The sequence below is a fragment of the Calonectris borealis genome, chromosome 1 (genome assembly GCF_964195595.1).
Source record: "Calonectris borealis chromosome 1, bCalBor7.hap1.2, whole genome shotgun sequence".
NCBI lineage: Eukaryota > Metazoa > Chordata > Aves > Procellariiformes > Procellariidae > Calonectris > Calonectris borealis.
Window position 1 is genome coordinate 832,318 of NC_134312.1, and position 55,174 is coordinate 887,491.

The window sequence follows — 55,174 nt, forward strand, 5'->3', positions numbered from 1 at the left end:
CACAGTATCTCCGGCGAGGCCGGAGCTTTGGAGAGGATCAGATCTGCAGCGTTCTCGAGTTCTGCAGAACCTTTATTGCCCAAATATGGTCCAGGAGCATATAGGCGCTTAAAAGGCCAGAAATTGCGGGCCTGCGATTAGCTGTTTCGTAGAGACCCGAAAGCTCAGACGGCCCAGCCCTCCACGCTGAGCAGATTAAATTCTTCTCATGGAGAAAACAGCACTTTGCAGCTTTCTCTGCAGAAGTCCGGAGGAGCACAGGACCAGCACCTCCCCACCCCCGCAGAAGGGCTGCAGAGCCAGATACCCATCAGGGCTTGAAGTCTTCCCTGTTTTTGTTTCAAGACAAGCTGAGGAAATGAATTATAAAAGCTCTTGTGTTTAGACAACATTAAACCAAAAATACTCTGGGGCATGTCCTCAGCTTGTGTAAATTGTCAGGAGATATCAAAGTAAAGATCAAATGCCAGGCCTTCCCTCAGATATCCTGTGTGTGTTATGACACAGCAGCTACACGTGGTCAGAAACTGTTTTCCAAACAGTAGCACAATGCAATGCAGTAATACCATGGTTAGGCTAATGATGTGGTAGGACCATCACATATTGTGCTAACCAGCATCATCCCCTTGTCTTTTTTTTCTTTTTTGCACTTTGATTACCTTCACGTGCTGTTTCTTCATGCTTAAGCCACATAATCTCCTTGTCTGGATTGTACTGCACCTTGCTAAATGTAGCTGTGGCCCATTATTAGGGTGCGGAGGTGCTACACTAAGACAAATAATGAACTTTAATATTAACTGTAAGTAGTATTGATTATTGCTTATTATAGGCTCTTGGCATAGTATATCTAAAGACTTTTTGTTATGATACGCTACATTACTTGTTTGATATCAGTGTTATGTCCAGTCATATAGCTGTCACAATACATACACATAAAGAGAACAAGCTCTTTAGTCTTCCTATTGTTGAGGACTTTCTTCATCAGCCAATTCCGCCACCACAATCATATGAAACGTTGGTGAGGTCTCTACAGAAGTCCAGCATGAGACACATCTATGTTAGTCCTACTTCCAATCTCAGAAAATCCTAATATATTTTTCTTTCTTACTAAATGTATAGGGCAAGCTATCAAAGAAAACAAGTGAAAAAAACCCCACCAAGCTTATGGCTGCTTCTTGCCAGAAAAGGGGCATGATGAAAATATAAGAAAAATAACCTGAATAAAAAATACCTGACACGTTTTGCCTGACATCCTTTGTCCCTTAATAAAAATCACCTTTGATCTTATTGCCAAGGGGTCTCATATAGCTGATTTCACTGGCTTGCCAAGCAGAAAATTTACTGTGAATAAAAAGGGTAATGAAAGTACTTATACCACCTAAGAAGTATCAAAACAATAGCTGAAAGACTTAATATTGAAACACACATCTTTACTCTGAACAGGAACCTATCACAGGCACAAAGTCAGCACAGATCCAAGATCTCTAGTTCTCTCTTCTCATAGGCAATTTCCAAGAGTCATATTGCAGGACAGGCGAGTATTGGAATCCTAACATGAGTTTTAAATTTATCAGTTTGTTGGACATATAGCCAAAGGAAAGGACACAAATTCATCTACAGAGGTGAAAGAATCTCCCTCTCTGTATCAAATAGTTAAAGGCAGATTCTCCTCTAAAATCACGTAAATGTGAAACAATTCTATTGGTTTTGACAGAATTACCCCCAATTTGTACCTTTGGGTCACGATGCAGTTTATCAAGGAAGCACACAGAAACACATCTCTCCCCATAAAATCACACAACAAAACTTTGGGTTAGCCCAATAAAGAGGCTTTATGGCCAAGCTCACGTGGCTAATGTTAGGATTGAGGTTATTGCCCGTGCAAGTGAAAACCAGCTTCTCCATCACATAACTCAGCAGATAAACTTCTCTAGGAGGCACGGGGCGCAGGTGGGACGCTCAGAGTGTGAGTCAGTATAAACCCATCTAAGTCGCTGCTGCTGCCGGCTCTTTCTCCTTCTGGGCTTTCTCTTTACAGTGGCCCTAGCGCTCGCCTGCTCCACGGTTGAAACTGGCTGAACAGTAGCCTAGCAACAAATAAGAAAAAAAAAGTGAATGGGTTTTAGCCAGCGCCTCAGGAAATCTGCCATGAAACTGTTATTTATCACTGACATTTTAGCAGTTCCTAGAGGTCCCTGTCCTCCCAGCCCAAGCGCCGAATGCATGCGAGAAGGAAGCAGCTCGTGCCACAGAGTTCACATGCCTTAAATCTAACAAAAATGAGCACGTTAAGGTCCCAATCTACCCTTTGCCGTCTACTTTGGATAATGTCCCCCCCGTGCCAAGCAGGGCTCTGCTGGATGCCCCTCCGGCCTCCTCGGCGACGCGGGGGTCAGTGCACCCAGGCCGCCCTCCCTCCACCGGCACCATTCCCAGCCTGCGTGGGTCCACGGGTCGGGCCCAGCCGCGGGCACGGGGCCTGGGCAGCTGCCCCGGCGGTGCGGGCCGGGGAGGCCCAGGCCGGCCGGGCCCGGCCCTGTCAGGCCCCGGAGCTGCAGCTGCGGCCCGGAGCGCAGGGGCGGAGAAGTGACGCTCTGGGGAGCAGCAGCCCCCGGCGGGGCGCAGGAGCGGGGCAGGGTGAGGTGGGTTTAGCGGCGGCCACGTCCCCCCCAGGCCGGGCCCTGCGGAGCACCGACCGCCCGTCCCCCACGGCCACAGCCGCGTCCCCGCCCGCCATGACGCCCGGCCCCGGGCCGCTCTGCGCGGCCGGTGCCGTCTCGATGGTGGGGGCGGCGGGCGCGGGACCTCCGGTCCGCCGGGGGGCGCGGCGCGGCGGGGCGGGGCTGGGGGGCGGCGGGGCCGGGCCGGGCCGGGCGGAGCGGGCGCTGCCATGGACGCGCTGTGCCGGACCGAGCCCCGGCCCCGCCGGCCCGCCGCCGCCTCCCCGCTGCCCTGGGCCCGCTTCTCCGCCTGGCTGGACTGTGTCTGCGTGGTCACCTTCGACCTGGAGCTGGGCCAGGCTATGGAGGTGCGGGCCGGGCCGGGGAGCGGGGCGGGCGGGTCCGGGCCCGGGCCGGGCCGGGGGGGGTGTGGGGCGGGTCCGGGCCCGGGCCGAGCCGGGGGGTGTGGGGCGGGTCCGGGCCCGGGAGTGTGGGGCGGGTCCGGGCCCGGGAGTGTGGGGCGGGTCCGGGCCCGGGCCGGGAGCGGGGCGGGTCGGGGCCCGGGCAGGGCCGGGGGCTGTGGAGAAGGGGGTCCGGCAGCGTGCGGGCGAGAAGGGGCGCTGTGTGGGCAGCGAAGAGGCAGGGGAGGTGGGGCAGAGCAGAGATGGGGGTGAAGGGGGCGGGCAGACGGGGTGAATGGGAGCTGGGAGCAGGCAGGGCGGGATGGGGAGGCGGGGGAGAGAGCAGGCAAAGCGGGGGTGGTGGGGATCGGGCAGGGCCGGAGAAGGGCCCTGTGTGTGGGGAGACAGGGCGGAATGAGTGCGGGAGACGGGCGGGGGGGCTGGGGGCAGCCGGGCTGTCCCCTGGGGTGAGGCTGTGTGCGGGGTCGGGGGAGGCGTGTGTGCAGGGCAGGAGCGGGCAGGGAGGCTCGGGGGGCCGGGCGGGACAGGGGCTGGTGCGCAGGGAGAGGAGCCAGGGCAGCCCGGGGTGCTGGTGTGGGAGTATAGGGGCCGGGGGGCTGGGAAGGGGGGTGGCTGAGGTAGGCAGTGGGCTGTAGAACTGCCGAGGAGGGGGAGCAGGCTGTGGAGGGAGGGTTGTGGAAAACAGCCCATGGAGGCAGGAAAGCCTGGGGTTAGGGAGCGGGGGTAGGACTGAATCTTCCTCGGAAATGGGGGGCAAACTTTTCAGCAGGGGCTGTTGCGACAGGACAAGGGGGAATGGTTTTAAACTAAAAGAGGGAACGTTTAGACTAGATGTAAGGACGAAATGTTTTACAATGAGGGTGGTGAGACACTGGCACAGGTTGCCCAGAGAGGTGGTAGATGCCCCATCCCTGGAGACGTTCAAGGTCAGGTTGGACGGGGCTCTGAGCAACCTGATGTAGTTGAAGATGTCCCTGCCCACGGCAGGGGGGTTGGACTGGATGGCCTTCAAAGGTCCCTTCCAACCCAAACCGTTCTGTGATTCAATGAAACACAGATCTGATGTGGGGTCAGCAGGCGCTAAGGAGGGGCTGAGGTGGATGTCGCAGGAGAGCGATAGGGAAGGAGTCGGGAGCTGGGTGGGAAGTGGGGGAGCAATGGGGAGATAATGGGGCACAGTGGAGCGGGGGGCTGAGGCGGCTCTCAGCCTGAGGACCTGCGGTGTGGGAGGCTTCCCGGGAGGTTTGATATTGGGAGGCCGGAGAGGAGGAATTGGGAGTGAAAGGGTCGGGACAGTTTTTCCCTATTCCCTGGAAGATTGCGCTGTTTGCCTCTGAAAGAGGATTTGAAGGGAGTTAGGTACTTAAGGCTTGTAACGTGACTGAAGGCAAGAGCTGGTTGGTGTTCCAAGAAAATGTAACATAAGGGGACCAGGTATCTCTGGATTATGCTGGACCTGAGGCATTATCTCAAATTCCTTGATATTTGTTGTGTAATTGTGGGAAGTATTCCTCACTTTGCCTTTGTGTAAGCAGGTTAACACTGTTTTTCAGAGGATTGAGACTTTCCATTTTTAAAGTCATGCTGAAGCTTCTGAAGGGAATGGAAAGCGATAGAGATGAAGTTAGCCTGTTGCTGCTCTGTTTTCTTAAATACTTGACTATGTTTCTTTCCGTGAAGCCTGAAAATAAATAAAAAAATCTGCTGTAGACCTAAGTTTCACATGCTCTATACTCTTTCCTGCAAAACCACACCTGATATACCCTGGAAAGGGTATGAATACTGGGATAATAATTAGCATTTACAATTTAATGCTTCGTAGGTGTGTTTTAATATGTAGCTACAATGGTGCTTTCTTACCGGTTTTATTACCTGTCTAGCATTATAAGGAGGGGACTTTGTGATCGGGGTATGTAGTAATATGGTTTGTTAATCCCTGGAAAGGTATTTTTTCTTTTTTTTTTTCCTTTCTTCCCTTTTCCTCCTTTGCCTATATAAATATTGATGGGAACAATGTTTCTCATGTGGCATAAATGACCACGAAGACTGAGAACATCTCAGCATCTGGACTGAGTGGTGACACCACCCCACCGTCACTTTTCCTTTGGCTGGTCCATTGTGGATTTCTGTCTCTGAGCGAAGGGTTTGGGCAAGGAACAAGGGTCTGTGCCGGGTAAGACGCCCAGAAAGGAAGCCAGGCAGAGGAGAAGCTGTGTGATAAAGCTCCCATGTTCCATTCTTGGTGGGGTTTGGAAAATAAAAAAGCTCAAGCAGTTACTGTCTTACAGGGGAATTCCAAGTAAAATTATTTCAAAATTTTGAAAAAGTGTAAATGTCACTATTGCCCGTAGTCAAATGGTGTCATTATCTTCCTGCGTATTCCCTATTTCCATCGGTTGCCTTGGTTGTTTTAGATTGGGTTCAGATCCTGCAGCTTGTCCCCAAGCTGGCTGATTTCTGCAACCGAGAAGAGGGAGTTATACGATTTGAGCTCTCGACTGCAAGTTTCTGGGTTAAAAAAAAGCGTCTGTGGCACCCAGCCCTGTGAGACTTCAGTTCTGGCTGAGTTTGCACGGGAAGTTTGCCATAGACATTACCAGATCAGTGTAGCTGACTGAGATTAGATCTTGACAGAGCTCTCTGTGGTTTTGTGGATGTACGTATATCCCTCTAAAGAGTGATTTATGCACAGAGGCTGTTCACGCACCCAAGGATTACACAGAGTGACAGGCTACATATACGTGGAGTAACTTGCGCTACCTCACACGCTCACAGCGAAGTGAGTCAGAAGGAAGGGAAACCTCCGGTTCTGGAGGTCGCACCATACTTCTGCATCATCTCTGTAAATCAGCGTGTGAAGTTGCAGGCATCCCTAGTCCAACCGTCCCCTGCAGTTCTGCTTCAGGAGCAGGCCTGTCTCAGTCAGGGTTTCTGTGCTGAAACCTTGCCATCCTTTCCTGAAGATTACTTTTTCCTGAGTACAGGATTCTTTCCAGATAAAACATCTCTTTTCTTGCCTTGCTCCCTAAATCTATGTGGAAGCCACGCTGTTGAAGCCTGCTTAGTGCGTGTTGTCTGTCCTTCAGCGACACTGAGTAGAAAGGCAAAATTACCCCTGGAACGGGCTGGGCTCTGTGGGTACAGCTTCGCAGCCAAGAGTTTGTTTAGGGTCTGCTCAGGTTTCCGAATGTTGCGTGCCTTGTGTTCTGTGCAGTCGTCCCGCGGTGTAGATGTACCATCGGCCTGAAATTCAGTGAGTCCCACTCCGCTGCTATTTAAGTACACGGTAGAAAAGGTGTTACAAAGGAAAACACAGGTTAATGCAGAAATTAGGTATAATTACTGTTTCTGACTCATCCACCAATTTACATTTCTTCAAATATTCAACTACAGACGGCAGAAATACCCGGGAGAGAGAAGACATGTTTCTGAGACGATCCTCTCCCGCTAGCAGTCTGCGTGCTGCAGGAGCAGCCCTCCCCACCAGCCGTTTGCCGTCCGACTCCGCAAGGGCTCCGACTTCCCTGGTGCCGCTGTCATAGAAACGCTGAAAATTCATCCCCGTGGTTCTGAAATATCCCTTTTCACAACGGCACTGGCTCCTCCCTCCTCCAGCTTTTCCAAACACAGGCACTTTGTGAAGCTGGGTTACTTCAGAGTCACCAGAAGTCATTTTCTGGGATGTTCTCCGTGTTGCTATGACAGCAGCAGAGTACTTGGCACCCGTGCCGATATAACAGCAAAGCTTTAGTGCAAGGATCTGTTTTCAACAACATGTGTCACCTCCGCGCTTGTTAAGTCAGTATTGATGGGAGAGAGCGCTACATCACAAGTTATGACAGAATTTAAGCCCTTTTGGGCTACTTCTGAGATATCCAGGGACTTTTACAAACAAAAAGTTCCTTTTTGTTTACTGTCTTTTTGCTTTTGGAAAGTTCTAGTGACTAGGATTCTCACTGGTTTAGACTGGGCTTTTACTCTGGTAAATACCTAGCGATTTCCCCCCCACCTCAAGCATAGAAGTACACGTCAAACTGTTAAACTGAAGGGGAAGCAAAGATGCAGAAGGTAAGGCCTATTTTTCAAAAACATGATGTCTGAATTTTTGGGTCCATTGGTGCTTCTATGCTCAATCAGAAGCATTTGAGCCTGTTTTTTTTTTTTCTTTTTTTTTTCTTTTTTTTTCTTTTTTTTTTTCTTTTCCTTTTTTCTTTTTTTTTCCCTGAAATGCTGAGCACACATCTCCAAGTGAAACATACGCTCAGCGTATCTTAAACTTGGACCCACAAAGCAGCTAGGAGCCATCAGTATCCACTTCTGGTCTGACTTACTTGCAGAAGGACCCCCCAGAAAAGGCAGCAGGAGAATGAGAAGTCTGTCTTGACTCTTGAACTTAAGTTTAGATCATCAGCAAGCATTGCAGAAAGCACGATGCTGTGATATTCCTGAGCTTCTTGATGAATCAGCATCAGATGCCCAGGTCTCTGCTCCTGGTCTATCCATTATTACACGGGAATTAACAAAATAAATGTTTGTGTGATCATTAAATTAGTCATAACCACAGTAATTTATTCAGTCACCTGATGCAAAAATGCAGCAAGCAGAGAAGCGTGTCTCCTCCTGTGGCGTAGCTGTAACGCACCCCTTCGTGCTTCGGTGTCTAAAAAGCCTTCATTCTCTAGTTGTGCCTTAATGCGCTGCCTCATCGCTGTAGCTTGTATGTGATAATTTTGCTCCTGTATTTTTGTAGCTTTCGTCTTTCAGAGAAGCTTTAACCGAAGGCTAATCAGCGTAATCTTTAATTGTTAATTTGGCTCGCTCTCTGAAGCCGATTGGATGACCTTGCCAAGGAATCAGTGGGGAATTGCTGGAGCGAGGCGAGCTAGCTCAGTGAACTCCCGGCTCTCTGGCGCGCTGCCACCCTTGCTATTTATAGGCCTGTAAGAAGAGTCAAGCACTGAAGAGGGCTCCTGATCTGCGTACCAGAGGACTTGCACGCTGACCTGAAGCAGAGTTACTGCCCGGGAGTGCAGAAGTCGGGTGAGCAGGTCTCCGTTTTTCAAGTCATTCAGGGCTAGTTTCTTTCTCATCCGCGTATTTAAAGCCACCTGCAATTTCTGCATTTCCCGATCAGTAAGTGCCCTAAAGGCTGTGTAGATTACTTCTGCAGATTTGCAAGTACTTCAGTTTCTGTCCTCTGCCCAGTGACGTGTGAAACTCATTATTGCTGTAGCTGTGTCGTTTCTCACTTCTCGGTGTGATTGTTTCTGTAGTGGATCTTGCCGGTGGATCTTGCTGAGTTCTGCCCTCAGCCCTGACCTGAGAAGTCTTGCACTGAGTTCTCTTTCATTGGGTTGCAGTAAATGCAGAAACAGTGTTATCAGCATTTACAGAGTTCAGCTGCAAAGCTGAACTAGATGCTTTCAAATTCTTGACGACCTCTCTTATCTGAAATGCTGGATGATAAATTGGGTGTAACACAATTCAGCTGTCACTGGTATGCTGACAAGGCATGGATCTTCAAGCCTGGGCCAGACCCACCTCTTTCTGTACAAAATAAACCTTGGCTTGTCTTTCTAACAACAGATCTCAAATCAGGGAGGCTAAAACAGCTCTAAATCCCCTTAAACTTCTCCTGCAGCCCCTATTCTGCTTTTTGGTTGCTGTGAGCAGCGTCTCTTGCTGACCGGTTGCTCAGGACTGCTAAATAAACGTTTTCACCCCGGAGGCTAGGGTATATACCCAAGTCTGTGTCTAACACCAGACTTCGTATTGTTTAGTGTACGTAGGTTATGTTGTTTTCTAATCTCTTCATGCAGCTGGAACCTTTGTCCAGACCACCATTGTCTCACTCTTGATTATTGCTACATCCTTTCCTCTGCCCCTGAGGACAGTAATCTTGCCCTGCCTGTGTCTTTGCAGAATGCTGCTGCAAGGGTTGCCTCCCCAGCCGCGGCTCTCTGTGCCATCCTCCGGTGACTCCTCTTTCCATACCTCATCGCATGTATGCATAGCTTCGTTTTTAAAGCCATGCTTAGTCTGTCCCTACTGTCTTCTCATTTCATTGCTGTGAAATCTGTTTTTACCTCTCAGCAGCTCATGATGCCAGCCTTCCTCACTCCTTCAGAATATTTGGTGGGTTTAGTGAATTGTAAGTGACTTTTTAGCAAGATTTAAAAAATCAAAATAAAAAGTGACCTTCCTCCAAACAACAATTAGAAATACACGAAGTCCAAAACTTTCTCTATAGGACATTATTTTGGGCAATTTGTAAACTTGTATTGAGGTGCAAAATTGAATATTAACGCTTTCCAGGCTTGGAGCTTGGAGAGTAAGCACATGTCAACATAATTTCAAGCAGCATTGGAATAGTCCTCTCCTGCCTGCTTTAGAGAAAACAGATGCTTGCACATCAGTAATCTGTACAGAGGAGTTACCAAAGGGGTGGTGGGGCTGTTTGTCCACGGAGCTATCAACTCTCAAGTTAAAATCTAAGTAAAATATAAGCCATTTGGTCTGTCTCCAAATCTGCTAGAATAAATACAGATTCTGCGACAGGTTCGGTGCAGTGGGCTATTGAGAGTCAGATTTTAAATGGGCAGGTGCGCCTTCTGGTAGGATGTGTTGCTTTGGGAAAAATAAGGCACTTATTGTATGAAGCAATGGTTATAGATCTACGTAGAGGTCATGGAGGAGCAGAGTGATTGACTTACTGGCTCTCGTCTCTTTTGCAGTTGGTGTATCCTTATGACTTTAGACTAACAGAGAAAGAGGTAATAAATATTTTTTTTCTTTTTTCCTGGTTTTAAAGATACTGAGCAGCGGTGATGGAGGTTTTTTTACTGTGTGTTTTTGTTTGTTGCAGAAGACTAGTATCTGCTACTTGTCCTTCCCAGACTCCTACTCAGGTAGGTAGCATCTGTTGGCCTTGCCTGCAGCCTGCGGGATGGTTCGTTGCCGTTATGAAAGAAATGGGTTGATGATGGAAAGAGTGAGTCATCGCCTCTAATGCAGCAGAGACTGATGGGCTGAATCTTCCAGAACTGTGACATCAAGGAGCACCCAGCCCCTAGGTCTGAACAAAGAGGCTTCTTGTCATTTTGATTGCTCTCTGGATACAGAATCTGCAATCTAGTGGGTGACAGGACAGTTTCTTGATAAGCTTGCACACTCATGCTTCACTCGTGCCAATACAATATAAAATAAAGTCACGAAGGGTAGGTTCCCTGAGGTTTGCAGCTGTCGACTGTCAGCGTTTCTGTGTTTGTGAGTGAAGTGCTCAGTGAAGAGAAATAGATGGGAGGAGGATGCTTTCACAGCAGAAATATTCCCAAAGCTTGTATTTATAAATCAGAAAGGTGGCAATAAGAAATAAGCATGTGAATTCATCCCAGTACCTGTTTGTTTAAGACTGGTTCCGGACTGTTAGTTTTCTACAGCTTTGCCCAGTTTAGTTCTAAATGTTTTTAAGGATGTACTTTCACTAGTTTCTCAGAGCTTAGTGAACACTCAGGCTAAATGTCCCTTTTATTAAGGTAAATTATTTGCTAATAGTAATATCTTCATAACACACACAACAGTCTTTACTCTTCTTCGGAGCGTAGCATCTGCAGGCAGTGGGAGGGGAGTCTGTCCTCTTACCCCTTAGTCTGTTTAGCCTTGGTTTTTGTTCAGGGAGCTTAGTGTGTTTAACTCTTTCCCCGTAACTGACCTCTTTGTACCTACTCAGCCCTACTCCTTCTGCCCGTCCAACTGATGAAGCCTCCCGAGGACTTCGTGCTTCCTTTTTTTCTGCTGTACAATGTATGCTTGGTGGTGGGGTGAGCAGTAGAGTGTGACCTGGGAGGTGCCCGGCTGCCTGCTTGTCTAGGTCGTTTGCTAGAACTATTGTGCAGGGGATTGTCTCTAAAATCTGTGTGGTTGGATTAAGGCTGTTTGGAGGTTTTTCAGTATGGTGGATAAGAAGCGGTGGCTGCAGCTACTCAGGATTGATGACGCTGGCCAATGCCTGTAGTTTCCCAGCAATGGCCTGGCAAGGTTTCGCTTAATGATACCAGTTCTTGTGTTCAGCTCTATGTTCCTCCTGTCTTGCACTGGGGTTTTGGGGTTTCTTTATGCTGTTACTCTCCACTTCATTTTCAGTTTTGGAGTTCCTTGTAAATCAGGATCCCCGTTTATGTCAGCATTTCAGATTTAACCAATTTCCAGCTCTCTCTTTAGTGAAACTTCTTCCTGAGCTTTTGTGATCTTCTCTGTCTCAGGTGGCCTGGGGGATACTCAATTTAGCTTCCGCCTTCGTCAGTCTGGGGGACAGAGGACCACGCATTACGAGGATGATGGCGAGTACAATAGAGAAGCACCCCTGACGCTGCAGGTCAGTCGCATTGCAGTGCACTGCTTATACCCGCTGAGCAAACAGTAGTGTCACTGGGTTAAAGGCCAAACGTACTTTTGATCTCTTTTCTGCGCATAAAATACTTATTTTCTCTGGCCATGGGAATAGTCAGAAAAGGAGAAGGTTTTCAGCACAGGGACTTACTTCCATGTTAATGCTCAGAGGGCCGTGTTGAGAATCCCAGCTACTCTGAGAGATGGAACTGCGTCGGGGGACCCAGATTAGAGCAGTGGTCACGTCTAGCTGCAGCGAGAAGATAAACGGTGACACACGGGTGACATCCAACAGAGTGCACAGCTACCTGTGCACGTTTCCCTGAGGCAAGACAAGCATATCTTTGTCTGTGGTAAATTAGATGTTCACCTCTTTGGTTAAGGGACGACAGTTCTTTTCATTTGTTGCAGGATCTGTGTGTATAAAACCAGCCGGAATAATTGGCACGCCCCACATCCACACTTCGGCTTGCTGTGTGTGGGCTGGTTTAACCCTACCCAAGCACTAATATCAGGAGTGTCTGTTAGTTGTGGTTTTTCCAGCAGTGAACTACCTGTCCGTTTCACGCAGAGAAGGGATGTGCTGAGCACTGTTACTTCTTTTAATTGAGCAGGTGGCCATCAGATCAACTTGTCCTCTTCTGTTTTCTCCTTTGAGATGATGCTTGCTGTGCATGTGCCTTTTTAACACTTCGGCAATCTTTTTGTGATATGCTTTTGTGATATGCAATCCAGAAATGGATTGCTGGTCTGAGAGGGAGTAGGAGGATTTATTTGCCTAAATTCTGGTCTAGAGGTTTCTCAAGCTTGTATACCTCTTTGCTGCTTTGTAGCAATCGGACACTGCCTCACAGATTCACCTAGCTTTAAAGGAGTAAGGGAAGTAAAACTGCCAAAGTACTGGATTCTGTTGTGGAAAAATAATATTTGGGAAGAGAAAGGTGCCTTAAACCGTGGAGCCTGTGGGGTTTCAAAAATTGATATGAAGGATGGCCTTTGTGTTCGGCACTGATAACTATCCTTCGTCCTTGATGTCTGCGGGAACTTAGAAGGCATAGCATGCTTGAAGTGATCGCTGGGGATTTGTATTAAATCTGTTAGTTGTCATGGATGCTATGAAGGAAGCATCATGCAGCTTTGTGCTTCGTCCTGAGCAAAGTTTGACCGGTACTGCCTTAAATGCCTGACTAAAGAGGAGTGCAAGGCGTATGGTAGAGGACATTTCCCCCTCTCAGAAGATGATGTATTCCTTCCTCAACAATACATTATCCTCTAGCTGGCAAAGAAAACTGACACTCAGAGCACGTCAGTGGCGGCATGGGGTGCTGGGATGAGCTCAGTGGGTTGGCTCAGCTGGTCGTGTTAGTGGAGACCTCAATTAACCCTTTAGGTGATGGCCCTGAAGGTGCTGCAGAAAGGGGCTCGTGAGAGGTGCTACCTGGAGGCTGTCATTTTTTGCGAATTTAGTTGTTTGTATCTCCTCTCTATCTTCCCGTTTGGTAAACTCTCCCAGACAGCTGAGCATGGATAACGTTGGTAAATAGGAGGGAGTGCTGCAATGGTATCATAGCAGGAGTGCGGCATGTTGTTTGGTCAGTGGCTGGAGGGAGTTTGGCGATTGCAGCAATCGGTTCCTCAGTAACAGCGTTGTTGGCCTCTCTTGCAGCGGGAGTCAGCTCATTACTTTGGTTACGTATACTTCAGGCAAGTCAAGGACAGCTCGATGAAGAGAGGTTATTTCCAGAAGGTGAGTACTGAAACCAGATAGCTTGCTACTCTCAGCTGGTACGTCTCCATAGCTGTAAAATAGCACCACTTCCTACGTGACACCCACAGTGTTTCTGCAGGAAACAGCAAAGGTCACGGAGAACAGGAATATGTGGAAAGTGTAATTCCAAACAAACCTGGATGTGGTTGCCATGGTGCGTTAATCACATAAGCAGTGACCTGCTGTCTGAATCATGAGATCCTGAAGTGCTCGAACGTTTGTTTCAGTATGTACTCTAGTGTCACAGATAGTGAGAGGATATACTTCATTATTGCGGTCTGTGCTGGTTATACCTTCACCCTACTCTTATTATTGCTTTAATCTTTCTTCTTCCCAGTAGCCATCTGGGAATGGATTTCCTGCTGGGCTGGTTGCTTCTAACTAGCAGCAGTGCCACTGCTGGTACCTCACCAACCTTGTCTCTTAAATTCCTTTCACACAGACACTGGAAAAAATAATATAAACTGCACGTTTATTTCAGAATCAATATGCAAAGTGCCTTGTATTATTCAGACAGTTATGGTCACTGCCTGAAAAAGAGTGAAATTTCTGACTTCTTGTAGAGAAGGAAAATATTTTACTTTGATCATAAGATCCATTTTTCTCCATGGATCCATGGAATTACTCTTTCAGCAGAGTTTTTTCACATCACAAGATACAATCCCATCCTCTCAAACAAATGCATTTTGAACACCTGCCCTTCAAAGAGCCATCCTTCGTAGCAGATCGGGCTGATAACTTGCTGGGGGATGGGGACACCATTCTGTCCCAGCAGTTACTTGGCCTGCTGTGCGTTCTGTCCTCCACCTCTAGGCAGTGACATGGAGTTTCTTTCAGAGAGACATGCTAATACAGAAATGAGGTTCTTCACCTCCACTAAACAGTGGATTGATCACTCAAAAAGTTGGAGGATTAGAGAAACTGGACAACATAGGGACCTGCTGAACAGATATTTATAGCAGGCTAACGTGCTTGCTCTTTGATAGACTTACAAAAGTAGTGGGCACATTGAATTCCTCAGTGAAGTATACTGTCATGCTTGGATGGTTTTTTTATTTCAAATGGCAAAGTTTTGTGTTGGAAAAGAGGTGTTTAAATGACTATTGCAGAAATTTTTACTGGATCCTAAGTAATGTATTCATTAATGATTAGAGGAAGAGAATAATCAGCATAGTAATGAAAACCCCCAGTGGGACTGAGTTGGAAAAGTTGTAAAAGATAGTGATACATTTCATAAAGAAGCATTAGAAAGAAGCCAAAACAACAACAACAAAAGGCATTGCTGGAGACAAATCAGCATTATTTCAAGTTACTTCGTTTCTTCTTCCCCAGAATTCCTTTATTTTGTTTTTCTACCTAATTTCAGTTTCAGTGGTCTGCTCCTTTGCACTTCTCCATCTGAAATGGTTGGTTTGGTAGCTTTGAACCTATTGGCAATTTATTTTTGTTTTTCCTCCAGATGATCTTTTGCTAGGTCACAAACTCGGCCCTCTTAGTTGCGGTGGCTCCCTGGTGGAAGCTGCCAGCTGTGCTTATTCATGAAACAAAAAAATCCTTGCCTGTGTGGACACCCAGGGTCTCCCAAAGCCTGAGGGTTCAACAACTAGGTAGCTAGCAAGAATTCCACCAGTAAAAGTGCTGCTTTTGAGCTCTTTCATGTTTTTGATGTTGGTTTTTAAGTGTAGCCCTCTAGTAAGCAGTATAAGTATATGCAGTGCTAGAAATGATGATGTCAGGGGGTCTCTGACTCCTAAATGTACCTTTTTTCAGTCTTTGGTGCTGGTGTCACGCCTTCCATATGTGAACTTGTTCCAGTCATTGCTGCAGCTGATTGCTCCGGAATACTTTGACAAGCTGGAGCCATGCCTGGAGGCAGGTGAGCAGTCAGATCTAGGAGGGAGGGTTTGCATATTGAAATCTTTCAGAGGTTTTATCAGGAGGTTCCTGAAAGACAGCTGAAATGTTCCAAATTGGTTCATCCTGGAACAAATTCCAACAGGGAAAAACTTTCATCCAAGTGGTTGGCTTGTCAAAATTATAAACAGCTGTAAAGGATGCGTTAATGGGAAATGTCTGACAACCTTAATAGAGGATGCTGTCAGTTTTGCATACAACGAATGCCCAGAGAGAGGAAAAAACTGCTAATGCTACATCTCTGTCTAGTCTTTATGGCACTATTCGACTTAGTCATGATCTATCAACAGTATAGTGCTGCTGGGCCTGCACTGGAAGCAGTGGTGCAGACGTAAGTCAGGTGCACAACGACTTGCACAATTACTTGATATAGTGTTTGTTTGCAGCTAGCCAGGGGGACACGTGAACGAGGAATGAGCGATAATAAAATTGGCAGAACGGGTAGGACCAGCTGAATTAGCTGTATTGACCTTCAGATTAAACTTTTTTCTTTACCTATGTCCCCGCAGTGTGCAATGAGATTGATCAGTGGCCACCTCCTGTGCCAGGACAGACTCTGAACCTTCCGGTGATGGGAGTTGTCATTCAGGTACTCGTTGCTGATGATCTGCACTCAGCAGCAGACTGAGGCAAACTGGGAAGTGGAACATGTATTCCCTTTTTTTCTGGATGTTAGAACTGCTGTTTACTCTAGATTCTTTCCCTTTATTCCTAACCTCTGTACAATTAGAATTGATAATTGAGGAAGCTGTCTCACATGGATGGTTGTTAGGGAAGAAAGCAAAGTGTGTGTGTATGCTGACTGATTCCATCTCCCTGGATAATCTGTCTGTTCTTATTTGTAATCTAGGTGAGAATCCCATCAAGGGTGGATAAGCCAGGATCAAGCCCAGTGAAGCAGTTCAATCAAGAGGTGAGATGAAGTGTGGCATCACACAAGCCAGTGATGAGCAGAATCTAGACTACGAAGGAAGGGGGGTGGAGAAGAACTGGAACTCTTTCAGCCTTATCTATTTGAAACCACTTTGGCTTGGGATTAATGTGGTTTAAGATACCCATCTGGTTCAAACTGCACGCTCTCATGGCTGTGTCTTTCAAAACAGGACTCTCTGCCCAGAATTTGTGTGCTTCAAGTTATGTATGTGCATTGTTCTCACAGTTTTTGTTCACCTTGCTTTTCCTGAGAATTCATGCATAGGTAGGTCTCCTCGAGACCCTGCCTTAGTCTTCTGTGTTGTTTTGCAGCATTTGCTGTCTGAGCATCTTTACTGCTTTCATTCAGCTTTGATTTTTCTTCTTGTTCATTTGATCTTTTCCCTTTTTCTCTACTTCGAATAATGTTGTCATATTTCAAAACTTTTGGTACCCATATTACCAACCCTTATTTTCTCTATCTGTATCTTAAGCTCTGCCTCGCACCAGAGAAAACTCTAGAAAATAAAGGAGCAGACACAGGAAGTCCTTCGCATCTTGAAAAGAAGGAATTCTTGGCTATCTTCCAGCAAAGGAAATTTATTTGGACCTTGACTGTTCAATCCAGATCTGTTCCTGCCTCGTATCTCCCATCATTAACCTTGTTCTCTTCTTTTTATGCTTATTGTAGAGGGAGCTACTTTATGATTGATGTGGTCAGTTTAGATGGCATTTCCATCAGGATGTTTCCATTTACTAACAGTTTTGGGTTTGTTTGGTTTTTTTTTTTTCCCTTCCTCATTTAGAACCTGTTACCAGCCCCACTGGTTCTCCCCACTGTTCATGAACTGGATCTTTTCAGGTGAGAGCCACCATCCCTGCAACCCTCTCCTCTCCATCTGCTTTCCCCTCTCCCTGCTCAGAGTATCCTATAAATCATAATTATAGTGGAGATGTCAAATGAGGAATCAAAAATTACTGCTTTGCAGAATGTCATTTAGAATCCTGGGCTTGCAGAGCTTGCGCAGTGTTTAAACCTGTGCGCTGCCCTTAACACAACCCCCTGTACCCTGGTTAGAGGAGCGTTTCTTTTCATGACCTCAGCTGGTGATCAGCTTAAGCTCTGAAGCATACACGTGGTGTGTCTGAACCAAACTTTTCAGCGTTATAGGTACTATTCTAATAGACATACATCTGCTGTAGCCCACATGGATTTTACTTTGCTCAGATGAAGAGACATACTTGAGAGCAATGGGACCAGCAGGTTGCTGAAAGCATTTCCTTTAAACATGTATAAAATGGTTGAGCAACAGCATATGTAAAGATACACGGCATTCTGTTGTGGGATACTAAAAATCAATCCTAGATTTCAAATTCCCAGAGAGAAGCACATCTGGATAGGCTTATATGCAGTAACTGTGTCTGGCCTTTCCTGAGCTGCATTCCTAACCGCATTCTTCCTTTCACTAACAGGTGTTTCCAGCCAGTGCTAATTCATATCCAGATGTTATGGGAGCTGATGTTACTAGGAGAGCCGATTGTTGTAATGGCACCATCCCCTACAGTTTCTTCAGAAATGGTTCTGGCACTTACCAGGTAATGCCTTAAAATTCTGAGATGCAGGTACCTATAATAATAAATTCTGGCAGTTTTTCTCTTTCAGATCCACTCTTCTGCCGAGTCAATTGTTTTAGATTTAGTTTGCCTATGAAAGCATGTAAGGCAAATAGCATAGCAAGAGAGTCTTGCTCGTATTCTACCAATGGTAGAGAAGAGTAAAAGTGAATCTCCCATGTTGGGAGACCTGATGGTTCGTAGCCCTGGGGAACTTTGTCTCCCCAGCTTTAGCAAAAAAAAAGCCCAGAACTCCTCCAAAGTGTTACCTCTGGCAGGACAAAACACTGCTCTAGGACATAAACCTGATATAAACACACATTCTTCCTCTGTGAAGTTTATACGGCAACTATTCCGTCTATTGTTACAGCTGCCTTGCTCCTCTGAGGTACTGTTGTGACTACCGCCCCTATTTTACTATCCATGACAGTGAATTTAAAGAGTACACCACCAGGACACAAGCTCCGTAAGTAGCCAGTAGACCCTTGCTACCCACTTGCCACTGTCTGTGTGGAGGAAACCCTGAGGTTAGCATTGTTCTGCTTTTTTTCCCCCTCTTTCTAGGCCAAACATTGTTGTGGGAGTCACAAACCCTTTTTTTATCAAAACTCTCCAGCACTGGCCACACATTCTTCGGGTTGGGGAGCTCAGAATGTCAGGTAAGGGTGGAACCAAAGTCCTGTTGTGCTGGTAGACCTTGTTAGAGGCTAGGAGTGAGCCGACAGTTGCAGCGCTAGCCATCATTTTACACGTCTTCATTCCTGTGAGAGCTGAGAAACCAAAGGAAGTCTAGACACTGACTCAGTTGATGTGCAGGATGGGCGCAAACAATGGTGAAGACAAATCGTTGAGAGGATAACTTGCTGTGGTTTTATTTCTGAAGCATTAAGAAAAGGAGAAGTCCTTCTTGGGCAGGAAAGAGAAAACTGCATAGAGAAGAACAGCGAGGTGGAGAGAAGACTCTGACTATGACCTATGAGCCAAGAAAACCTCTAGGTTGAGGAGTGGGGTTTTTTGCAATGCCTCCTTAACACGTTCCGGTTCCAAAATTTTAGCAGGAAAGTTAGCATGAGAAGGCTTATGTGAGGGTGGAGTTAAGGGAGGATGTCTTTTAAGATGTACAAGTGTAGGATGTTCTCGCGTGCGAAGTCTCTCATGCGCATGTGGCCGTGAGGGCGGCTGTAGAGCCTGAGCTAGTCATTTGACGTCTTTCGACAGGAGACCTGCCCAAGCAAGTTAAGGTGAAGAAGCTAGCTAAACTAAAAACTCTAGACACAAAACCGGGTAAGTCCTTTTGTCAGACATCAGTTAATTCTATTTACCCTTCCACGTGGGGGACTTTACAGGCTTTGCAGGCTTGTGAACAGTGCATGCGTTATTCTTTGTATCTCAACAAACGGGCGTTTTGGTGTTACCGTCTTTTCACACTCGACGTGCCACACAGTTCTCTGTAGTGGCATCCCCCATCTAATACAGAAAAACTGTACATCTTTGTTCTGAGACTGAAAAAGCCAACTGAACAAACAATTTTAGTGTCAGAAGAACTTCTGATTTTCTTGATTTTACTTGATATATCATGCCTACTTTTTAGATGCGATGGAAGTCAAAGGAACTTGCTTACCTCGATACAGCTATCTGTCACTTCACTAACTGTTCAGCTCAGGCCTAGCCATGAGCTGACTCCAGTAAGTTATCTCACCATAAGCTTAGCATAAGAAGGTCCGTGAGGTAGTTCAGTGTCCTTTAATCCTGCTGTGAGTACTGGCTGCATGAGCAATTTCATAACTTTTGTAATTATTTTTTTATAATTTTTGTAATTATACACACACACAGAGCTGCCAGGGTTTGTGCTAGGAATTTCAGTTCTGTTATGCCTGCACTCTATAATAATATATCATCTAGAGCCTCCCCTCTAGTTTTGTTTTTAACTTCTGTTTTTTTCTGGTTTTGAGTTGGGTTTTTTTTCCAATCTAGGAATCTATACTTCTTATAAAACATTTCTTCACAAAGACAAAAGCCTGATAAAAAGATTACTAAAGGTAAGCAGTTTCCACCCTATCCTACATCCAGTATGTCATTATGGGAAAACCGTGCTAACAGCTTGGTTTAAACATACAAAACTCTCCAAAAGGAACAGACATTTTACAGTGTGTAATAATTTAGTCAGGTATACTCAGACATGTTTATCATGCCAGTTTTAAAATTTTTCACTTAATATTATGGATTAAATGCTGGCGCTAATGATAACCTAAGTGAGAACAACTGTTATCAAAAAAAGAGTCTGAAAAAACAGATTCTGCGTAGTGAAATGTGAGTGATACGTTTAACTAGAGAGTGGAACATGTATTTTGGGCAGTACAGTTTTCCAGACTGCTCTGGACTGGTTGCTTATAGCTGCGGTGTTTGCAGATTCTGCATCTGTCTGCATAACAGAGAATAGCGCCCTTGTGAATGCGCTGCTTGTGCTTGCAGGGGATTCAGCGGAAACGCCCGTCTGAAGTCCAAAGTGCCCTTTTGAGGCGTCACCTCCTGGAGCTCACCCAGAGCTTCATTATTCCCCTGGTGAGTTGAGCAGAGACTTGTCAGAGTGGTGTAAAGGTGAGGAGAGGTGAGCAGGAGGTGCTTGAGTGACAGGTTTGCACTTGCCCTCTTTTATTCACCCGTAGCTGAGCATCTGTAATAAATTCAGGATGTGGCCCTCTATAGAGATGTTTTACTCCGTGGAAAGGAACTAAACGTCTCTTGAACGCAAATTTCAGTAATTAGCATAGAAGTCTGCAGGTTGGATATTCAGCACACTGTGTAAAGACAGAACATTGTTTCCTGCAATGTAGGAATAGGTGTTCCGTGCTATTTGATTCTAATGCCGACTGTTTGCTCGTCTCAACAGGTAGTCAAAGCAGATATATGGGGAAGGGACAGGAGCCCAAAACATTCCTCTTCCGCTCTAACGCTGGAATCAAACCCATTGCCAGTGTGAAGCCCTCCCTTCTGGCTTTGGGAAGCTTTGCTGTAGAGCTTAAGGGGCCTGTCCACGTGGTGATCACCACCCTACGGCAGATTTTAGCGAATGCTTTCTTTCAGGGCCTTCCCTGTCTAGTCCCACTAGAAGGCTACTGGTGCTTTTTTGGTGACCGTCCAGTTGGCCAAGTTTGGCTCCTTCACTTTCTTTTCTACATCATCTTAGGAGGTAGTATATGGGAGGACAGAGCATCTTCTCAGATTCTAGTCCCTCCTGCCAGCTTCTTCCCACCTGACCTTTTCTCACATGGCATGCTTAGGATTCTTGCAGCATAGTTTTGTGACCCAGCCCCTGCTGGGAAACAAGCTGGAACACTTAGGCTCATGTTAAATGCAACTATGAAGAAAAAAACCAGAGAGAGTAGGAGGCTGTTGAGTGGGCTGTGATGCATTGGAGAAGACCATCACACTCGGTGACCGTGCAAGAGGCTCCTCGATTGTTTTAACTTTCCCCCCCGCCTTTGATTCTTTCTTAGGAGCATTATATTGCAAGTCTGATGCCTCTGCAGAGGGCCATTACTCCATGGAAGGTATGTTTGATTTTCCAGTCACTTCTGCTTTCCTTTGGCTGCGGGGATTGGGAATAGTTAAGCCATATGCTGATCGCATACTGATACGCTGCGTGAACTTCCCTCATTGAAGGAAGAGGGTTATTACTCCTTTTAAAAAAAAAAAAAAAGTTGAAACAAACATTGGGACAGATGCTTCCTGTTTTGCAGTACGCTCAGCTATTGTGAATCTAATTTGAATTTTACTAGCAAGGCTGGTTAAGATGTTCATGCATTTCTCATAGTTATTGAGTCTGCCTTGTGCAGCCTCTTCCATTGTGAATATAGACCTCATTTTCCCCCAGTTTCTTCTGGGTGCCATGTAATGTGGTCTTTCTGTTGTGCAGAATCCTCCACAGATTCGTCCTTTCCGTCAGGAAGATTTCATGAAGACCCTTGAGCATGCTGGTCCCCAACTTACCTGTGTACTTAAGGGTGACTGGTTAGGCCTCTACAGGTAAGATTTTGGTAATTACTTGCCTTATCCCCTGAAGAGCTGGTGCAAGTTATAATGAACATCAAATCCTCAGTTAGAATTGGGAGCAAAAAGGGAGTTTCAGGACAGAGACTGGTCACCTGAAGAACTCATGCCTGTGAAGAATTGATTACCTAATAATGGTCAGGAAGAGCAAATGCAGGGCAGAATCAATCCTGTGTTTTATGTAGTCTCTTAAATGAGTAGATACAGTCGAGTGTAGAAGCTGTCAACTCTCCGCCTTCAGGAACTTAAAGCCCTCAGGAACTTAAACTAAGTCCTCGCTGCTGGAGAAGGGGGGGACTCATCTCTGACATCAGCTATGTCATTTATTGTCCTCCAGGGAATCTTTCTGGTCCTGGGCAGATGGGTATAAAGACTTGCAGGTCTTCATCCAGTAACGGTTTTATGTGTTTGTACAGCATTCAGGACAGTGGCCTTCTCATTTTTACTGCATGATGGCAATGCTGTTAGAACATAAGAAGGACATAGTTTCTTCAGGGTAGAATTTAAGAAAGCATGCAGGAGAGTTTGTTAATTAGGTATAAATGGGATGGAGAAGACTTATCACAATATGAGTAGGAAAAATCCAGAAATCGGAACCCCTTCCAGTGGGAAGGAAAATGGGAGATGTACGGGTATGGAGAAGGGAAAAAATTCCAGAAAGTGAGCAGAGACAATAATCATGGCTTAGTATGTTTTGTTGCTGGGGTAAAGTTTGTAGCATTTTGTGCTTTAATGTATTCATCGGAAAACAAGCAGTTCCACTCCTTATGGCGTGGGTGTGGCAGACAGTAAAATTTAATCTTGGATACCTAATATTTTGAAAAATAGTAACAAAGAACAAGCTGTTTCAATAAATCGGTTTTGGTTTGCAGGCAACTGATGTACATGCAGAAGTTTACACATTCCAGGGTTCTTAACTGTGAGATTTTGTGCATATACTATTTCTTGTGTTCCTAAGTCAAACCCTTAATTAAAAAATAAGTCTGTCTGTATCACAGCGGCATCTAGAGATCTTGGCTGGGTTTAGGACTCTACTGCGCTGGAGAGAGCGCACAAGAGCAAGACTCCTTGAAGTTGCAAGAAGAAGCTGTACAAACATCAGCTGAGTTCTGCTGGTGAACTGCTCTCTGCAAGTAGCCTGAGGAAGTAGCCTGAAGAGATACTAAGTGGGCCACTCTTAATAGCGGAAGATGCTGAAATACAGCATCTCAGGTATCCCCACCATTGATCAGAGTTGCAAAGAATGTGCTGCTAAAGTGGCTGTTACTCAGCTCTATATGGCACCTGAAACTTTCTCATCTTTTCCTTTCTCTGCTGCCACAACCCTCGTCTTTCCGTTAGTGGCTTTTCAGTCCCATTCTGAATTTGATCTGGAGTTCTATAACACTCTGAGACAAACACAGGTATTGTGCTGCCCCCTGTTCATTTTCCTGCGTAGCTCAGTAAAAACAGAGGTTTATTACGGTACTGCACCGGAGAGGTGTAAATTACACGTCCTTTGACATAGCCTAGGTGATACCTTGTTTATGTAGGAGAGATGTAAATCACCAATTACATGGGACTTAGACCCATGCTAGCAAAGGGTTGAAAGCTTTAAATATCAGGAAAGGAGAGGAATTAAGCAAGGTACTGCAGAGGAATGTGAATTTCTTCCCACGTTGAACCATCCCATTTATCCTGACTCCAAAGGAAAAGTGGGCCGAAATAAGGCCAGAGAAGGGCAAAGAGCACCGCTTCTTGCGTTGGCTGAGGCTTGAGCTGGTGCAAAGGAAGGTGGGAGACTGGCAGGATTGCCCCGCTCGTCGGTGACAATCTGCTAGAGCTGCTCAGCTGTATCATGTTAATGCCTGCAGAAGAGAAGCCTCTGGAGTAGAGAAGATACGAAAATTAGCTCATAATCGGTTACCATCCCTAATGACGCTGTGAGTCAGAATGTCTTTTCCTCTCACATCTGTGTCTGCTGCAGCGGGAAGGGAAATCTGTGTGCAATGGAGCCAGCGTGCTTCCCTGGCTCCCCCTCCGTCCCCTTCTCAACGTCACCTCTCTTTCTGCAGGCGTTTCTTCAAGTCTCCCAACTTTGATGGCTGGTACCGTCAGAGGCACAAGGAAATGACCCAGAAGCTGGAGGCCCTTCATCTGGAGGCAATCTGTGAAGCGGTATGTTCCAGCTGCAGGTATTAAAACCAACACCAGGCTTCTCAGGCCTGAAACCTGGGAGATGAGGGCACTGCTACCTTGGACGCTTGTTGACACACCTCGATTCTGCGCTGATGGATGGGGGACAGTGCTTTGTGCCCTTGGAATCACAGCTCTGCCTCGTGTCTGTCCGTGCACAGGAATAGCAGCGCATCGGGGGGACAGGAACACGAGCAGCTCAGCTCCCCCACTTTGTTAGCCAGTGCAGGTCCTGCTCTGGCTGCTTCTATCAACTATTTTTCATTCATCAGGCCCTTCCCAAGCCAGCAGAGTTCCAGGCTGGAAGCGTCATCTGTTGCTGGCTTCCTTAATGCCTAATGAAAATAGGTAGGATTTTTAGTAGCGACTGCTGGTACAATTCCTTAAGCTGAGCAGCTGCTGGGGTAGTCCCCGGAGCTCTGGCATCCCACCCAGCTGCACCTTCAGCTGCAGCGCTTGCGTCCTCGAGCGTGGTGTGGGGAATGCCAAAGCTGTCTCCTTTTTAACGGGCCCGACTCAGGCAAATAGGTTTAAATTCTGAGCACGGCACAAGATTCACGGTGCTGACTGGAGGAGGGGAGCCCTGCACTGCCTGCATAGTACTGCCTCCTTCCTTGATTCTCCTCTTGCAGGCAAGAGCTTGATGCTGTCATGGTCAGAAAAGCGGGGAGAGCTCTGACTTGCTCGTTTAGGCTTAAGTGCTGTGAGCAGAGTTGTGAAAGAGGATGAGAAACCTCCTCCTGGCTTTTATTTCAGCTTTGCTTAGGGGTATCTCTTTGAGAAAAGCTTCTGTAAAGAAGAAATGTCCTTGAAGAAAGCTGTTCTCTCTCTTTAGAACATTGTGGCCTGGATGAAGGACAAGTCTGAGGTGGAGATTGTAGACCTGGTGCTAAAACTTCGTGAGAAGCTGGTGAGTTTTCCTCCCTTCTTCCTGCACTCATTCCTTTCTGTCTGTATCTCTGTGGCCGGGAGAGACCAGGGACGTGGCTCACACTTGTCGCTTAGAAAACGTTGTTCTCGCTCCCTGATTGGAGAAGTGGCAAGTGGGAGAGTCATGAAACCGCAGTGTTTGTGTAGAAAAGGATTCAAAGTTCTGACGCTTTTCGTCTCCCTGAGGCTCAGGTGACAGTTTCCTGTCTGTTGTCTCGTACCCGAACTAAAGAGACAGCGTGAGGTTTGCTCAGTCAATGGCGGAGCGGAAAGAGGAACTTTGAAGCTATTACAAAATCCTTCTGTTTCTCTCCCCTCTCTCCCGTAGGTAAGAGCCAGGTGCCAGCACCTCCCTGTGAAGGAGGAAACTCTGCAGCGGGTGGGCCTCTACATTGAGACCATCATTGGCTCCTTGCCGGAGGATCTCCAGGCTGTGCTGCACCACCACTGAGCACGGTGAAGGGTCTCTGTCGGCGAAGGAAGGGGCCTCCCACCCGGCTCCGAGCTGTGGGCAGCTGCAGTTGCGTTTGGAAAGGAAAGTTCTTCCCTGATCCAGCCAACGTGACCTGATCTGGACCCTGCTCACAACTGCGTGTGATTTCGAGCACGTGGGTCAGAACCGTAGCAGAAATGGGGAACCGTGCGCACTGTTCTCGGTCTAGTCCTGCTTTGAGGAGCTGGATGAGGGGACTGTAAATGAGAAACTGTTCCCTGTGTGGCTGTTAGTAGATCAGAAAGTGACAGCCAGGCTTCCAGCAGCATGCGATAGGCTGCGCAAAACACCCGTATATACACATCCGTCTTTGTCTAGTGCTTGGGCTCTCAAAATCTCAATGCCGTCATCCTGCCTGGACGAAGCAGGACCAGCCCTGTAGGGGGGAGTTGTTTTCAGGACAGCTCCTGATGATAAAGAGAGAGATGCTAGTCCCCCGCATACAAATGGTGTGAAAAAATTGTCACTGCCCATTCAGCAGCCTGACTCATGCCGGCAAGAGCTTCAGCTGTGATGGGAGTGGGAGGATGAATTGCTGGACGTGGAATGCTGTTGTCTTTTCCCCAAGGCAGGGAGAGAGAAGAAAGGGCTGGTGCATCTGCAAGGAACAGAGCTCTCCAAAGATCTCGGCTGGGTGCTGCGTGAATGGGAGTAGCTACTGGAGCTCCACAGAGAGGAGCTGGCCTCCAAATGTAATTTATTCTGCTTGAAAAATCAAGTTTCTGTGCTCTAATAACGTACAAGACAGCTGGAGCTCTGCCTTGGGCAGTGAGATATCTAACGTGGTCAGCCCGCTTGCTGATAAAACGTGTTGGAGAACCTGATTATTACGGCCTGTGTCAGCCTTGCCAAGCGGGAGCTCACAGAGCGGCCCTTGCCTGGGTGCGCGGGCCCTGCTGCGAGAGGTGCGAGCTCGCCCCGTGCGGAGCCACCTCTCCAGCTCTCACCGCAACTCGCTCCTACCGCAACCCAGCTTCCAGCTCGGTCATTCTGCTCCTGTTGGCCTCTGGGGACGGAGGGGGACGTGCGTGTGCTTCGGGGCGGCACTGAGGCTCTGCTGCCGGCTCTGGAGGCGGTGGCCCTCTGCCTGAGGAGCACTTTCTGCCCGCTGCCCTGGACACGGACGTACCGTAACCCCGGGGTGGTCACTGCTGCTGTAACTGCGTTTCACCGCCTGCCAGTCTGGCCAGGGCCTGAATGTTTGCCCTAAGGAGGGGTTTTAGGATGGGTCTGACGCACGCCCGTTCTGTCAGAAGCCCGGTAAGGAGCCACGTGGCAGGAGGGTTCAGCGTTGCAGCTGAGACCTGCACAAAGCTGTCGGCAGTGCCCGGTGCTCATGGGGTGGAAGCTGTGCTGCTTCACTGGCAGTCTCTGCCCGTGGCTGCCCTGCCTCGGGGCTGGGGAGATGGCAGAGAGTCAGAGGCGGCTGAACCCTTCCTGCTTTTCCTCTCCAGAGCCAGGTACGGACAGTGCAGGAACAGCGGGAGGCTGCTCGGTTTCCCACCGCCTCAGCCTGGAAGCGGCCAAGCGAGGAGACGCGGCCGTACCTCCCCGTAGGAACGAATTCTGTACAATACTCCTTAGCGGCAGCCCTGCCTGTACAGTGTATATTCTGTATATAGAGTTTGTGTGTGCGTCCGTGCAATAGCTCTGCAGTGACTGTGGTGGACCGAAGCACTAATGTATAGTAGAAAATACTAGTTTAAAAAAAAAAAAAAAAAATTAAGCGAAGTTGTCTCCTGGTTTGGGTCTCTCTCGGTGGATGTACTTGTTCAGGAACGCGGTTTCTCTGCAGAGGTGCTGTTGAGCATGGCCGCTCGTGGCCCTCAGCATGGTGGTTTCTCGGTCTCCACTGGACGTCTGTCCGGAGCTCTCGGTCAGCACGGAGGCTCCCGTCCCCTTTGGCAGGCTTCTCGTAGGGTTCGCTAAGCCCACCCCGCAAAGGGCAGCTCGCACCCGCCTGCTGCGCGCCCGCCGCCCGTCCGATGCACCGGCAGAGCCAACACCGCGTGGGGCCGAGGGTCTGCGGTCGGAAGCCCTGGGACCAGCGGCCCGCCTCAGCCGCTTGGGCAGGCAAGTCCCCTTGCCACGGACCTCGGAGTTCAGGTTCACTTCAGGCTGCCGTCTTTACCCCTCTGTGTCCCCCGTTGGGCCCTTTTGGCTCGTGTGTGCGTACGCTGTTTCCTCTCCCCCCAGCTCTGTCGCCCCTCCTTCCAGGACGGGCTTGTCCTTGGCTGGTTTTGGTACTCCAGAGACCCTGGCACTGCTGGATCCAGCTCTTCACCTCTTCCTACTCGGTTATTGATTTTTGGCTTTTTGTCATCCTGGCCAGCTGCTCTTCCTTTTAACACCCTCCGTGCCTGCTGGCTTGTCTCCTTCCCTTTCACTGGCTTGCAACCGCTGTGGCCCGGCCGCTGCATGCCCTGACGGTGCCCAGCCCGCAGCGCTGGCTGTGGGCCTGCCCCACGCTTCTCCAACAGCATTTTCACAGAAGCGTGGCACTACTGAAGAGATGGGGAGGGCCACCCTTCTTTCCATAGTCTTGTGGTTTGTCTCTCTTCTGCTCCCCCAACCTCCTTACTCTTTTCCTTTCCTCTGGGAATCTCCTGGAGTGGGATCCGAGGTCGACCCTACTTGTCCTCCCCATCGCTGTGCACCTCTGCTTCTCTGCTCCCCCCACCCGTTTGCCTTCACCTTTCTGCTTGCAGAGCCTTCACCTCCCCTGCAGCCCTAGCAGTGGGTTCGTTCCTGCTCCTCCTAGCAAACCTCAGCCTAGTTATTCTCCCTCCCAACCACCACGTGGGAGAGGGTCATACCACAAACGCCTCTGGCGCTCACCTGGTACCCACAGGAGGAAGCCCTGGGTGCTCGCAGCCGCGCGGCCTCACAACCGCTGTGACGCCAAAGCAAGGACCGGCTGTGCTGTCGGGCAGTGATTCATCCCACAAGTCGTTTGTCTTCTCTGCTGCGTCGTCTTCTGTACCAACGCAGGTCGTGCGGCCCCGGGGGCCAGAGGGTCTGCCCAGAGCTGGGTGGGTGCATGAGCGCGCATCCTTATCTCCTGCAGTGCTCAGCAGCCGCTGGCTCATCTTCCCATCATCTTGTAGCTGTTCCTCAACAGCCCAAACAGCCTCCTCTCCACGATGTATTTTTAGCTTTGCATTCCTCCCAAGGAGGTCAGGCTGTATTTCCTGCCAACCACACCCATTAGCACCCTTTTCGCTTTCCCACCTAGGCTGCTACGCACCATCCGTTTTTCTCTCTACCTTGCTCATCTTCTAACAGGCTTTTCTGCTCTGCCCTCTTCGTAAGTCCTGGTTCATGTGCCTGTGTAAGAGCCTGGGAACTTGTCCCTGTCCTCCCCAGCAACGTCTGCCTTGTGCTGCTGGTAATAACCAACTTTTAAACGACTCTGAGTCCTCACCCCACTCCTCACCTCCATTTCTGGTGGCGCGGGAGTCCCAGCGATCACCAAACAGCACGCTGCTGGGTGGCAGAGGAGACACTTCCAGTACTTCCAGAGACCAACCCACTGGTTGGTCCGTGCTCCCACCTCTCCTGTCGTCCCCCTGTCACCCCCCCGCAGCCCCCGTGGGCTGTCACACCCCTCTGCTCATCGGTACTTGAGCCCATCTCGGCACCATCTCCGTCCCCAGCCTCAGCAGCTTTCGATGGCGCTGCTGGCTCCTGCCCTGAGCTATTTTCCCTGGGCTGGAGGTCTCCAAATGCTCTTTACGTGTCCGTTTGTGCTAGCCGACGGCGCGATGGGGGCGAGCATGGCCCTGCCAACACCCCCAAGGGTCCGTCTTTGCACGGGTGATGGTGCTTGAGCACTCTCAGCCCCAGAAGGAGACGAGGTATGAGCAAGCATTTGGGCTCATTTTAACTTGATGGTGGAGAAGCTGGGGCCTGGCAGGAGGCTGTAGGGGCAGAACCATCCCCAGCCATGGCTCCTTCATCTCTGTTGACGTGGCCTTGGCCAGCAACCTTCCCCCGAGGCAGGGAGGAGGCATGAGCCGCCTGGCTCTTATCTAACAGCAGCAAAGCCCAGGAGCACCTCAGCCCTAACACCTTTATTTGTAAGCACCTTCTCCCGAGCCCTGCGGAGGAATTTGGATTGCGCCCTGGCAGAAAGTGTAACACTGAAACAAGACCAAACAAAACAGAAAGAACCACCACCTTCCCGGGGACAGTCGCAGTCGATGTTCAGTTGCTGGAAGCTCCAAGGATTGCCAAATTGTCTGCGTGCCACCAGCCGCCTCCCACGGCACCTGAATGCTCGTGAGCCCGCAGAGCCCTGCTGCTGCCAACAGCTGAGTCGTTCGTGGTGCAGAACAGGGGCATCCTTCTTCCAGAGAGCTCCTGTCCCATCTCCCTTGCTCTGGCTCCTGTGCAGCGACCGCTCGTGGTTTTGCTGTCTGCGTGGTGCAGGCGGTGGGAAGTCGGGCTGCCTCCAGCAGCCAGGGGCTGCGGGTGGGCTTCCCATGGGGGCAGAGCCACTGCAGCCCCCACCGCTGTCGGAAGCCTGCCCAGCGCTGCCTGCGCCTCGCCCGAACCTTTCCAGGCACGAACGGCCAAGCCCGGAGAGATCCTGCCCGGCTACGGACGGGCTGCGGGGAACTGCCGGGGATGTGCAAATCCTGCCGAGGCTTTGGGCGGCGTGGAGGCACCGGGACGAGGTGGCAGCCTAGGGAACGGCCCCCAGGGACTCGTAGAAAGCCTTGAGGCCCCGGTGGTGCTGCAGGGAGGGTCTCTTCCCCACCACCTCCTGACGGAAGTTTTGCCTCAGCCAGCCGTAGACCAAACTGTGCAGGAAGCCCTGGAGGGAGACGGTCAGGGCCTGCGAGAGAGAGAGGGCAGCGGCGAGCGCTGCCTTTACCTGCCCCCGAGCCGCCCTGCGCTGCAGGAGCGCTGCAACCCCCATCGCCCTCTCCACGCTGGAGAGGAGCCGCGTGGGATCAGCGTGCGTGCACAGGCAGGGTGGGTGACAGAGAGACACAGGAGGTGGCTTTCGTCTTGGTGTGGTCAATAAAACAAGGCAAACACCGCGGCAGAGATGAGGAGCGAAACACCAACCACCAAACTGGTGGGGAAGAGCCCCGGCAGAGCCAGGCTGGGACCAGGGCTGCCACCGGCAAGCCGGGGCCTTTGCCCTGTGTCCATCCCGGGTGGCACCTCTTGGGTGTCACCAGCGTGGGCTGGCAGCACCCACAGAGCTCACCCTGCCTGGACAGGCATCGCTCTGGTCGGCCGGGATCAGTGTGCTCCCGCTCCCCTCGCCCGGCTCCTGCAGCCCTGCTGCTGCGGCACGGCGGCAGCACAGCTCTCACAGCCCCCCCATCCCAGCAGGGCCCCCCCACCCCATCGCCACTCACGCGTCTGATGGGGACAAATGTCCCAGCTCTGGAGCCCAGGAACCATTCTTTTACTTACTGTAGCAACATAGAGGACAAAGACCGAGGCAGGTTTGATGCTGGTGAAGGAGAGGAGGGTGAGGAGGAAGGCTGCAGATGGAAGACAAAAGGACACTCCTTGGTCTCCCTCGCTCTGATAATGCCTCATCTGGAGTTTCCCTCTCCAAGCGGCAAACGCCCTTCCCCTGTCACAGCCTATTTCCCATGGCACAGGGGTCTACGTAGGACAAGCACCTATGTGTACAACGAGGTCCTTCCCAACGCGCTGCCCAAGGACCTTGGGGAACTCATTGCCTCAGGTTTCTGTAAGGCTGAAAGCATAAATGGGCCCCCAAAGGGATGAGAGATGGCTAAAAAGCAGGTCCATCAAACACGATCCACCCTCCAGCTCAGGAAATGCTGCTGGAAAAAACTCATTGTAAGTGCTGGGTGGCTAAACCAGCCGCCGGTGGGACTCAACAGCGGTGATCGGGGCTGGCTCTCCTCTCATTCTGGGTCTGCCCAGCCACGGGGTCCTACAGACACCCAGAGGCTTTGCAGTTATCCAGTCTAAGCCTTGTCTGGGACCTGGGTGCTGTCTCAGCCCAGGAATAAAGGGGCTGGAGCAGGAGCTGCGGTGGCTCTTGCCTGCCAGGGCTGCGGGAGCTGCGGGGCATCCCCACTCTGACTTGCCTGGTGCCCAGCAGAGCAGGAAAACCAGCTGGAAGTAGTGAGAGACTTTGCTGACGCTGCGGATGCTCCTGCCCGCAAAGCCGTCCTTCTCCGGGGTCAGCAAGGGCGCCGCGGCGTTCCTCCGGCACCGGAGCTTCACCCTGCGGTACAGGAGCTGGGCGGCGGGGAGCGGCGTCAGCCGGGGCGCGCTGGCCGCTGCGGCCGGACCCTGCGCTCGCCGCGCTGCGCTGCGCCGCTGGCTTACCGTGCAGCAGCTGAGCACCAGCAGCAGGTACAAGAAGAAGATGATTTTCCCCTCCAGGCCCACGTCCTTCCTACCTACGTACTGAGAGGCGACGGGAAATCAGCGGGGCCACGGGCCAGCCCTGCCCCGAGCGGCTCCTTCCACAGGGGCAGGGCTGAGCCGAGCCACAAGCCCCTCGGCGTGGGAGCAGCCAGCACCAGGGCGCTGCCGGAGCTGGGAGCTGCCCCTCTGCCTCTGCTCGAGCAGGGACACCCCTGCCCCGTCCCTCTGGCAGCAGCTGCCCGCGCACCGCGGAGCCGCCGCCTTCCCGGCGTCCTGCTGAGCCCGCCCGCCCCCGGCAGCGTTGGGCAGCAGCGTCTGCCAGACGGGGAAGGGGAGGGAGGGACGGGCAGCCGCAGCGCTCACCGCGTAGCAGATATCCTGGGCACGGCGGATGAGGAGCAGGCAGCTGAAAGGACAGAGGGTACTGGTGGCAGTCCCCTGATCCCCCACCCCAAAGCCTTCACCAGCCGGAGGTGTCCCTTGCATGCCTTGCAGGGGTTGCAGCATGCCCGAGCCCATTGGGAAGGGGGAGGGGTGCCCCCCCAGCTCCCCCTCGGGGTCAGGGTGGCAGGGCGGCGGTGTACCTGGAGCAGTAAAGGCTGTAGGTCTCGTGGGAGCGGTTTCCCTTCCACGGCACGACGGGCTCAAGGGGTCTCGGTGCGATGTCGGTGAGGGAGGTGCCGCGGGCCATCAGCCGTCCCAGCAGCGTGAGCGCCGGCACCAGCCTTGCAGGGAGGGGCGGAGGTGAGCGCGTCCGTCCCGTCCTGGGCAGAGCTGGGAGGGCAGGCGTTGTGCCGCAGCCCCGCTCGGGGTGGAGAGGGGGCCAGGGCCGGCGGCTGGCACCTACCAGGCCAGGATGTAGGGCAGCCCCTGCCACGCGCTCGCCAGGCACCCGCTCCTCTCCTGCAGGGAGGAAACCGCCGGTTACCCGGGCCCGCAGGTCTCGCAGCAGCTCGAGGCTCCAGCCTCGCTCCGCCGGGACGCAGGGTGCAGGGGAAGCCACTAACGCCCAGGAAAAGGGGCTGCCCTCGCACCCCCGCCAGCTGCTCCCCGGGTTGTCACTGGGCCGGAGTGGCCGTGTGCGGGAAGGGCGATATCCTGCACCAGGGCAGGGGGTCACCAACCTGCAGAGCTGCCACGTGCCTGGCTCTCCAGCCGTGGACGGTGCGGTAGGCTTCGTACGCGTAGACAACAACCATCAGGAACGAGACCGAGTAGAAGGTCTGGGAGAGGAGAGGGAGAGCAGGTTCCTGCTGTCCCAGCGCCCCGAAGGCACCTTCCCCCTTCCCTCCTCGTGCTCTGCACCCTGATGTCCTGCTGTCCCCGCCGCAGAGCTGCACCAAGAGCTGCCGTGCAACATGGGAGCAGCTCTCCAAGACACGCAGCACCAAGACCAAATGGCCTTGTGCTGTCCCTGCGCCCACCCCGGGGAGGGGGACCGGGTGGCCTCTCTGGCCGGTGGCTTTATCAGGGCAGGCGGCTGCAGGCAGCCCTGACCACCCAGGTCCATCTGTCCGTGCTGGGCTCTAGGTGGCACGAACAGGGCTCTGCCTGTGTCCTGTCAGCAGCCCTGCAACCGCGGCGATGGTCGCCCTGTGCCCTATGCAGCCGGGCAGGCTGAGACACGCAAAGCGGAGCAGAGCTGGCCCTGCGGTGCTGAGCCCCTCCTGGTCCCTGTCTCCGTGCGTGGCTGAGGCAAAGGCCCCGTCGCCAGTGGGATGAGCCTGGGGGCAGGAGGGAAGTGGCACTGCCCGCCGGGGGGTCTGCACACCAGGCAGGGCAGAGAGGAGCCGGTGGAGCCACAGGCGCTGGGTGAGTTTGGGCGCGAAGGGGAGAGCACGTCTGCACCGGGGAGAGCCGAGCCCTGCTTTGCTCCGTGCCCGCGAGCAGCTGCGTTCAGGTTTGCCATCCCAGAGCTGGTGGCAGGGCACGGCGGGGGCGAGAGGGACGCTGCAGGGGGGATGCAGCACTCGCCTCACTGGGGCTAGGGAGAAACGCTGGCCGTGTGTCCCCAGGAACCAGCCTTGGGGCTCAGGACAGTAACAGGGGGAACAGCAGCCATTTCCCAGTAGGAGAAACAGTTCCCCACCCCGGGACTTCCCCGGGGACACTCCAGCCCGCAGACGGGTCTCAGCTGTTCCCGGCGGTACAGGATGAGGTGCCCAGCCCCCGGTGCCACCCCGTGTGTGAGCTGACGCCCCTACCGTGGCCAGCATCAGTCCGTAGGGGCAGGCAGCGTACGCCGGGATGAAGAGCGGGGCTGGCAGCAGCTGGATCGTGGCTGTGCTCAGCAGCACAGCGGCGGCCAGGAAATCTGCCAGGGCGAGGAGGAAGAGGGGGCGAAGCTGTGGGACGGGACGCAGCGTTAGCTCTGGCTGGCAGCTTCACCCCGGTGGCAGCAGCCTCTCCCTGGCTCTGCAGAGCTGCCACGGCCACGTCCCTCCCCGGGCCAGCCGGGAGCGGAGCTGGGATCGGCTGCTCTCCAGGGAGGCTGGTGCGAGTGTCCTGCACCTCCTGCCCCCCTCCAGTCCCGCTGTGCATTAAGCCCAGCAGCAGCGGCGCTGGCCCGGCTCTGCCTCGGGCTTAGCTGGGGCCGAAACCCAGCCCTGCGCCCCTGGGAGCCAGTGGCACTCACCTGGATGTGGCAGCACCGTCTCTGCCGGGAGGTGACAGCGAGGACCGACCCGCTGCCCAGGAGGCTGGAAGAGACGGGGCTGGCGGTTAACGTCCGGCGGGGCAGAGCTGTTGGTGCCTCAGCACGGTGGCTTCCGCTGAACCCATCCCGGCGGGGATCCTGTGCGCAGCCTCCCCCGAGACGGGCAGGGCCGGCACGGGTACGGGGTGGGTGCGTGGGGGGGTTCCCTCCCTTACAAAGGCAATGGGACGGGGCAGAGACCCAGGTGCGAGGCCTGATCCCCCCAGGTTCGGGGACCGAGCGGGCTGCGGGTAAGACAAGAAGCCACGTGCAGGCAGGGCTACGGCTGCTGCCTCCCCCCAGCACCGCAGGGCCCAGCCATGGCGAAGGGCCGGGGGGCAGAACCCACCTCAGCAGCGAGGCCGGCAGGTAGATGCACGTCAGCGCGAAGACCTGAGGGAGAGAGACCGAGCGGAGCGCGGGCTCAGGCGTCCTGCAGCGGGGCCACGGCGGGAGCCTCGGCTGCCCACGGCACGGGAGGACGTGGAGCCCCAGGCACGGCCGGACTCGCTCCCTCAGGCATCCCCGAAGCAGCGGCGGGCGGCCGGTGCCCACGCGTCACCGCAGAGCAGGCAGAGCCGCAGCAAAAAAGGCGTCTTCCCCGAGAGGCTGGGGCTGGAGCCCTTCGCTGGTGGTGGGCAAAGCAGAGGGGCCAGCGGCCGGCTTCCTTGCCAGCCCCGCGGTGCTGCCGCATGGGCCGGGCCCCTCGGCGGTGGCTGCACGAGGGGGTTTCCCTGCTGCACCCTCCTGAGCTGGCCTCACCGCAGCGCCTGGGTTTCCCTCGCCCGGGGCTGGGGAGCGCCGAGAAGCTGCGTCCCGCTGCGGGCCGTGCTGCTGAGAGCGGCTCCCACGCAGCGCGGCGTGGGGCTGCCGCGGAGCAACCGGCGAGACTGCCGGAGCCGGACGGCTCCCAGGGCCCGGTGAGTCACGCGGAGACAGCGGAGCAGCAGCAGCCGCCGCCCTGGGAAGCGCTGCAGGCCCCAGCGAGCACAAGCACAAGGCCGGGTGGGCTGGGACCCCTTTGCTGGGTGCCTTTTGCAGCACCCCCACAGTGCTGCCCCCCACCTCCGGCGTGGGGGAAGCCCCCTCGGCCAGGGCCCGCGGGGGAGGCCTGAACAGGGTCTGCAGCGTTTGGCAGCGGCTTTCCCAGGTCTCTGCAGAGGGTTTCCCGCACCCACACGCCTTTACCTGGTTATCCGAGAGAGCCGACGGGTGTTCCTCTTCCTTCGCCATGGCCGGGCAGCTCGGAGCCGGGAGCCTTCCTCTCTCCTCTCTGCCGCCGGGGTCCGGCCGGCTGCACCGCAGCAGCTCCCGCAGTCGCTGCTGGCTGGGCTCACTCCACGCCCCGTCTGCGGGGACACGGCTGCAGCTCTGCCCGCGCAGCACAGCCAGAGGAACCTGCTCGGCCGGGGCAGCAGGAGCTTCCCCACGGACGTGCAGGCTGCTACGTGCAAGTCCTGCGAGCAGGGAGGGGACCAGCCCCTCGTGCTTGCGGAGCCCAGGCGAACACGTGGCCGCCTCCTTCGCACCTCCCTCTTGCATGCCGGGGAGCGATAATGCAGCAAGAGACGCAGCTCGCCACGGGTGCTGGCGGTGCAGATGTGAGCACGGCCCTTCTCCATCCCCTGCGCCTCCCGGCTGCTTGGCCGCCTGCTGCAAACCAGCATCTGCAGGCAGGGACGGGCACCCCCACATCTGCTGCTACAGGCGCAGGCAGACTTCTCCTTGCTGAAAGGGGAAACTGAGGCACGGGAAAAGGGTCAGTGGGGCAGAGGAAGGCTGTGCAAGGCGAGCCCCAGAGTGCAGTGCCCTGGTCAGTGTCGCAGACAGTGCCAGCGTGCCACGGGAGAGCCGCTCTGCCAACACAACGAGGCCGGGCACGAGCGGGGAAGGGGCGACAGGAGGGCTCGGTGCAGGTACTTCTGCAGGATGCGGCCACGGCGCGGCCCCACCGGCTGCTTGCAGCAGGAAGCTCTGGGAGGGAAAGCCCACACGTGCGCAGCAGACGCTGCCGAGAGCAGCAGAAAGGCTGCTGGAGCAGGGAGAGGTGCCAGCCGGGACAGCCACCCCGCAGGCTGCCGCCACGCCGGGGAGGGCAACCGCGGCCGTGGCCCCCGACGACACAGGGGGTTCAGACATGGTGCAAAGGCGCGAGCTGCACCTTTACCGAGAGGACTGCATTTGGCAGGAGCTGGCACACGACTGCATAGACATGCATGAAACGCTGGTAAAAAGGTACCCGGCGCGGGGAAAGGGTGCTTGCGTGACACTGAGCCGGGCTCCCCAGGGAGCAGGGCTGAGCTCGCAGCGGGGCTGAGCTCGCTGCGCCCCGTGCCGCAGCCTGCACCACCGCACCCCTCCACCCCGGGCAGCTCATCCAACCTCCTCAGAGGGAGAGGGAAGGGCTTTTCTTACACACCAGCAGCAAATAATAACACGCTGCTGTTTGCACGGTGCTTTGAGGGCACAGCACCACCCCAGAGAAGGGGGTCAGACCCCCGAGGGCAGAGCGAGCCCCCTCTGCGGGGGCACTACCTCTCCCCCGACCTGCTGAGCCCCAGCAGCCTCGCGGGGCGTGGGGACAGAGCGCTGGGCAGTTCCCAGCGCCAAACCCCTCTGCATCCACTCACCCGCACAGCAACAGGACCGGAGGTGCAGGAATGAAGCATTTGCATTCCCGTACTCACCGGGACCTCAGGAAATCAAGGGGTTTGATAATTTTTTGATAATTTTGAAATCAAGGGTTTTCTGACAAGCCAGCAACGACCCCTGGGCCAAGCAATGCCCAGTCCCGTTCAGGCCCAGCCAAGACCCACCAGGTCCCAGCAATAACCACCCTGCCGTAAAATGTTTTTCACTCAAGTGGGCAGACAAGGATCACCAAAACCCAGAAAACCCAAGCTCCTACTACCTTTTCTTTATGCTCAAGCACACCATCTCTCCCCATCACAGGCTGTCACCTAATCCTGTCCCGAGGGCAGAGTGGGGTGTTTCGTACCCCCCCGTGGTGCTGCACATGCAGCTCCAGAGATGCTCACGTTTCCCAATGATCTAACAGCAAGAACATGCCAAATTCACAAGCCAAAAAATTTAGGTTTTTACATCTGTTCAAGCACCGTTTTTGCAAGACCAGAGAACGACAACACCGCGGCTGGGCTGTGCAGTCAGCAGCCGGGGCTGGTGGCTCTGGCGGACGCCAGCACCGTGGGCAAGAGGCTCTGCAGTCCGGCAAAGCGCGGCAGCGTGCCGAGGGAGGCGGGGGCAAAGCGCTGCGTAAGCACACGCCGGCGGCCAGCCCACGCACGGCTCATCACCTAAACCACAGGTCACCAAACAGCAGAGTTATGCTTCAAACAGGGTTTTTTCAGTTTTATTTTGGAGGGTATTGGCTGAATGGAGAGAGGAAAGAGGGAGGGACGTGGGGGAAGGTCTGAGGGAAGGAGTAGGGAGAGGGGCTGCGGGGGAACAGAGACAGGAATTGCACCGGGATTGCTGCCCAGGGTTGACAGCAACGCAGAGGACCTTGCTTTGGCAACTCCTGGAGATGTTCCCCTGCAGCTCCCAGCTGCCTCCTTCGTAGCTGCTCCCTTTTTCCTCCATCAGGTGAGGAAACGCTCCTTAAACCCTGCTGCCTACCGAGCAGCGGCTCCGCATGGTCCCAGCTGGACCCCATTTTGTTCCCCTCCTCACCATCACTGCCGCTGCCGCAACCTCCCCGCCGGCCAGTCTCTCTCCAGCTTGGCTGGCAATTGTTCCTGCCCAGCACCACCGGAGGAACCCCGACCCGCGGGTGGGGAAGAGCCGTCGCACAGTGCTCCCGGGACAGCGGAGTCGGTCCTGCCGCCTCTGACAACCACCACAAAAGCCACCGCCGCTTGGGATCTCTCCTGGGTTACTGCATTCTCCAGGCAGAGGCTCTTCCAGAAGAGCACGAGGCCAAAGGAGAACAGGGATCCCCTCTCAGCTTGCGCAGCGAAGCTGAAGCAGGAGGAAGCATCTCCACCCTCAGCCGTTGTGGGAATGGCTCCCCCTCCCGCAGGGTAAGATTTTGAGCAATCCCTGTGGTTTCAGAGGCACCACTGGATTCGAGCTTTCCAAATCGGGACCAGAGTCCGGGCTCTTCTCAGCAGATCCCTTGGCTGAGCCAACACTCGTATCGTTGACAACTGCTTCAAAGCTGAGGACCCAAGACCAAACGCTGCCTGGGACAAACTCTCCAATTTCTGTCCAGTTGCCTCCATCAGAGCAGCACGTGGATCCTGGTTGGGACCAAATGCCGATGCTCTCAGCCTGGCCTCTGCGCAGAGGCAATGTCCGTAGCAGCACGAGGAACTGTTTACTGCTTGGCTTTGTCATGCCCTCCCAAGACCTCCAGCAGGCACAGGGGCATGTTTTCCCTGAGGATTTTTTGAAGAGAAATTGGCACCAAGGGTTGCATTAACCGGAGCACTGCCCTTGCCTTCAGCAAGGTGGGATTTGTGGAGTGGGCTCCAGGGAACTCGGCCACTGACAGGACAAGGACCGTCGGCACAGCACTGGAAGGGGAAAGGACTCCGTCCTGCTCAGCTGCCGAAGCTCTCCGCGCGTCCTGGGCACTGGAATTGCAGGGGCTCCCTGTGCTGCGACGCTGCGAGGCGGGGCAGGGTGCGGCTGCTGGGGAGCCCCGCGCGGCTCCTGCGGCCTCTCAGAGCCCACTTCCTCTGCAAGAAAAGCGGCGCGCGCCGTGCTGGCCTCATCACGTGTGCAGGGGCACGCTGCGGTAAAAGAGCAGCAGCGGCTGCAAAGCTGCAGCCGTGCAAGGACCGTGCACTCAGATCCCAGAGCCGGCAGCACGTACCCCGCGCTGAGCAGCGGGGCTTGTCCGGCTGGAGCGGCAACGGCTCATTAACCCGGCTGAGCCGGCGTGAGCTGCCAAGGCACCGGCGCTGCCCAGAGACACAGCAGCTCCCTCCCGAAAAGCTGCCCAGGCTGCGCGGTGTGCCAAGGTGCACCGAGAGCTGCTAAATCAACCCGTTTGTTAACTCGGCTCCAGGACGCGGGTGAAGCCTGGGGATTGTTAAAACAAGACTTAATGCCAGCGTTTACAAACACTTTCCCTGTACTCTGGGACTGGGAAGTTGTGCTTCAGTAGCCAAGCTTTAATTAAAACTAAAGCAGGCGCATGAAAACAAAACTCAAGTGAGGTTTTGCCTACGCAGATGAGAAAGCTCTAGAAGCTTCAGTAAAAGCACAGCCGGGAGTAGCCGGTTCCCAGGGCTGGAGGCAACTGCCCAACATCGCTGGAAACAAACCGTCCCTCCCTGGTTTTAAGAGTGACCATTTAAATGTCAGCACAAACACTTCCTGCTGGGCACTTTTCCAGCAGATCCAGGCAGCACAGCTCTTCTGGCCTCGCAGGGATGCTCCTTCCCATTTCGGATAACGTAATGCCACCAGCCAGCACTGGACACTCAGTACCTGCTGCACCCATGTTTTTTCTCCTTGCATAACCTTCATGACAGAAAGCGTCGGCGCCCTGCCCCAGGCCTCAGGAGCAGTTCACGGCAGCACACCACGTTTTGGGCAGGGAAACCCACCCTGCTGACCCCGCAGAACCTCTCCCGCCCGCGGAGCCCGAAGCCCCCGTGCGAGCTGCCCTGAGACACAGCATTGCCCCCCCGGCCACGCGGACCAGCCAGGACCCAGGCTCGGCCGCGGTCGCTGAGCCCTCTCATGCCACTTGCTGCTTTCCTTGCGTGTCACTTTTCAGAGCCAGGTCCCTTCCCAGGGGAGCAGGCCCTGGCAGTGCCGGGGGGGCTGCAGCGAGGGATGCTGCACCCTAGGTGCCTCTCCCTGGGGACTGGGCAACTGGTGGGTGCCCTCTAGTGGCCCCAGCACCCCGGGGATCGCCTGGGGACATCCCCAGGGACCCAGTCTGTCCCTCCAGACAGATGGCTGCTTCCCTTGTCTCAATCATCAACCCGGCAGGGGGGAAGGTGAAGGGAAGGCAACAGGGTAAAGCCCGCCGCTGTCCCAGCCCTTCGACCGGTGGAGACACGGGCTTTGGGGGTAAAACAGCGCGTTCCCCTTCTCCAGCCTGTCGGCTCTCAAGGCACCCGAGCGCAGAGCTCAAACAACAAAAGGAGTCAGATTCCTACCACAGCAGAGGAGAGAGGAGTTTGCTCGTGCCAGCGCTGGTCTCGCCGAGCCCCTGCCCTCCCTGGCCCGGGGGCAGGAGCGGGCAGCTCCCCCAGCACGCTCACAGCCGCGCACCGCAGCTCCCCGAGGCCCTGCCCCTTCCCACACAGTCCGCTAGTACTCAAAACTCACGCTCTGGGTTTAGTCTTGCAACCGTTCTTAAATCGCCTATCACAGCCATCTTCCCACCGAGCCAGGGCTTTCAGCTCAGCCGTTCTGGGTTGAAGCAGTCGGGAGCCGGCAGATCCGGAGCACAACCGCAAAACGCAGCCATGCCAGCAGGGAGCTGACAGTGGTCCACCAAAGCCAGAGGTGTTTCAAAATGTTTTGGCTTCCTTCCTGCCGTGCTCACCAATTCGCAAGAAGTTACCCAGGAACCTCAAGGTCTAAGCAGCAGCAGGCCAGATCGTCATCCTCACAGTGTTTACTGCAGGCCCAGGGCACACATTGCCCCCAGAGCCGTTACCTTCTGCCCCTCACTGCTGCTTGCTTCTTCTATCCCAGCAGGAGCAGTGCCTTGCTTCCAAAAACAACATTGGGGAACATCCAAGACTTCACTCAAACTCCCAAATGCTCAGAAAATGACTGCTGAAGGGTCAATGTGGCTATTTCAGCCTTTCCTCAGTTTACTTTCTGCAACACCCTGGTTTTCCCATGTCAAACAGGGTCAGAAAGCTCAGAGATCTGCTCTAAAAGAACGGCTACATAGCACCTGCTGGTTTGACACCGGTGGGGAACCACTGCTCGCACCACTGCAGTTACAAGGGTTCAAACTGTTCAATACTTAGGACAACACCCTTCCTCCTTCCTGGGAAACACCGGTAACTGCAGAGAGAATCCCTGGTCAGCAATGAAAGCTCACCGTAACACGCCGTGCCGTCGGATGGGCCCCAGCGCTACGAGGAGCTGCTGTATCCACTGGTATAGATTTGGCTCTAGGTAAAAAAGCTTTTGAGAAATTGCTCAACATCTTCTGCATTTGGATGATGCTGGTAGTTAAGATTCATCCTTCCTGCAGGCTTTCAGCTCTTGTCTTATGTTATTTTAGCACCGTGTTAAGTGCTCCCCCCCCGCCTTCAAATCTTTTAAGTCACAAGCTGTCCAGTGTTCGAAGATACAAGCAAGCTCCACTCTAACAGAGCTCCTCACCCTACGCCTGACAGGTACGGATTTTTTAAAAATTGTGTTTAAAAAAGCATCAGTATCTTTTTTTTTTTTTTTTAAATCAAGTTCCAACTCAGAGCAAATTCTCACAGCAGAGAGCAAGACAGCACTGTGATCCTACTGGAACAGTTGGCACAATTCTACTTTAAATTAGTGCTAAGAGCACTAGTTTAAGCCCAATTGTTTGCTGAAAGCTCCCTGCTCCATCGCATGGCTGGAAAGAGGTTACACCACAAGTGAAGTGGTCTTAGTTAACAATCAGGAAGGTGTTACTATGCAGAAGTAGTTAGGAATAAAAGCTACTGTCTCATCTCTTCCCAGAGAGCCACCAGCTGCTGTAAGCCGACTGTTTTGTAATAGTTTGCTTTTCTTCTGGGCTGAAATGTAGAATAGTCAATATGGCAGTTAGCGTCTGCTGGCGCCCAAGAGAATCTGGCAGTGTCAAAAATCTATAAACAATGTTTTTGAGGTATTCCAGGTTGGCTCCCTCTCTGCTCTTATCTCTGAAATTCTTCTCGATTTCGCTTTGAAGTGCAGATACCTCTTCCCGGTGCTTCTCCTCCTCAACCAAGATTTTCTCCTGGAGCTGGTGAACTTGCATTTCCATCTTGTGCTTCTGCTTCCTCAGCGCTACAATTTCCACTTCTTTGCGAGCCAGCTGCTCTGCGTACAAGAAGAAGGTGGGCTCGCTGGTGGCAGAGAGATGAAGAGCCTGGGGGAGAATCTCTGAGGAATCGTTACCTGGCGAGTCATCGCTAGTGACGTCAGTCCCTGATGCTAGGTAGTTTTTGGATCCTTGAAGCCCGTAAGGCAACGTGACAGATCTCAGCTGCTCCAGCTCTTGGTCCTTTTCTGCCAGCACCGCCAGTGCTCGGTCCCGCTGTTTGTGCATCTCCTCCTCCAGCTTCAGCGCCCGTTCCCTGTAGTCCAGCTGGCATCGCTCTAATTCCTGCCTATGAATTTGCTGCAGCTGGGACAACTCTTGTTTCTTGGTTTCCATGTCCTGCTGGTGCTGCTTCTCCATCTCATCAGAGGACAGCTGAAGCACAACATATTTCTCTTTCAGGTCAGCCAGCTGCTCCTGAGCTTCCTCCAGTTCTTTAGCCAGATTGCCATCTTTGGCCGACTTGTTCTTGAGAACCACTTGTGCCCTCATCTTGTACCTTTCAAACTCCTCCTTCAGCTGCTTCAGCTCCTGCTGATAGTACAAAGCAGTGGCCTTCTCGCCATCCCCAGCCTCCGTGCCCTTTGGCAGCTCCAGCTCACACAGCTTCTCGATGTCCAGAGCGGGTTGACTCTTCTTAGCTGCTGCCTGCAAGAGCTTCTTCAGCTTCTCCATTTTATCCTTTAGAACATTAACATCAAGATTGGCTTCTTCTACGTGAACATCGACAGGGGATCGGCTGGAGGCAGCGATGGCCAGGGTTTTGTTCTCCAGGTCCAACTGTACGATGCGGTCCTTTAGCTTCTGAATGACCACTTGGTCTTTCTGCTTGGCTTTTTCGTAAGTGCCAAGTAGTTCGGACACTTCGGAGACTTGGCCCTCCAAGGCGGCCACTCGCCGCTCCTCCATCTGGGCGTGCTGGCGGAGCTGCTCCTCTGCCTGTGCAGCCTGAGAGCAGAGAGACACGGCAGGGTTAGATTAGCTCAACAATCTGGGCAGGAGCGCTGCGGTTTACACAGGGGCTTAATTCTGCTCTGCTGAACTCCAAACAAGTGCAGGGCCATCTTTTCCCCTAGAACCCTACGCAAGCCACCACACTGACTTGCCTTGTTGGATATTTGTTTGTTCTGGGATAAAGTAAACTAAAAGCATTTTTGCTTTTGTTCCCTGCTCTGCAGAGTTCCTGTTACCAGCATTATCTGCATTGCTGCAGGTGTGCGGGGGGGTGGGAAGCAGCAAACTCACGTCACAATCTGCTACAGGATTTTTTTTGAGACCTGCGTGTGCTCTAAAGCCTTCATACATCTAACTGCAATTTACTTAAATGCTATGCTTTGTTGTACTGATATTAATACAATTCAGTGGTTTCTGAGTAGCTACAGTAAACACCTGGTGTTCACAGTTTTTGCAGCTATTGAGATCCGACTGACTAATAAGTACCCCGGACAATGGCAGCACTTGACAATCAGCACCGTGAACTAAACCACAGCCAGAGTCAGGTCACCTTCACCTCCCTCAGAGAGAAGCTGTTAGAGACCACTTCTAAAAAAGGGGTGAATTGCATTAAATCAGCCTGATGCTTCAGATTAGAAAGAAGAAAACTTGTTCCAGACTGCAAGGAGATGAGGAAGATCCCATTCCAGCGTGTTTCCAGATGCAAATTCGGTGACTGGTGCCAACCCCTGAGCACATTGCCCCACAACCCGCAAAGTTACACAGGTTCCTCTTTTCCACCACATCCCTCTTTCTAGCTCTTCGCCCTCCCCCTGCATGCACACAGGCTAGAGTCTTTCTCCTGTATTTACCTTTCTTCTTTCCCTAGAGCACTCCAAGCTTCACTGAAGAAGGTTAGTTGGAAGGTATCTCCTTTTTACGAGCTCCTGTAATTGTACCTTGCATTGCACTTGGATACTTTATGAGACAAGACCGCACTCGTTGCCATGGTGGGTCAGAGGAAAGGTCTCTCCTCCCAAGCCCAGCCACTGTCACACCAGTCGGTAACATGCTCGGAACCAAGTGACACCGTGGAGGACAGTCACCATGTAATCACCTCAAAGGTTGCTCCCAAATCCAATGGTCACCACCCCCGATTAATGATTTACATGCTGCATCACAAACAGCTTTTATTTTCCTCAGGGACTATCATCCCATCAAAGCCATGATGCTCTCATTCATTTCAAACCTCTTGGCCTCTGCGGGACTGGGAAGGGGAATTTGTGCTCCTCCAGCCTCAAACCCTGCCCCAATCGCTGCTGATACATCCCACAGAGTGAGCGGCGCCAGCGCCCACGCAGGGAATTACCTTCCGCATCTCTTGCAGCAGCTGCACTTGGAAGTGGTTCTTCATGCTGGCCATCTCCTCCTGCAGGTCCTGTATCCGGGGGTCGGGCTTGTTGTTCTCCTCCTGGACAGCCTGCAGCTCTCTCTTCAGGTCTTCCACCTCCTGGCTCAGCTGCTTGATCTGCAGCTCGTACCCCTCCGCGCGGTCAGCCATGCACGCCCTCCCGGCCAGCGCCTCCCTGGTCTCCTCCAGCCTCAGCTCTGCATCCTGGCGCAAAGTCCTCTCGTTCTGCAGCAGCTTCTGCAGCTCTCGCAGCATGACCGCGTGGTCACTCTGTTCTTGGGCTCGGTCGTGCTGCTGCGTGATCAGACGGGCTTTGGTCTCGGCTAGCTGTTCCTGGACAGACTTCAGCTCTGTCTCCAACTTCTCGGTCTCGTCCTCTGCTTTCTTAATGGCGTCATCCAGGTCCTGCTTCATCTTCTTCTTGTCTGCTTGGTAGGAGGCTTCCATGCGGGACTTCTCCTGCGTGACTGTTGACAGAGCACTGGTCAAGGTGGCCAACTGGGTCTTCAGCTGGAGCACTCTTTTATCAGCCTCGCTAGCAGCAGATGACACGTCCCCGCTGCTCGTGCTGATGCCGCTCTCTGAACCGCTCGTCTCTTCCGATTTAAGGGACGAAGCGGCAGCCGCGAGCTTATCATCCTCAGGCCCTGGTTCACCCTTGGTACTGGCCAGACTGGCCGCAGTGTCTGCGCTGGTAGCTGTCCCCACGCTATCTTCGCTGTGAACCGAGCTCCTGTCATCAGCAGAATCGGCAAAGGAAGAGCTGGAGCCAGCCACAGACGCAGGCTGAGCCCCGCTTGAGCCAATGTCTGCCTCATGAGACACGGACAATACTTTCAAGCTGGCTTCCAAGGCTTCCTTCTCTTTCAGTAGGCTCTTGTAGGCTCTGACGACATCCTTCAGCCGAACCTGGTACTGAAGAAGCTGCTTCTTCTGCGATTCAATAGTCTCTAGAAGATCTTTTTTACTCGGGCCACCTCCAAAGTTCATGCCAAACTTCTCCATGATTCATGCAATCTGAAAGGAGAAAAACAGCACAAAGGCTAAAAGGGCGGCAGAGACACATTTGCGACTGGCAGGAGCACGCGGCTAAGCAGGACCTCCATCCTGACCCCCCCAGGACACCACACGGCTAATGACTCTGCAGTGCATCCCTCTCCATGCATTGAACCCCCTGCAAGCCGCCCGCACGCCCCAGGGCCCGCAGGTGCTCTGAGGGGAAACGAGCTCGTGCTACGACTCGGACGCCTCAAGCTTCTCAGCCAGAGCCAGAGAAAATGCTTTCACGCCGCGTACAGCGCTACCTGCCACTGCAGCCGCTCCCCCTCAGGCCAGCCGGGGGGGTTTACGTCTATAAACGCCTCGGTTCTTACTTTTCAAGAGAAACAGCCCCTTGGCAGCACAGCTGCCTGCTGTGAAGGTAATCCTGCTACTGCCAGCTCTGGGTGCGGGGCTCCAGCCCGCAGGGGTCCCCATGGCAGGTCGAGGAGGGGGCCGGGTGTGTGTTGCGCTGCAGAGGACCTGCCGCGCAGGGGTGGGGTGTCAGCACCCGGGGCCGGAGAACGACACGGTGGGACAGGGACTCAGCGGCGTTCGGGGGGGTAAGCTGCGGGGGGAGCACTGGGGGCAGCCGCTGAGGCAAAGGGGCTGCGGTGCAGCGGCAGAGGGGCCGCAGGGCTGGGGCAGAGGGGCCGTGGAGGGCAGGAGAGACTGCAGGGCCGTGGTGGAGGGGCCCGGGGGCAGGAGGGGCCCGGGGGGCAGGGGAGGCCCGGGGGGCAGGGGGGCCCGGGGGGGCTTTTGGGCAGTGTCGGGAGGCCGGCGGGGCAGGGGAGGCCGCGGGGCGGCGGCGGAGGGCCGGGGGGGGGGGGGTCACGGGTGGCCGTGTGGCCGCGGGGGGCCGCAGGCCTTACCTCCGGGCCGGCACCCGCTGCGCACGCGCGGAGCGCCGCACGCCACTTCCGCCGGACGCCCCCTGCCGCTGACGCGCACTGCGCACGCGCCTCGGCGGAGCACGGGTAGGGCGGCAGGGCCGCGGGAAGGGGTGTGGCCAGCGGGGCGGGGCTATAAATAACGAGGGCGGGGCCAGATGTCACAGGGTGTGCCAGAGGGGGCGGGGCTCCTCAGCAGGGCGGGGGTCCCCGCGAGCGGGGGGGGGGCGGTACAAAGCGCTGGGGGCGGGACTTGTCCGTGAGGGGCGTGGCCTGATAACACGGGAGCAGGGGCGGCAGCCGTGGGGGCGAGGCGGGGGCGGGGCGGGGGCGGGGCCCGGTGCGCGGGGGCGGGGCCCGGTGCGCGGGGCGGGGCCTGCGGCGCGGCGGAGCGCGGAGGCAGCGGGGTGGCAGCGCGGCCGTCCCGTCCCGTCCCGTCCCGTCCCGTCCCTCCCGCCGCCGCCGCCGCCATGGGCCTCACGGTCTCCGCCATCTTCTCCCGCATCTTCGGCAAGAAGCAGATGCGGATCCTGATGGGTAAGCGCGGGGGCGGCGGAGCAGGGCCGGGCGGGGGATGGGGATGGGGCACGTACCGCTACCGGCGCCGGTGACACCGCCTCTTCGTTGCAGTGGGGCTGGACGCCGCCGGCAAGACCACCATCCTCTACAAGCTGAAGCTGGGTGAGATCGTCACCACCATCCCCACCATCGGTGAGTGCCCCGGCACCGGGCAGGGCCCCCACGGAGCACCGGGTACCGGGCAGGCCCCCCGCCGAGCACCGGGTGCCGGGCAGGGCTCCCCATCGAGCACTGGGTACCGGGCAGGGCCCCCACCGAGCACCGGGTACCGGGCAGGGCCCCCCATCCTGTCTCTGACAGCCGGCACCGGGCAGGGCCCCCCCTGCCACATCCCGCAGGCTGTGCCACCCACCCGGGTACTGCTTTCCCGTGGGTCCCCCGGGCCGGGGTGAGATGCGCCGCATGACACCCCAGTGCCCCCCCGCCCAGCCGTTACCCTCCCGTTATCCCGTGCCTGTCCGGGTGCTGGGGCACGGCCGTGGGTGTGCCCGGTGGGGAGCCTGGCTCGCACCCCAAAATGCCACTTGCGGTCCCCGGCACGGGCATCGGCCCAGACCACTCGCCCCGACCTGCGCTGTGGCTGCGAACCCGAATTTGCTGCCCTGATTGCCTGCCCCGCGGTGCCGAACGTGGAGCCGGAGCCGTTACGCCGGTGAGGTCTGGCTCCAGTCCGGAGAGTGCAGAGGTGCTTTCGTGGGCAGGAGGTCGCTCAGCCCGCGCGGGTCCAGTCTGCCCGAGCCGGGCAGGCAGGGCAGGCTGCTGTCCTGCCAGATCCGGGGTGCAAAGCCTTCCGCGGGGTGCTCAGCACCATCTCCCATAGCATCTCCCACACGCCGATGGAGGTGGGTTGGGACCGGGCTGAGCGATGGGTCGGGGGGCTGGTCACCCGTGGTGCACCGCGCTGGCCAGTGCTGCTGACATCTTCATCAGTGACCCCGGTGATGGGGAGACAGCCCCCTCGGCAAGCTCGGCCCTGAGCTAGGAGGAGCGGTTACACGCCGGAGGGTCGTGCTGCCGTCCAGGGGGATCTGGGCAGCCTGGCGAAATGAGCAGAGAAACCTCATGGCGCTCAACCAGGGGAAGGCCAAGTCCTGCTGGAGAGCAGCTCTGGGAAGGTCCTGGCAGTCCTGGTGGGAAGCCACCTGGGCAAGCACCAGGCACGTGCCCTTGTGGCTTGGGGCCACCAGACCCAGCACTGCGAGTGGGTCGGGAGAGGAGGTCCTGCCCCTCTGCTCAGCTCTGCTGCGACACCTCGGGGCGCCGGGTCCGGTGCTGGGCTCCCCAGCAGGAGAGACAGGGACATACTGGAGTAAGTCCAGTGCAGGGCCATGATGATGGCGAAGGGACTGGAGCATCTCTCGTACGAGGAGAAGCTGGGAGAGCTGGGGCTGCTCAGCCTGGAGAAGAGATGGCTCGGGGGGATCTCATCTGTGTGTGTAAATCCCTCATGGGGGGGGTAAAGAAGATGGAGCCAGGCTCTCCTCAGCTCTACCCGGAGGCAGTGGGCACCCTCTCCCCATGCCCCTCCTGTCCCCCCGCAGGGTTCAACGTGGAGACGGTGGAGTACAAGAACATTTGCTTCACCGTCTGGGACGTGGGCGGCCAGGACAAAATCCGACCCCTCTGGAGGCACTACTTCCAAAACACACAGGTCTGTGGAGGGGGGACGTGGGCAGGGCAGGGATAAACTTCATCAGCTGCGGCAGGGCTGGCCCGGGGTCCCTGGGGCTCGTGGCCTGGTCCTGTCTGAGCGGGGCACGTGAGTGGCCGCGGGGAATGCGCCCGGTCCCCGGTGTGGTGGCCCAACTGGGAGCACTGGGACCTCGCGTGGGTGTTTGCCCCATGGGAGGGGTCTGGCGGAGGAGCAGGTGAGGGGGCAGTGCCCTCCCCGGGGTGCTCTGGCTCTGTGGGGGGTGCACGGGGGGGTCCGGGTGGGCAGCGGGGCTGCTCTCCCCCTTGGTGAGGGGGTGCCTGTGATGTCCCCCTCTTCTCCGTGCAAGCTGCCCACTGCAGCCTGGTTTCTCCCGCAGGGTCTCATCTTCGTGGTGGACAGCAATGACCGAGAGCGAGTGCAGGAGTCTGCCGACGAGCTGCAGAAGATGGTGAGTGATGGGGGGGATTCGGTCTGGCAGGGAGCGGGCGTCCCCCAGCCCTCCTCCCGCTCGCCCGGCTCTGCAGCAACGCCTGGGTGGGTGCGAGACGAGACCCGGCTCTGCTCTGCCTGCGACGCGGAGCAGGGGCATCCGTCCGGAGACGGGCTTGGGGACCCGACAGCGACTCGTCTGCCAGGCAGAGGCTGGACCTGCAGGGATCGGGAGCAACTGCAAGGGGGAAAAATGGCCAAGAAAACGCGGTTCTAGGCTTTACTGAGTCAGGGCGTGGCTAGCCGAGCACCCAGGGCACACGGGGAGGGGAGGCAGCGTGAAGACGACGTCCGAAAGCCAACCTGCGGGGGGGGTCATTTACTCTGTGGCACGGCTGCCTGCGCGGGCAGGGCACCCTTGGAGGGGGAGCTGGCGCAGAGCAGAGCGTGTCGCAGCCTGAGAGCGGGGAGAAGGGACGGGCGGATGCCCGCCGCCTGCTTGCTGTTGTTTGGAGAGCGCCGTGCCCGCTCTCTTGCGCTGCGCCATGGCGGTCGCTGTGCCCCCCCTCCCCTGCAGCCCCACGCTCCAACGCGGGCGTCCCCTCTGTGAAGGGCACGGGTGCTCCTGGAAGAGCGTCCCGGTGCCACCGAGACCTCCGGGCAGCGATGGGGGCAGGAGGGCAGCCAAGGTACTGGAGGTGAGCGGAGGAGCTGGAGAGCCCTCCCGGCTCTTTGGCTCTGTCCAAGCCGGGTCTCGCTTGCCGGGGCGCCGGCGCTGCGGAGGCTCACCGAGGGCTCACCGAGAGCCGCCCTGCGGCAGCGCCCGGCTCAGCCGTCGCCGCTCTCTCCGCAGCTGCAGGAGGACGAGCTGCGGGACGCCGTCTTGCTGGTGTTTGCCAACAAGCAGGACATGCCCAACGCCATGGCGGTGAGCGAGCTGACCGACAAGCTGGGGCTGCAGACACTGCGCAGCAGGACCGTGAGTGGCCGGGTGCCGTCCCCGTCCCTGCGGGAGGGACCGGGGGGCCGCGGGGCCGCTCCTGGGGAGCGCCGGGCTGGCGCCTGCGGAGCCCGAAGCCCTTTTCCCCGTCTCCCTCTGTTTTGCAGTGGTACGTGCAGGCGACGTGTGCGACCCAGGGCACGGGGCTCTACGACGGGCTGGACTGGCTATCGCACGAGCTCTCCAAGCGCTAGCTGGGCCGGCGGCACAGGGACCAGAGGAGCTGGGGACGTCTCTTCCAACCGCTGTTTTGTTTGGTTTCCTTTGTTTTATTGGGGGGGGTGTTTTTCCTTTCTCCCCCGAGTGGCCTCGTCTCTGTGTGTTTATCTGGTAGGACTTGAACCTCAAGGACTCTTTGGGCAGCTCCACTTCGCGGTGTCCTGCCTTCGCCCCGGCAGCGCTGCGTGCTGGCCGTCCCCCCCACCTGCATGTGCCGTCTGCGAGAGCTTGCCCGGGCCTGCTGGGGTGGCATGTCCCCAAGTGTCCCCGCTCCTCGCCCGGAGCCGGCGGCGGGGGCTGAGCTTGGCTGGGAGGCAGCCCTGCCGCTGCGGGACAGGAAGGATCCTCCTTTTTATCCTTCGATAAACTTTATAGGTCTCTTTCTCTCGGGGAGGGGGCGTATGGCTGCGTAACGTGCTGTTGTATATCGAGTAATTAAACACCTCCACTTTGTACCCTGCGCCCGGCGCGTTTCTGGCTGGCTGCGAGTGCCGCCTTGGAACCGCGCTCCCCGACGTGCCTCCTCCACGAGCGTCTCGGGGCAGGGGGCTTTGGGCCGTAATAAAACCCTGCGTGCGCTGTGCTGGGGCGCAGAGGAGGTGGGCAGAGGCTCCGAGGCGTGTTTGCGAGCTCCTTTCCTCGTCCCCCGGTGCCGGGAGGGGGCCTGACCCGTTTTATGGCCGCCCCGGGGTGCCGTCGGGGTGGGTGCTGCCTGAGCACAGTGCTGGTGCCAGCCCGGGGGGGGCTGCGGGGTCGGCTCAGGCCACGTGCTGCAGGAGTGCTAATTGGGTTGTAATTAGTGGGAGCGGGCAAAGCCAAGTGTTTGGCAGCCCAACGGCGGCTGCGCTCTGGCAGCGAGGGGCCAAGCCGTGGGCACTGGGGGAAGGGGGAGCAGACTGGTGCCGGGAGCCCACGGCCGGCGGGAGGCAACAGGCAGGGAGCGTGGGTGGGGACTGGCAGCAGCAGTGCCACGCGTGGCTGGGGGGCGAGGGGCTGCCTCCCAGTGAGGGGCACGGGCAAGCTGCGGGCCCTGCAAAAACGCGCTCCCTGAACGGAGCTGAGCCCTGCGCTGGCTGTCCCTGCGGGGATGCGCTGGCTGTCCCCCCCCAGGCTGTCCCTGCGGGGATGTGCTGGCTGTCCCCCCCAGGCTGTCCCCCCCAGGCTGTCCCTGCGGGGGTGTGCTGGCTGTCCCCCCCACACTGTCCCTGCAGGGATGTGCTGGCTGTCCCCCCCAGGCTGTCCCTGCGGGGATGCGCTGGCTGTCCCCCCCCAGGCTGTCCCTGCGGGGATGTGCTGGCTGTCCCCCCCCAGGCTGTCCCTGCGGGGATGTGCTGGCTGTCCCCCCCAGGCTGTCCCTGCGGGGATGTGCTGGCTGTCCCCCCCAGGCTGTCCCTGCGGGGATGTGCTGGCTGTCCCCCCACGGGCTGTCCCTGCGGGGGTGTGCTGGCTGTCCCCCCCAGGCTGTCCCTGCAGGGATGTGCTGGCTGTCCCCCCCAGGCTGTCCCTGCGGGGATGTGCTGGCTGTCCCCCCCAGGCTGTCCCCCCCAGGCTGTCCCTGCGGGGATGTGCTGGCTGTCCCCCCCAGGCTGTCCCTGCGGGGATGTGCTGGCTGTCCCCCCCAGGCTGTCCCTGCGGGGATGTGCTGGCTGTCCCCCCCCAGGCTGTCCCTGCAGGGATGTGCTGGCTGTCCCCCCCCAGGCTATCCCTGCGGGGATGTGCTGGCTGTCCCCCCCCAGGCTGTCCCTGCAGGGATGCGCTGGCTGTCCCCCCCCAGGCTGTCCCTGCAGGGATGTGCTGGCTGTCCCCCCCCAGGCTGTCCCTGTGGGGATGCGCTGGCTGTCCCCCCCACACTGTCCCTGTGGGGATGCGCTGGCTGTCCCCCCCACACTGTCCCTGCGGGGATGCGCTGGCTGTCCCTCCATGGACTGTCCCTGCAGGGATGCGCTGGCTGTCCCCCCCACACTGTCCCTGTGGGGATGCGCTGGCTGTCCCCCTGTAATGGCTCAGGTGGGTGCTCAGTGCACCAGCACCCATCCTGCTGGGGGGCTTCCACCCAGCCCAGGGGTGCCTATCTGGGGAGCAAGGGGGCAGTGGGGGCTGGGGCAGGGAGATGTTGCTGGGTCCTTTTGCAGCCTGGGGAGCCAAGGGGGAGGGGGGACCCAGACCCACCCCTCCGGGGTGGCAGACTTGGGGCTGGCCCTCTGCACGCCCCTTCCCTCGGGGCAGCCGGGGGCAGCCGGGGGCAGCCGGAGCCCGAGGGCAGAGCTCGCAGGTTCCCAGGGCTCAGCACTGCTGCCCCAGAGCCCCAGCTCTGCCACGGAGCTGATGCAGGTTGTTGCCTTTGGTGGAGAAAAGTGGGGGGACAGGAGGAGATGGGGGGTTCCCCGGTGCTTTGGTGCAAGGTTTCCCCGGAGCAGTTGGCGCTGGGGTGCAGCACCGCGGTCCGGACGGGTGCTGGCTTGGAGCCAGGAGTGCTCACGGTGCAGAGGCGTGAGAGCGGGGCCACGGGCAGAGCACGGGGAGCCCAGGCTGGACAAGAGGCGGGTGCACCCGAGGGGGCCCCGTGATGGAAAGTGGGGGTGAAGCCATGGGGCACACATCCATCCCACCCGATGTGGGGCACCAGGCTTGATTTACAGCACAGCTAGAGAATGCGGGGACTGAGAAAGGACCGGGAGAAGCCCCATCCCGGCCAGTGGTGCATCAGCCGCTGGGCTGCTCGGCTGAAAACCAGCCTCCCCACGATCGCAGCAGCCTCGAGCTTCGAACGCCGCTTTGCAGCAGGGGACAAGGTGATGCCGGTGCCTTCGCTCGCTGCCACGGCTCCTGGGGGACAGTTAATCCCTGCAAGGTGGGTGACGTTTCACGGCTATGTTGGACGCCCCTGTGCCCATCAGCTCCCGGTGCCAGGCTCCCTCCCCTGGGACGCGGAGGGTCCTGCTGGCACTGGGGACAGCTGTGGCCCCCCATCTCCCTGGGGACAGCCCCTGGGGGGGACTCAGCTCTACGTCCAACATGCGCAACCCCCCTGCGCCTGGCAGCATGGTGCACTGCGGGGCTGGAGCTCTCAGGGAGCCGGGGAACAGGACAGCCACTCACTGCGAATAATTTAATGCCCCATTTAGCACCCGTTGCTCCAGCCGGGCCTGGACATCACCCTCAGGCTGAGACGAAGTGCCCTGAAAATGCCAGCTGTAAGGCCGTGGGGTGTCCCTTTGGCACCGACCCCTGCCACCTCCAAGGCAGCAGCCCAGGAGCGCACGTGCCGTTAGCCCTTTGCAGCCCCGCCGGTTCGCTGCCCGCTCTGCCCTGGCTGCTTCCAGCCCTGCCGATTCCCTGCAGCCCCGGCCACCGGCGGGTGCCCGGCTGTGCCGGAGTCCCCTCTGCTCCGGCGGTGTGGCGAGGACACGTCCCCTTGGCCACGCTGAGGCCCCTGGTTTGCTCAGCGCTGTCGGTGCTGCAGGAGCCCGCAGGCAGGAGTGCAGGCAGGAGAGCTTGCTGCCCGCTTGCTTCTCCAGGAGGGATTTGCAAAACTTGCCTGTGCCCAGGGCATTGCACAGTCACAGCAAGGGGCGGGGGGAGCGAACGCCCCGGCTGCACCCCGAGCTGCGGAAGGAGCCCCCCACCACGCCGCGGCTGCCGGTGAGGGCTCTCTGTGGCACGGCGCCTTTGTATGAGCTGCCGAAGGGCTGGGGGGTCCTGCCCTGCATGCCCTCCCCGCGGCCAGGCACCCCGAGGGCTGGCTCCCCGCAGGTCCCCAGCGCCCCGCAGCATTTCGGGTGCCCCAGGAGGGCACCTGCAGACCCGCCTGCCCGGCCGGCCCCTGCAAACAGGGTCCTACACCGGGCGAACGGGCACGTCGGCGGCAGCATCCCACGCCAGCCGCCGGCCCCTGCTGAGGTCTCTTCTAGTGGGTCCGGCAATTTCAGTTTTAATTGTTTTTGAAGGGCTGGGTATGAATCGCAGCTCGGCTGCCAAGCGGTGCCGCAGGGCCTGGGTGCTGGTGACCGCGGCAGCCGGCCTCCTGCAGCCCCTGAAAAATACACCCAAATCCAGCCGAGTCACTCCGTGTTTCTGGAAGCAAAAGGCTCCTTCGGAGCTGCCGTGGAGCGTTTGGAGGTCCCGGCCTCAAGCAGGCGTTTCGCAGCCTCGCGCTGCCCAGCCATGGCTGCAGCTTCGGGTATTGCCGGGGCACGGTGGTGGCTGCTGTGCAGTCCTGGTCTGCCGCCATCGCAGCAGTGCCACCCGTCCTGTCCCCATCCCCGCCCCTGGGGCTGAACATGGTTGAAATCCCACCGCCGTGGGCTCCGTGCGTGTCGTGGAGCTGCCTGGGGCCGTGCTGGCTCTTTGCAGCCCGGCTGCGCGGCAGCCCACGGCATCGCCCAGGCTGCGGCACACGGGCAGAGGGAGCCTGCAGCCCGAGGGTGCCGGGGGCTCGGGGTGGCCCCGGGCGTCCTTGCTCACCTCTGTCTTATGAGACTGCTCAGACATTGGAGATGTCCCCGTTCCCATACGGCTTTCCCCAAGAGCTGGTCAGCAATACATGCCATGAGTTTGGCAGGTCTCATGGCATGCAGCACGCTGCCCCGGTCCTGGGATGCTGCCGCAGCTCAGCCGGGTGGC

The 55,174-nt window shown here is 55.6% G+C and overlaps 4 protein-coding genes across 8 annotated transcripts; 2 read left to right on the top strand and 2 right to left on the bottom strand.

The window, feature by feature from the left end:
* The first annotated feature begins 2,867 nt into the window (after nucleotides 1–2,867).
* Nucleotides 2,868–27,407, top strand: DENND6B (DENN domain containing 6B). Of its 2 annotated transcripts, XM_075141185.1 has the most exons (20): nucleotides 2,868–3,028; nucleotides 9,817–9,855; nucleotides 9,948–9,990; nucleotides 11,344–11,456; nucleotides 13,137–13,217; nucleotides 15,009–15,114; nucleotides 15,662–15,741; nucleotides 16,003–16,065; nucleotides 16,871–16,926; nucleotides 17,538–17,660; nucleotides 18,049–18,144; nucleotides 18,243–18,337; nucleotides 18,897–18,962; nucleotides 19,653–19,717; nucleotides 20,151–20,240; nucleotides 21,176–21,229; nucleotides 21,595–21,704; nucleotides 23,783–23,885; nucleotides 24,739–24,813; nucleotides 25,162–27,407. In XM_075141185.1, exons 1-20 carry the CDS (start codon nucleotides 2,891–2,893, stop codon nucleotides 25,282–25,284), a joined length of 1,719 nt encoding a protein of 572 aa, XP_074997286.1. In that variant the 5' UTR covers nucleotides 2,868–2,890; the 3' UTR covers nucleotides 25,285–27,407. The 2 variants fall into 2 exon arrangements, with proteins under 2 accessions (XP_074997286.1, XP_074997294.1); XM_075141193.1 differs by lacking the exons at nucleotides 2,868–3,028; nucleotides 11,344–11,456 and having other exon boundaries at nucleotides 9,480–9,990.
* Nucleotides 27,408–30,840: 3,433 nt separating this feature from the next.
* LOC142078565 (uncharacterized) lies at nucleotides 30,841–37,491 on the bottom strand. 3 transcript variants are annotated; one of them, XM_075141265.1, is made up of 10 exons: nucleotides 35,582–37,491; nucleotides 34,743–34,786; nucleotides 34,334–34,397; nucleotides 33,903–34,043; nucleotides 32,823–32,921; nucleotides 32,546–32,601; nucleotides 32,283–32,423; nucleotides 32,062–32,104; nucleotides 31,657–31,737; nucleotides 30,841–31,566 (listed from the first exon to the last, which is right to left on the bottom strand). In XM_075141265.1, the coding sequence occupies exons 1-10, from the start codon at nucleotides 36,086–36,088 to the stop codon at nucleotides 31,174–31,176; spliced, it is 1,569 nt and encodes a 522-aa protein (XP_074997366.1). In that variant the 5' UTR covers nucleotides 36,089–37,491; the 3' UTR covers nucleotides 30,841–31,173. The 3 variants fall into 3 exon arrangements, with proteins under 3 accessions (XP_074997366.1, XP_074997382.1, XP_074997373.1); XM_075141281.1 differs by lacking the exon at nucleotides 33,903–34,043; XM_075141272.1 differs by lacking the exons at nucleotides 30,841–31,566; nucleotides 31,657–31,737; nucleotides 32,062–32,104; ... (1 more) ...; nucleotides 32,546–32,601; nucleotides 32,823–32,921 and having other exon boundaries at nucleotides 32,928–34,043.
* A 256-nt stretch (nucleotides 37,492–37,747) lies between these two features.
* Nucleotides 37,748–46,755, bottom strand: GCC1 (GRIP and coiled-coil domain containing 1). Of its 2 annotated transcripts, none has more exons than XM_075141232.1 (3): nucleotides 46,653–46,755; nucleotides 44,701–45,759; nucleotides 37,748–43,346 (listed from the first exon to the last, which is right to left on the bottom strand). In XM_075141232.1, exons 2-3 carry the CDS (start codon nucleotides 45,745–45,747, stop codon nucleotides 42,042–42,044), a joined length of 2,352 nt encoding a protein of 783 aa, XP_074997333.1. In that variant the 5' UTR covers nucleotides 45,748–45,759; nucleotides 46,653–46,755; the 3' UTR covers nucleotides 37,748–42,041. The 2 variants fall into 2 exon arrangements, with proteins under 2 accessions (XP_074997333.1, XP_074997341.1); XM_075141240.1 differs by lacking the exon at nucleotides 46,653–46,755 and adding an exon at nucleotides 46,116–46,399.
* Nucleotides 46,756–47,041: 286 nt separating this feature from the next.
* ARF5 (ARF GTPase 5) lies at nucleotides 47,042–51,011 on the top strand. Its single transcript, XM_075141207.1, has 6 exons — nucleotides 47,042–47,207; nucleotides 47,301–47,381; nucleotides 48,791–48,900; nucleotides 49,280–49,351; nucleotides 50,186–50,311; nucleotides 50,440–51,011. Exons 1-6 carry the CDS (start codon nucleotides 47,141–47,143, stop codon nucleotides 50,524–50,526), a joined length of 543 nt encoding a protein of 180 aa, XP_074997308.1. The 5' UTR covers nucleotides 47,042–47,140; the 3' UTR covers nucleotides 50,527–51,011.
* Nucleotides 51,012–55,174: the final 4,163 nt, after the last annotated feature.

Excerpts from the sequence above, each read along its gene's own strand:
- DENND6B (XM_075141185.1), top strand. The coding sequence starts at position 2,891 with ATGGACGCGCTGTGCCGGACCGAGCCCCGGCCCCGCCGGCCCGCCGCC. Across the intron at positions 21,705-23,782 it reads GACTGGTTAGGCCTCTACAG|GCGTTTCTTCAAGTCTCCCA; the intron begins GTAAGATTTTGG and ends CTCTTTCTGCAG. Across the intron at positions 24,814-25,161 it reads TAAAACTTCGTGAGAAGCTG|GTAAGAGCCAGGTGCCAGCA; the intron begins GTGAGTTTTCCT and ends TCTCTCCCGTAG.
- LOC142078565 (XM_075141265.1), bottom strand. The coding sequence starts at position 36,088 with ATGTGGGGGTGCCCGTCCCTGCCTGCAGATGCTGGTTTGCAGCAGGCG. Across the intron at positions 34,044-34,333 it reads GACGGTGCTGCCACATCCAG|CTTCGCCCCCTCTTCCTCCT; the intron begins GTGAGTGCCACT and ends CCCGTCCCACAG. Across the intron at positions 32,602-32,822 it reads GGCACGTGGCAGCTCTGCAG|GAGAGGAGCGGGTGCCTGGC; the intron begins GTTGGTGACCCC and ends TCCTCCCTGCAG.
- GCC1 (XM_075141232.1), bottom strand. The coding sequence starts at position 45,747 with ATGGAGAAGTTTGGCATGAACTTTGGAGGTGGCCCGAGTAAAAAAGAT. Across the intron at positions 43,347-44,700 it reads TGCTGCAAGAGATGCGGAAG|GCTGCACAGGCAGAGGAGCA; the intron begins GTAATTCCCTGC and ends CTCTGCTCTCAG.
- ARF5 (XM_075141207.1), top strand. The coding sequence starts at position 47,141 with ATGGGCCTCACGGTCTCCGCCATCTTCTCCCGCATCTTCGGCAAGAAG. Across the intron at positions 47,382-48,790 it reads CACCACCATCCCCACCATCG|GGTTCAACGTGGAGACGGTG; the intron begins GTGAGTGCCCCG and ends GTCCCCCCGCAG. Across the intron at positions 49,352-50,185 it reads CCGACGAGCTGCAGAAGATG|CTGCAGGAGGACGAGCTGCG; the intron begins GTGAGTGATGGG and ends CTCTCTCCGCAG.